Source organism: Schistocerca gregaria, chromosome 2 (assembly GCF_023897955.1).
Source record: "Schistocerca gregaria isolate iqSchGreg1 chromosome 2, iqSchGreg1.2, whole genome shotgun sequence".
NCBI classification, from domain to species: domain Eukaryota; kingdom Metazoa; phylum Arthropoda; class Insecta; order Orthoptera; family Acrididae; genus Schistocerca; species Schistocerca gregaria.
The window spans coordinates 184,344,932-184,417,020 of record NC_064921.1 but is presented as its reverse complement, the minus strand read 5'-3'; the positions used below and the strand labels follow the sequence as shown (position 1 = coordinate 184,417,020).

The 72,089-nt window shown below is 42.7% G+C and overlaps 1 protein-coding gene across 1 annotated transcript; it reads right to left on the bottom strand.

Moving 5' to 3' along the window:
* Nucleotides 1-19,138: 19,138 nt before the first annotated feature.
* LOC126335616 (hemolymph lipopolysaccharide-binding protein-like) lies at nucleotides 19,139-47,564 on the bottom strand. The gene is made up of 5 exons (XM_049999069.1): nucleotides 47,468-47,564; nucleotides 44,891-45,024; nucleotides 44,686-44,812; nucleotides 29,625-29,924; nucleotides 19,139-19,459 (listed from the first exon to the last, which is right to left on the bottom strand). The coding sequence occupies exons 1-5, from the start codon at nucleotides 47,478-47,480 to the stop codon at nucleotides 19,305-19,307; spliced, it is 729 nt and encodes a 242-aa protein (XP_049855026.1). The 5' UTR covers nucleotides 47,481-47,564; the 3' UTR covers nucleotides 19,139-19,304.
* Between the last annotated feature and the right edge of the window lie 24,525 nt (nucleotides 47,565-72,089).

The following is a 72,089-nucleotide window of genomic DNA, read 5'->3' as shown; positions in this document are numbered from 1 at the left end:
CTTTTTTGATAAGACTGTGTCACCATTCTTGAGACTTCAATCTGTTCATTTCGCTGCTATTCAGTTTCTGTGTTTCTCGAGGTGCACATTGTCGTTCACTGGGAATTTAAACGTGCTTCAGGCACTTAGTTTGTTTCCTTTTTTCGCTGTCCTCTTTCTTTCCTCCGTTTTACTTCAAAACTGGCAAGATCTCCGCCCTATTTCACGTTTGCGCGTTGGCTAAAATGTAAATCAAATAAACTTTTTACCAACAAATTCACTAAGTACACTTAATACGTTTTATTTTCGATTATATTCAGTCAATGTATCACTTTGGCTGCAACACTTCATTGTCTCTTGTTATTCACTCACTGCACTACTGTTTCGGTCCCTCCCTTCGTAACTGATAAGAAACTGACGTTCTAATGCATGAAGGGTTTTGCCATATATACTCCTGTAAATGGGTACCTCCACCAGTGGCGAATTTCAGAACATACCAAAACTGATTTGAATGATCCACAATGTTCTAGAACATTCTACAACATTCGAGAGTATTTTAGAATGTTCCACAATGATATGGTATGTTCCGAGATGTTCTCAAACATTGAGTCAAACAGAGCTTGGAGGGCGTGTACAGGTACAGCTGCCCATGCAGCTTCAACACGATACCACAGTTCTAGATTAGCGACTGGCGTATTGTGACGAGCCAGGTGCTCGGCCACCATTGACCAGGCGTTTTCAGTTGGTGAGAGATCTCGAGAATGTGGTGGCCAGGGCAGCAGTCGAACATTTTCTGTTTTCAGAAAGGCCCGTACAGGGCCTGCAACATGCGGTCGTGCATTATCCTGCTGAAGTGTAGGGTTTCGCAGGGATGGAAGGGTAGAGCCACGGATCGTAACATACCTGAAATGTTACGTCCTCTGTTCAAAGTGCCATCAGGGCGAACAAGAGTTGACCGAGACGTGTAACCAATGGCACCCCGTACCATCACGCAGGGTGATACGCCAGTATGGCGATGACGAATACACGCTTCCAATGTGCGTTCACCGCGATGTCGCCGAACACGGACGCGGCCATCATGATGCTGTGAACAGAACCTGGATTCACCCGAAAAAATGACGGTTTGCCATTCATGCACCAAGGTACGTCGTTGAGTACACCATCACAGGCGCTCTTGTCTGTGATGCGTCGTCAAGGATAACCGCAGCCATTGTCCCAAGTTGATAGTCAATGCTGCTGCAAACGTCGTCGAACTTTTCGTACTGACGGTTGTTGTCTTGCAAACGTCCGTATCTGTTGACTCAGCGATCGAGACGCGGCTGCACGATCCGTTACAGCCATGCGGATAAGATGCCTGTAATCTCGATTGCTAGTGATACGAGGCCGTTGGGATCCAGCACGGCGCTCCGTATTACCCTCCTGAACCCACCGATTCCATATTCCGATAACAGTCATTGGATCTCGACCAACGCGAGCAGCAATGTCGCGATACGATAAACCGCAATCGCGGCTATAATCCGACCTTTATCAAAGTCGGAAACGTGATCGTACGCATTTCTCCTCCTTACACGAGGCAACAGAACAACGTTTCACCAGGCAACGCAGGTCAGCTGCTGCTTGTGTATGAGAAATCGGTTGGAACGTTTCCTCACGTTAGCACGTTGTAGGTGTCCCCACCGGCGCCAAACTTGGGTGAATGCTCTGAAAATCTAATCATTTTCATATCACAGCATCTTCTTCTTGTTGGTTAAATTTAGCGTCTGTAGCATGTCATCTTCGTGGTTTAGCAATTTTAATGGCCAGTAGTGTAGTATGATATCTAGAGAAACTGAGCCTGCCCAGCTCACGCACACAATATTCATTATTTACTAGCTTTTTCATAGATTGCACTAGCCACAAAGTCGTATTACAACACAGTCACTTTGTGTTCCTTGAAATCACCACTTCAGCTACCGACAGGGAATTACTAGCCGCTGTTATCGTACAGCACGGCGGAACAGAGACTCCATTCCCTGAGCATCGTGTTCAAAGCAATATCGGAAGTATTAACAAACTTGTTGAGAACATAAGTGTGTGACTAGTGCTGTTTACACTGGTTGCTGACGGCACACGATGCATGACCTTAGGCCGCATCTGTAGCAGGTAGACTTCCCGCTGAGCAACTGAGTATGTACATAGTTTCAAAGACATTTTAGGCACTTGTGAGCCTTTAGCGCTTCCTTTCGCAACTCACAGGTGGGCCTATCCTAATATATTCAACTTTTCGCTAAACGTGCATCCATAAAACGAATCTCCTTGCATATTGTTACGACACAGAATAGTTTTTGTTGTTGTTGTGTTCTTCAATCCTGGGACTGGTTTGATACAGCTCTCTATGCTACTCTATCCTGGTCAAGCTGCCTCATCTCCCAGTACGTACTGCAGCCTTCATCCTTCTGAATCTGCTTAGTGTATTCATAATCTCTTTGTCTCCCTCTATGATTTTTACCCTCCACGCTGCCCTTCAATACTAAATTGGTGATTCCTTGATGTCTCAGAACATGTCGTACCAACCGATCCCTTCTTCTAGTCAATTTGTGAGACAAACTCCTCTTCTCCCCAATTCTATTCAGTACCTCTTCATTAGTTATGTGATCTACTCATCAAATCTACAGCATTCTTCTGTAGCACCACATTTCGAAAGCTTCTGTTCTCTTCTTTTCCAAACTATTTATCGTCCATGTTTCACTTCCATACGTGGCTACACTCCATACAAATACTTTCAGAAACGACTTCCTGACACATAAACCCATGCTTGATGTTAACAAATTTCTCTTCTTCAGAAACGCTTTCCTTGCCATTGCCAGTCTACATTTTATATCCTCTCTACTTCAACCATCATCAGTTATTTTGTTCCCCAAATAGCGCCGGCCGCGGTGGTCTCGCGGTTCTAGGCGCGCAGTCCGGAACCGTGCGACTGCTACGGTCGCAGGTTCGAATCCTGCCTCGGGCATGGATGTGTGTGATGTCCTTAAGTTAGTTAGGTTTAAGTAGTTCTAAGTTCTAGGGGACTAATGACCACAGCAGTTGAGTCCCATAGTGCTCAGAGCCATTTGAACCATTTGAACCCCAAATAGCAAAACTCCTATACTACTTTAAGTGTCTCATTTCTTAATCTAATTCCCTCAGCATCACCCGAGTTAACTCGACTACATTCCATTATCCTCGTTTTGCTGTTGTTGATATTCATATTGTATCCTCCTTTCAAGACACTGTCCATTGCGTTTTTATTTCTTGTCCATGATTTTAATACCTACTCCGAATTTTTCTTTTGTTTCCTTTACTGCTTGCTCAATATACAAATTGAATAACATCGGGGTCAGGCTACAACCCTGTCTCACTCCCTTCCCAACCACTGCTTCCCTTTCATGTTCCTCGATTCTTCTAACTGCCATCTGGTTTCTGTACAAATTGTAAATAGCCTTTCGCTCCCTGTATTTTACCCCTCCCACCTTCAGAATTTGAAAGAGAGTATTCCAGTCAACATTGTCAAAAGCTTTCTCTGAGTCTGCAAATTCTAGAAACCTAGGTTTGCCTTTGCTTAATCTATTTTCTAAGATAAGTCGTAGGGTCAGTATTGCCTCACGTGTTCCAATATTTCTACGGAATCCAAACTGATCTTCCCCGAGGTCGGCTTCTACCAGTTTTTCCATTGGTCTGTAAAGAATTCGCGTTAGTATTTTGCAGCCGTGACTTACTAGACTGACAGTTCGGTAATTTTCACTTCTGTCAACACCTGCTTTCTTTGGGATAGGAATTATTATATTCTGCTTGAACTCTGAGGATATTTCGCCTGTCTCACACATTTTGCTCACCAGATGGTAGAGTTTTGTCAGGGTTGGTTCTCCCAAGGCAGTCAGTAGTTCTAATGGATTATTGTCTACTCGTGGGACTTTGTTTCGACTTAGGTAAAGGTAGAAATTAGAAAAAAATTATTAAACCTGGCTCACATCGCTTTAGGAAAATTCTGGTCATGCCAGAGTCAGAAGCGGAAGGAGGAAGCGAGCCATTATGTCGCAAGTGAATCAGGTCGACGACACTGCCTGCCGAGTTTAGGATTAAGCATTCAGCAGCGTAGAGGACGGAACACAAAAGGAAGAGAGACAGGCATGTTCCAATGAACTTTACGTACTGTATAAGAGCACGTAGCAGTTAACAGCCGTTTAAGTGAACGTAACAGAATAAGCAAGACACATTCGGTCATTACGAACTGAGCTTTGCGTCATAGCCTCACACTAACTCCCTTTAAATACTCCTGATTTCCAGCCCATGAGTTGACCATTTGTATCGATGGCGTTCACAATAACAGCATTCAATTCCATGACTATGATACTGTAGTGAATCTACGTCCTAGATGTCCCAGCACAGTTTACGGCCTAGCCGAAGATGTACTCAAGATGCTGGTATTCAGCGGGTGAACTTAATGCTACTCGTCGCCTACCATCTTAGGGTCCGCGTTCAAGTCTTAGGGGCCTTGCGATGCGGAAACCTACTAGGGGTAGGGAGGAGAGCAACCGACCACGCGTTTACCGATACTAGGTACATCGAGGATGGGTAATCAGGCGTCATCGTAGAATGCAGAGTGGGTCCAAGTACACACCGCCGCCGGCGTGAGGATCACTTCACTCTGGGTAGCCGCCGACCCGCTCGCAGGTAGGTGCTGAGCCGGCGGGACCGCTGACGTCACCTCCTGGGCGTGCAACACTGACCTGGCTCGACAGATGTCAGCTTCAATCCAATACGCAGCTGAATTAGCGGCAGCCGACGCTGAACTCTGGAAATGTTTTACTGGCGTCGTTGACCCTCCAGAGATTCCCAACAGGAAAGGCACACAACAGTCAATCGCAGCACCATTAGTTCTCATTATTCTTGCAAATCTAGATTTCGACTGTAAATAGCCATCTTCAATGCATGGCTGTTTAAAGCCGAAATCTAGATTTGCAACAATATTAGAACCTAATGGGACTGCGACTGACTGCTTTGTGCCTCTCCTTCCTTATAAAGTACGGTCGCTGTGCACAACTTTACCTGATGGAATCAAAGTTGATTATGTCTTTACACAGAGGTGTCCCCGCCCGGCTCTTTGTGGTGTACATGGTTCGCCAACTGTGAATCGGGTGAATAATGCTGCACCGACTCAAAAATCGTCACTGCTGCGATGCGTTCGAACTCAGATGCGAGCGTCCTTCGTGCACTGTAGAGGGCGGCTCTGTGGCCATTGCGACTGTGGCGCCTTTAAACGAGTGGCAACAGCAGACGTATTGTTTCTCCAGCTTTCAACCTACAACGACCAGCAGCGGCCCCTACCTGCCGGAGGACATCATTTCCCGGTCCTGGACATGCTTGTTTATCCGGCTCGACATCTTCAACGACCGCGGCTACCAGCGAGAATTCCAATGTGTTGAGGCTGCCTGTTCGGAGTTGTGAACGCGTGTGTACCTCGCTGGATGCGCCGAAGTGCTGGGTGGGCTTTGCTTGCTATCCAGAAAGATTCCGGTCGCAATGTAGAAAACAGCTCACGGTTGGCCTAATGTATGTTGTACGATGTATGTTAACCGGGGACCTAGAAACGACGGAGAGGCTCCGTCTCCACCTCAGCCACAGTGATCCACAACCCCACGAAGACTACCGGAGTCCACTTCACCCCTCCGCCGCCCCATACCGAACCCTGCGTTAGTGAGCAGTTCGGCCCCCGGTGGACAACCCCCTCCCCCGCCCCCCCAGGGAACCGTCTCACACCAGACGAGTATAACCCATCTGTTTGCGTGGTAGAGTAATTGTGGTGTACATAGTGTAGCTGCGGCGGAATAAGGGGAACCAGAGTGCATTCGCCAAGGCAGATCGGAAACCACCTAAATACCATCCACAGATTGTCCGACTCAGCGGACCTCCGCACAAGTCCGCTGGGCGGATTCGTGCCGAGGACCAGGTGTTCCTTCCCAGTTCGGAATGCCGTGCGTAAGACCGTTCGTCTAACCGCGCGGGCTGGCCTAATGTATGTTGATAGCGTCGAGAGTTTAGGAATATTGTGTCCCCGGTCTTGCAAGTTTGTGTATGTTATTAGAGCTCAGTTATATGGATTGGACTGTTTGGGTGAAGAGACCAGCGAGGTCATCGGTCTCATCGGACTAGGGAAGGAAGTCGGCCGTGCCTTTTCAAAGGAACCATCTCGGCATTTGCCTGGAGCGATTTAGAGAAATCACGGAATACCTAAATCAGGATGGCCGGACGCGGGATTGAACAGTCGTCCTTCCGAATGCGAGTCCAGTGTGCTAACCACTGTGCCACCTCGCTCGGTCAGTTATATGATAATACATTAGCCATGCTGCGGAACTTTCATTAGAGTTTATAAATATTGATGCTAGTTTTGTCTACGTAAAAAATTATTTATTTCACCTCCTGGGGGTTAATAGTGTGCTTTATCTCAAATTATTGCAACTTGATTTTTTGTAATTGCTGGTAAGCTGTGGAGGTGTATCCATTTAATTAGCTAACATTTTATGTGGTCTTAAATCGTGACATCTATGTGAGTGGATGACAATATCTGTTATTGAGTTTTCATGGAATTCTCTGATGTAATAAAATTGAAATGCAGTTCGAAAGAAATGTATTACAATCATTGCGACCTAACCCTCCCACCTACTTAATCTGACACAGAAGAGGATAATGAGAGCGCTCCTAATTGTTCGGATTTTTTCTTCCTATGCAGGTAGTATTTACGAAACATACAACATCTAAGTTCCGGCAAAAATGCTCGCACAGTACAAAAAAGGTAGGAATTTACATGATGCCGTTTAGTTATGGACCAAAAGACCCTAAAAACGGCTGGAATAACATAAGGGCAACAGCAAAGCGGGAGAAAAAGGTAGGTCAACTATTAAGGAACCCTCTTTGCAGCCAGGAGAATACCACATCCAGTTTAGTAAGAATCTAGTCTAGCTACCACCCCTGGGTACTGTAGTCTACACAGGGAGCCGATAGATGTTACCAAAAACCACAATGATTTTAATCTTGAAGCAGGAGGGCGTCAGACTGCAAGCTGTCTGGATTCTGATGCTGAAGAAGGTTTTTACCAATCTTCCACCGTGAGCCTTGTATAGCTGACGACAGTAATGGACAACGGCCAATTGCGCCTGTGTTTTGAAAACATGTGGTATCACGCTTCTGTACAGTAGTATATGGAAATGTGGAAATGCACTGTTACTTCAGTCAGAAGAGAGCCAGGTTGTCAATCATACCTTCATAGAATTTATAAACTCTTGAAGATATGGACGAATATTCAGCAGACCTATGCAGAAAAATGCGGAATATTTCCATCCATGGAAGCTTACCTTTTACAACCACAAGATCTTCAGGAAATGATCTTTTATACTTGTTTAAATTTGAGTCTATTTTATCGTAAATCTGTATCTGCCTACTAATACTGACTGGCACTGAGAGAGAAGTGCGCTTACTGTTTCGATTGCAGAGAAGTGTGAACAGGATTTTAACCCCACTTTTTCTAAACCTACGGTGTGGCTGCTTTAAAAATCTCTTATCAATGCATCAACAGATTTACCTTATCACGTCGTGGGATTCTACCGCTTGGCATGTGATCGAGTCACAAGTTTTGACTTTGGAATGCGAGACAACAAGAGTCCGATACTCACATGACAGCTGATAAAATGGTAAATGATATCACGGAAGATACATGAAAGAGAAACCTATCAATCTAAAAGTTGCTTTAGGACACATTGACAACAATGTTGTACTGATAAATATCGGAGAGTTGTACGTCAGTCTACCATAAGAACGAGATGTAAAATGTGTTTAAGAACTCTCCAATGTTTGGAAACAAGCGTGACTACTACTGTCTCTTCTTAATATAATATGCAGGAAAGATAAATCAAAAGTTTCTGATTTCCTGAATCCCATAATTCCCAGTAGCACATGTGTTTTGTTTATCAATACGCTTCTCTTCATAATTTACGACATTTCACTAGCTTTTGTACTTTCTCTACTATCACTTGTTTATATGATTCGTGAATAAAAAATTCAGAGCCCACATCTCGTGGTCGTGCGGTAGCGTTCTCGCTTCCCACGCCCGGGTTCCCGGGTTCGATTCCCGGTGGGGTTAGGGATATTCTCTGCCTCGTGATGGCTGGGTGTTGTGTGATGTCCTTAGGTTAGTTAGGTTTAAGTAGTTCTAAGTTCTAGGGGACTGATGACCATAGGTGTTAAGTCCCATAGTGCTCAGAGCCATTTTTTATAAGAAATTCAGATACAATGCACTACAATTTCGGTATGTTTATTGCGAAATTGGAAAGCCATCTACTTACTCAGCAACTAAAAAACTGATACTGCCTTAACTCGAATCTGCAGTGCAAAATTAGAGGTATCTCTTAAACCGATTATATAACAGTGTTTGTAATCTCATTAACGGCAGTGCTAATTTTGTGTCTAAACAAATGAAGTAACTGTTTCAACTGTTTTGATCCCTGCTGCCTTTAGATATAAAAATGCAGTTATAAACAGCTAAAACAACACAAAGATGCAAAATCTCTAAAAGTGACCTGCGTAATTACTCACACACATATCACAGATGGAATAGCAAAGCGGGGGAAGGATGGTGGTACGGGAAGTACACTCCGCCAACACAGTGGGAGTAGGAATGCGGCAGTACTTCTGGACCAAAAAGACGTTAAACAGGATTACTGATCCAGCATGCGATCACATTATCATCAGATGAACATCTACGACGACATCAAGTCCCACACTCGTTGTCAGTGACATCAGGACAGTTATCAGTGATGCCATATTTCTTATCAACGACCTCAAAATTATCAGTGATGGCGTTAATCAATAAAATCAATCAGTCAAATACCCAATAAAATGAATTAAGGATCCGTCTATCTCAGTTGTACTTTGCAACACTCCTTCTTCCCCCTTCCTTATTTCCTCGTATCCTGCCACCCTACATCTGTCTCCAGCCAGTCACAGTTTAAAGTATGGGAAATGGAACAGTCATTAAAAAATTCAAGATAGTGGAACCAACCCATCTCTGTTAATTAATATTCAGTATTTTATGTTATAAAAGTGAGCGTACAATGTGCGAGCCATTGAAACTCAGAAATGACTCCCTCTGGGATGAAGGGAGTTATATGGTGTGGTTGCCTTCTGTCCCCACACATGAAGAAGGTTAGCGTTTTTACATGAAGGGCGTGCTTTTGAAGATACAGGGGCTGGGAATTTTCAACCTCTAGAAATTTCTAGAACATTCGAAAAGATTCGAAAACATTCGAAAACATTCCAGAACATTGAGAGTATGCCAGAGCATTCTATAGCGGGTAGCACGCGACCTGGAAGACATTGGTGGGACTGAATTTAATTTTAAAAAGTGTTTTGCTAATAAGTGACAATGTATTCGCTTGTGTATCTGGTGTCCGACCGTTAACCTTAAAATTTTGTGATATATCAAATCTTTATGTGCTCGTGATTGATTTGTGCGTAATATGTTCTGAGTAGACATATTCAGACAGTTCGGTTTGGAGAACTGGTTAATAAGGCATTCTTTAATTTGGAGAATTTGTAATTGCAGTAAGATTATTCAGATAACTTTAAATGACTGTTCTTATAGTTCAGTGTGTTATCAGAAGCTTAAATTATCAGTTAAATGACAGAAAGTGTTTATATGACAGAAAGTGTTCTTCGGCACGTGTGGTCTGACAGTTAATACTGCAAATATTTAGTATGATTATTTTGCACTTCAGTATTTCAACGTGTACTGAATTCTATGAAGCTTTACGAACTGCTAATGTTTCTTTAACAAGCTTATTGATTTGATGATTAGAGGAAACTCAATTAACGATATTACTATGATTGTGAATTCAGAGCATGAGACTTACTTCACGTGAAACGACTAGGATTGTCGACAACACTTAGGCGTTGTTGAAGAACTTACACGCGTACGATACAACTGTGATTTCTGAAGATTACTGTTGCCTTGGAAGTCAGTTAGAATTCATATCGGAGTGGTATTTGAACAAACATTATTTCGATCATCAGCTAAAGTGTTATCTCCGACTGCAGTAATCTGCCGTGGACACTGATATTTACACTATATAGACGAGGTGCAGTTAATGATATCATTTGAAGTGAGTTATTTAAACGCACACTCACTCAAGAAAAGGCGTACCGTTGACTACTCTCATTCCACAAGTCTCTGAAAGAGGACATGGACACCAGAGACTATTTCGTTGTTGGAAGTTTGATGAATGGAGTCTTAGTTGGTTTCACAATATCACCAACTTTTCCCACGAACGTTATTCAGCATTATGCGTCCAAATTACCCTAGCGTCTGTTCTTTGTCAGCGAAAAAGGTGTGCTGTGGGAGAAACGTACTTAAATATGAAAAAAATTTTACTTACATGCTTAGCGCATAGCGCCGGCTGCTTCGCTCGCGTAGACTGCCTGGCATGCAGAAAGCTTTTTAGTTTTATTTAATCGAATTTTTTATGTTGTGCACAAACTGCGATACCTTCTGCACTTTTCAAACTACAACTAATTATGACTATACAAGCATGGTCTTTTCCGAATGTTCTTCTGACCAAAAAGCGATTCTGGTAGCTGGAGTCCAAAGATTTGGTTAATAGTGCTTTGTGCGTTCTTGTGGAGATATTTCCATAGCAACTTCCATCCCAAACAAATATTTATTTATTTGTAAACGGGAAGTGAAATACCAATTTTCATAAATTTAGCTTTAAAATTTTTTTAACGTATGAAATTGTTTTCTTAAAAATTTTCGTCCCATTTTTCGCTTCCTTAGGGATTGAATTTCCAGAAACACTAAAATACGTATTTTTTAAAATTTGTAACCGAGAAGTCAAATACCATCTGCCAGAGGTGTAGCCTTAAAAATTGTTTTATGTTTCTTCAGTAATTCTTTATTTTCAAAACAGCATCCACTAACAATTTTACCCTCTTAGTGGTTTAATTTCCAAAAATATTGAAACACGTATTTTTTATTTTCGGACTGAGAAACGAAATACCAGTTTTCGTAGTTCTAGCTTCAAAATTCCCTTAACACCTACAAATTTCAAGAAAGCCCTCCATCATTTAGTTCGCCGCCTTAGGAGAATAATTTCGGACAACGCCTTGGCGGTTTGGGCTGGGCGATGATGAATCGATAAATCAGTCTGACCCTATTTCACCCCTTTAGGGGTTGAATTTCCAGAAAAAGTGACACACTTATGTTTTATTTCTAACAGAGAATCGAAATAGAAATTTTCATAGATTTGGCTTAAAAATGCTTGCGCAAAGAAGTGTTTTCATAAAGACTTTCATCCCCATAGAGGCTGCAGTTCCAAAAACAGTGTAACACACATTTTTTCTTTTCTATCTCAGAAGCCAAATTAAATTTTCACTAATGTAGCTTTAAAAATGATTTCATAATAAAATCTTTTCACAAAATGTCTGATCGTCCATTTCACCCCCTTAGGGGTTCAATTTCCAAAAACACTAAAACACGTATTATTTTATTTGGAACTGAGAAGTGAGATACCAGTGTCCATGTATGTAGATTTAAAAATGCTTTAGTAGTTCTTTAATAATAGTATATATTTTTAAAAAACGCTTTCACACACTATTTTACCCCCATAGGTTAAACTTACAAAAAATGCTGAAACATGAATTTCTTTATCCTGACCGAGAAACCAAATACCACTTTTCGTAGGTCTAGTTTCAAAATTGCCTTAATAGCGACATTTTTCAGAAAAACACGTCATCCTCCATATCAAGTATAAGATCCACATCTTCTCCAAATTTTAAGTTTCTCTCCTTCGCAGTTTGCCCTGGGAGGTGATTATTCAGTCCATCAGTCAGGTGATTGCCTTTTATATGTAGAGGTTGCGGATTCGTGTGAGTCCTGGTTGTACTACGATTTGCACATGCGGGTCGCGACACACGGTCACAACAGCTTCTATACAGGAAATAAAAGTCCTTGTCCATTAATTAATTCGTCGCACACACTCTGTAGTCGACGTTAGGAGAGGGACGACAGCGCTAGTGGTACCTGTTTCACAATTCGTAATTACTTTAGCGTGAATGATGGTGCGCGAATTCTGCACGTATACTCAAAAAAAAAATGTTCTTTCGCATCTCCCAGTCTGCGTCTCCAAAGCGTTAATTCCTACACCTGCATGGCTTGTAGGATGTCAGGCCACCTGCGGGCTCAGAGTCCAATAACCACCATGCTCACATGTCCTCGGGTAAAGTTTAGGCATTCGAGTTCGAGGCAACATGCTAGTGTCATTCAAAAAGGGAAGAAAAGGAGCCGTTAAATGAAAATCGCTGAAGGGACCGAAATGTTATTGCCTATGCAAGAAGATGGGGTCCCTATAAGAGCGCTGATGTTCCAAACTCGCCGCTAGAGGGCCACGGGTGCACACCTACATGACGACAGAGAGAGGTAGTGCACGCATCGACCGTCGTCTGCTCTCTGTAGCGCCAGAAACAGAGAAATGGAGGCTGCAGAGGAAGATCAAAGGGGTGTAGTGTCTTTCATTGCAGCGGAAAGAGTGCGGGGAACGGAAATTCATAGCAGAATGGCACACGTTTACGGAGAGCACAGAGTATCCATTGAAACTCTGACGATCGATCCGACATCTGGGGCAATGGCTGTCATCGCAACTAGCAGGTCTACAACAATAAGGGCATCCACCTCCGGGTCAATGGCATGCGTAATCCGGTGTTGCGCTCCGGATCGTGCGTCATCGACCAAATAAACCCATCCTTCCATGAATCGGTTATACCAGGCCTGGACCCTTGCAACTGCCATGCACTGCTCTTCGTACACTACTTACCTTTCTTGCTGGAAGATCACCGTAGAAGCTTGAAATATATTATTCATAATGATATAATCTAGGTTTGATATTACGAACGCTATTAAAGTAAGGTCCGGTAGCTCGTGAAATGAAAACGACAGTGAAGACCCGATGAAGCTTTGCAGAGTTGTGTTGGGTAGTGTCTCTAGTACGAATGCTGTCTCTCGCCTAGTATGTGTGCCCGCTGCGATGTTGTGCCTGATTTGATGCAGTCACCCGTAACCTCAGAAATCAAAAGCGGCTGCCATTTAGGACGGAGGTACTGGAAAGTTGGTGAAACGCAACGGCAAATGTCTAAGTCTGAGTGGCGGCTACGTAGAGAAGTAGATGGAAGGTGTAGCACACTGTTGCAAATAAAACATTTTGGATTTTCACAATGATTTCCTTTTCGCGAGCGATCGAACCTTGCTTTCCGATCAGCCCCCGAAGTTGCAGCGAGGAACCCACAGAGCGCAAATAGTACGTTTACGTTGAGTGATCGTGTGCCGACTACCGAGTGCCAGTTGGCAAAAACTGGGTTATACAGGAAATTGATTAGTAAGGAAAAATTGCCAGAATGAGATTTTCACTCTGCAGGGGAGTGTGCGCTGATATGAAACTTCCTGGTAGATTAAAACTGTGTGCCCGAACGAGACTCGAACTCGGGACCTTTGCCTTTCGCGGGCAAGTGCTCTACCAATTGAGCTACCGAAGCACGACTCACGGCCGGTACTCACAGCTTTACTTCTGCCAGTATCCGTCTCCTACCTTCCAAACTTTACAGAAGCTCTTCTACGAACCTTGCAGAACTAGCACTCCTGAAAGAAAGGATATTGCGGTGACATGGCTTAGCCACAGCCTGGGGGATGTTTCCAGAATGAGATTTTCACTCTGCAGCGGATTGTGCGCTGATATGAAACTTCCTGGCAGATATCAGCGCACACTCCGCTGCAGAGTGAAAATCTCATTCTGGAAACATCCCCCAGGCTGTGGCTAAGCCATGTCTCCGCAATATCCTTTCTTTCAGGAGTGCTAGTTCTGCAAGGTTCGCAGAAGAGCTTCTGTAAAGTTTGGAAGCTAGGAGACGGATACTGGCAGAAGTAAAGCTGTGAGTACCGGACGTGAGTCGTGCTTCGGTAGCTCAGTTGGTAGAGCACTTGCCCGCCAAAGGCAAAGGTCCCGAGTTCGAGTCTCGTTCGGGCACACAGTTTTAATCTGCCAGGAAGTTTCATATCAGCGCACACTCCGCTGCAGAGTGAAAATCTCATTCTGGAAACATCCCCCAGGCTGTGGCTAAGCCATGTCTCCGCAATATCCTTTCTTTCAGGAGTGCTAGTTCTGCAAGGTTCGCAGAAGAGCTTCTGTAAAGTTTGGAAGGTAGGAGACGGATACTGGCAGAAGTAAAGCTGTGAGTACCGGACGTGAGTCGTGCTTCGGTAGCTCAGTTGGTAGAGCACTTGCCCGCGAAAGGCAAAGGTCCCGAGTTCGAGTCTCGTTCGGGCACACAGTTTTAATCTGCCAGGAAGTTTCATATCAGCGCACACTCCGCTGCAGAGTGAAAATCTCATTCTGGAAACATCCCCCAGGCCGTGGCTAAGCCATGTCTCCGCAATATCCTTTCTTTCAGGAGTGCTAGTTCTGCAAGGTTCGCAGAAGAGCTTCTGTAAAGTTTGGAAGGTAGGAGACGGATACTGGCAGAAGTAAAGCTGTGAGTACCGCACGTGAGTCGTGCTTCGGTAGCTCAGTTGGTAGAGCACTTGCCCGCGAAAGGCAAAGGTCCCGAGTTCGAGTCTCGGTCGGGCACACAGTTTTAATCTGCCAGGAAGTTTCAAGGAAAAATTGATTTGAAAAAACGTCTGAATGTAAAACCATATAATTGTCTCCAAAGGTAGTTAAATCACGATAGCACGTGTAACGTTAATCCCTTTAAAACAATGGCACATAGAGTTGCAACACGTGAAAAATTCAGACAAAGCAAAAGCATTGACAAAGGTTCGTTGGTAGGGAATGCGATTAAATTAAACATTCCACCATTTTATGAATGAGAAACAGATTCTGTGCCAAGTATCGAAGCCTATTCTCCTCACCAAAGCACAAAGAACAGATCCCCCCCAAGGAAGATACTACTGCTTTCGACGCAAGTTTCAGTGAAGTTCTTTACTTCCAACTTGATGATAAGAACCAGGAAAATATTTACTCGTAAACAACGTTTCTGTGAATGAATTGCAAATTCATGCTATGAATGTGCTCAGACTGCACACCGTCAAAGTACAGAGTGCTTCATATGAACTTTACGTCTATGATCACGTATATTTCAGAAACGCTCATAGGTAGAAAAGCGTGGTTTGCGGCAGTGTTCTCACAGACTTGGATTTTTGCTTGATTTTACTGTTTAACTACTGACGAAAATAGCCGCTCCCCAGCAAATGCCACAGTGTGTAGAATGGTTGTTAGAGACCACATCTGATGGCATGCCAAATCCCAAAGCATTTTCATTTGAGATTCTGAGTCGCACCGACGATGACCCAGGCTATCTTAGAAAGGCGATGTTCACGAACGAAGCTGGCATTTATGTGTCGATGAAGGTAAACAATGTGAGGATCTGGGACTCTGAGAACCCTCACTTTAGTATACAAATTGTGCGCATCATATAAATAAGGAAATGAAATAAATAACAAATCAAGAAATTATATATCATGTACTGTCACACAAAATTAACAAATGATCTGATAAGAAAAATATTCCTGCATAAGCCTACCACGATAACATTAATATAAGGCAATACACAATTCACTAAGCAGCAAATAATACTCATCACCGAAACTTTCTATAGCAAACACGTCTTACCTCTCTACAGGATGGCACCACAATTTATTAAGCTTTACCTTGTATACATATCCCTTGAGACCATGTTCATACTGAAATATCTTACCCTTAGTGGAGGAGACTAACTAGAATAATGAACACATGAATGGCTATTCCCTCTGGATATCAACGCTAGTTATGTTTCACAAGGACGTTGTTTTCTAAATCCGTGTCAATACACCGTTCTCTTCGAGGTAATTCACAATGTTCGAACAAAATATATGTTCTAAATCCCTGCTGCATATTTATGTTAATATGGGCCGGTAATTTAGTGGATTACTCTTTGCACCTCTCTTGAATACTGGTGTGGTGTGACCTCCACAACTGTCCAGTCTATGGGTATGGGTCTTTCGTTCAGTGGGCGGTTGTATATGACTGTTAAGTGGAAATCTACAATCACGTGAAAAGAAGGGCCGATAAATTTCTCAATCATCAAACCGAACATAGCTTAGGGAAACCAATTTATAAAGCTATACAAACTAGATATAAAGTTTGCTTATCTTACCGATTACTAGATGCTATTTTACTCCATAATTTACTGATCTTGTTAAGCATTACATGTATTTGCAATTGCTAATAATGACAACCATCAGCTGTAGAATGAAATGATGACCATGCAAATTTGTGCTGGACCGGGACCAAGTTTCATTGTCGTCATTCAATTCTGCAGCTGATGGTTGTAATTACTCGCAATTGCGAATACATTTAACGTATTCATAACGGCTGCAGTAACCGCAGTGCCTGTTCCTTTGGACATGCATGCATGTCCATAGGGACTTTGCATCGTAATCAGAATAACACAGGCACTGTAATGCCGGATCCTGTTAAGGTTTCTCATCCCTCGTTCTACTTTTTATCTTTAACTGTACTTGGCAAGGCTTATCTTTTATGCTTTCGCTACGACGTTTGCGCTGTACCTACCTTTTCTCCTCCACCTTCTCCTCCTGCCACGACATAAGCTACTCAGTATTATGACATGTAAATGTGCGGTTATAGTGTAATGTTCTCCATTATTTACAATGTTTTAAATTATTGAGGTGAAGATTAAGATATCAGGGGAACCGAAATATTATGGCCACCAGCTTAATACATTACCTTTCCGCCTTCGAAACGAAATAAGTCTGGTGGCTTGCGGAGTATGGATGTAGATGTAGAAGTCACTGATTATGCGTATCCGACAGATTGTTGGTAGGTTTCTGGAGGTATAGATCTATGGAATTAAATATTTACGCACAGGTCACGTAATTGGCGTAAATAACGAGTCTCTGATTTGCGTACTCGGAGATGGCACATGATAGTGATCCAGATAGGTTCCATAGCAATTACATCAAGCGTATTTGGTCGCTGAGACAAACGACTGTAGCGCGGTTCTGGCTCCGAGACGCGGAAAGATAACATCGTCGTCGGGAAAGACATCCAGGTGGCCCGCAGCAGTCAGCGTGTCTTCAATAGGTCGTTTGCAAGAGCAGAAGAGTGCCCCCCGTAGTATAATACTGCTCTCACCGACCTGCGACCGTGGCGGTCTGCACGTTTCGAGCCGCCGTTCACCTCGATAACGGCTTTTGTGGAGATGGCCATCGACATGGTGTACAAAATTGCGATTCGCCCGAAAAACCGACACGTTTCTGTTGACCGACGGTCGAATCCTAATGGTCCCGTGCCCACTGCAATCTTAGCTGACTATGTCGTTGGGTCAACATGATAACATGTAGGGTTAGCCTGCTGCGGAGCTCCATGTTCAAGAAGGTGCGAAGAACGGTTTGCTCTGAGAGACAAGCGCGAGCACCGGCATTGTGATCTTTCGGCAAAGATGTCACAGATTGTCATCTAACCTACAGAGCAGAGAAGCCTTCGAACCGCACGTTCTGTGAAGAGTCGTGGACGTCCTACCATTTAGCTCCTAGTGGTAATTTCACTGTCCCTCTGTATCTTTCCGTAAACGCTCATAACAGTAGCAAGTGAACATTTGACCAGCTTCGGCGGTTTATAAATATTCGTGCTCAGGCTCTGCGTAGGAGTAATCTGCTGTTTGTCAAAGTCGCTTATCTCAATGGATTTACCCATTTACAGCCCGTATCTTCACTAGGGTGTTTCCCCGTCCGTGTCTGCTCCGCGTGCCCGTGACGTCACCAGGCGGCATCCAACGTCGCAGTGGGCAGTGTTTTGGTTTATCAGTGTATTGTTAAACACAATCAAATCTTTACTCTAAAATAATTACTCACCTGGCGCTTGCAGCAAAATAAACTCCATTGAAATTACCTTCTCTTCCAAATGAGCAGTCTCTTGTACCGTCATATCAAATCATCCTCTGTCCTCAGTTACGCATCATGGAATATTTCAAAAGCAGAAAAAAAATCTCTGTGCGGTACATCCACCATTCCACCTCCTCACTCTGCCATGACAGTACACCTTTCCCGTTCTCTGGACGATTCCTTCGCTCACCCGCGCCTTACTCAAAAATAGAACAGCCTCTTTTAACCTAAGAATCTGTATCACTCATGTGTTCGGCTTGCAGTGGTACTCAGAAAAGTGAGCATTCCAAATAAACTGAAATCTACGAAACCAACTGACATTTCTTTGATATACGCATCATTCATAAAAATTTCTCTTAATAGTTTATTCTTTTACTGTTCAAAATGCCTAAATGTATTTGTTTGTTTGTAGAAGCTTTTTGTGGATTAAGTATATCTGATTATGGCTACTAATTGCCGACACCGGTAATGTGGATATTTTTTATACATATAGCCGATCATTGTCGTAATAAATTATTATACAAAGGTCCTATTAGGTTTTTGGGAAACCTTTCCTTTTAGAAAGCGATTTGAGAAATATTAAATTTTTATACGAGGGTTAAAGCAGCTCTATACTTTGGCCTTTTAAAGCCTTCTTCTCTCTGGAGCGAGCCGCGCGGTCTCGGGGGTCTTGTCACGGTCCGCATGGCTGCCCCCGTCGGAGGTTCGAGTCCTCCCTCGGGCAAGGGTGAGTCGTCGTTAGCGTAAGTTGGTTTAAGTTAGATTAAGTAATGTGTAAGCTTAGGAGCCGATGACCTCGGCAGTTTGGTCCCGTAAAACCTTACCATAAATTTCCTATTTTTCTTTGGAGAGAGCTAGAACGTCTACTATTGTTTTTAAATGTACTTTTGTAATATTTAACACAAACACACGATTATTCCAGTGAACACTGATGCGTCTAAGCAGTGTGAATCAGTCGTAGTCACTGACCAAATCTTCAAGATTTGCCAGCCAGACAGTTTACAATATGCAATGCAGAACTGTTTAAGATCCTGAAGGCAGTTGCGTTTATGAAGCATGATAGTGAGCTAGACAATGTACTCACCGTTAGAATGCACTGGGTAATATCCAAGAGCCCTCTTTGTGTCCTGCAGGATCAACAGAAGGCACAATAAAAACATCAAGTAGTTGTAAGTACTGCTAAGTACTGCCTTACGCTTCGTTCACAGTTACTTGTTACATATTGTTCGGACATTACAGTTCATTTATTTTACAAACATGTTTACAAAAATTGGTACTTCAAAAATCTGTCAGCGGCAGGCATGTTAAGTTTCTTACAATTGCAGAATGGCTACGCGGACAGCTCACAGATAAACGCATAATCGTCGCTACAGCCGACGTTCACGATCTCCCCTGTGAACCACACAGCGCCGCACAACTCATCGCTACCGCTGGTGTCTGCTTCTTCGTCCCAGTTGACATACCCGGTGGAATTGAGAGGTTGACCTGCCAGAACACAAAAAATCAGCACTCAGCCATAGATCAAGTTTGACAGTAGTCCTTCAAAAACAAGAAGCTGTGATTCATTTTTATCCGTTGTGTTTCTTTTGCATATTACTAAAAGACTTCAGTGTTCCACCAATGAAAGCAAACATAAAGACTGTGTTTCTTTTGATATCTACAACAAAGTATGCAATGTGGTAGCAGGCAGAATGAAATCTATCCGGTCAGAGGGAACAGGAACACTACTGGGTGAAACATTTACACAACAGCAAGCTGAACAGATACAGGAAGCAAATGTGCTACCCAAACATTCAGTTGTGGATGAATTGCAGATCATCCTACATTCTAGTAATGAGGAGGGGGGCAGGTTGGGTTCTTATTATGCAGAGGTCGCATGCATATAGATATGATGAATCTGTACGAATTTGGTAGGACTGCCGACCGGAGTGACCGAGAGGTTCTAGGCGCTTCAGTCCGGAACCGCGCGACCGCTACGGTCGCAGGTTCGAATCATGCCTCGGCCTAGGATGTGTGTGATGTCCTTAGGTTAGTAAGGTTTAAGTTCTATGGGACTGATGACCTCAGTCCCATAGTGCTCAGAGCCATTTGAACCATTTTTTTGGTAATATTATGGCGTGACTGGGATTTGCGATTAAAAGTGAGACCATATGATCCGAACTGACCACAGACGCGTAGTAACAATAAGCAGCGGACGGGCAGTTTGTTTAAAATCTGGAAAAGCTGCACATATAGTTAGGAATAGTTTTTTATCTCCCTTATTCTGTGTTAAATGCAAAGGCAGGCCTGGGTGAAATGAACATTCACGAGATTAAAGCCACAAGCATCCTACCTACACTATGTGATCAAAAGTATCCGGACACCTGGCTCAAAAAGACTTACAAGTTAGTGGCACCCTCTATCGTTAATGCTGGAATTCAATATGGTGTTGGCCCACACTTAGCCTTAATGACAGCTTCCACTCTCGCAGGCATACGTTCAATCAGGTGCTGGAAGGTTTCTTGGGGAATTGCAGTCCATTCTTCACGGAATGCTGCACTGAGGGGAGGTATCGATGTCGGTCGATGAGGCCTGGCATGAAGTCGGTGTTCCAAAACATCGCAAAGGTGTTCTATAGGATTCAGGTCAGGACTCTGTGCAGGCCAGATCATTACAGGGGTGTTATTGTCGTGTAACCACTCCGCCATAGGCCGTGCAAGACCGCTCCATTAAAAACACGACCACAGCAAAACACCACCACCTCCGAATTTTACTGTTGGCACTAAACCTGCTGGTAGATGAAGCTCACCTGGCACTAACCATACCCACAACCTGCCATCGGATCGCCACATGTGTACCGTGATTCGTCACTCCACACAGCGTTTTTCCTGTTCAATCGACCAATGTCTACTCTCCTTACACCAAGAGAGTCGTCGTTTGGCATTTAGAGGCGTGATGTGTGGCTTTTGAGCAGCCGCTCGACCATATAATCCAAATTTTCTCACCTCCCGCTTAACTGTCATAGTACTTGCAGCGGATCCTGATGCAGTTTGGAATTCCTGTGTGATGGTCTGGATAGATGTCTGCCTATTACACGTTACGACCCTCTTCAACTGTCGGCGGTCTCTGTCAGTCAACAGACGAGGTCGGCCTGTACGCTTTTGTGCTGTATGTGTCCCTCAACGTTTCCACTTCAATATCACTTCGGAAACAGTGGACCTAGGGTAGTTAAGAAGTGTGGAAATCTCGCGTACAGACGTATGACACAAGTGACACCCTGCCCACGTTCGAAGTCCCTGAATTCCGCGGAGCCCCCCTCTCTGCTCTCTCACGATGTCTAATGACTAATGACGTCGCTGATATGGAGCACCTGGCAGTAGATGGCAGAACAATGCACCTAATATGAAAAAAGTATGTTTTGAGGGTGTCCGGATGCTTTTTATCGCGTAGTGTGTATTCTAAAAAAATGTTCAAGTAGGTCTGGAACCACAATCCAGTCGAAGGCCATTTACTTCAGTGGCCAAAAGAACGTCTCAGGAATGGAGTTCACCAACGCAATCCCAGCAGAAGCTGCCGCAAACGACTGCACACACAAGTTCTCTTACACTGATGGTGTTGCTCTAAAGGTATTTACCTCCTCCATGCAACAAGCAAAGCCCACAGACAAACGTAGTCTTCACATTATTGCCAGTCCATCCAGGCACACAAAGTTAAACGGTTTGTCAGCGACAAAGTGAAGCCATCATATTATTCTGCACTCATATGTGTGGCAAATCTGATATAACTGCGGATGTTATAAACACTGAAATACGTGAGGGAACGAAGATCCCACTCAAACAAAGCACCTTATTTCGCAAAATCCTCCTCTCAACAGAAAAACAGGCTCGATGAAAGTACAAGTTTCTCACTGACATTTTACGGTGGTCGAAGACAGTTGTGGAGGAAATCAGGCTTCTAGCACAGATGAGACCTTGTGTTTGCAAGAAACCTAGTTTAATTACCTAACACCCCTGTGATAAGCTGTTGTAGCCTCCACAGGGAAACGACCAAAGTGAAGAGAGGGCTAAAAGAGGAGAGAAATCTTCTTCGTATGATGTCACGTACCACTCCTCACCCCTCCCTATCAGTATCAGACTACAAGATGTTTTAATTACTATGTTTCTGTAGCACAGAGTTTCATTATGCTCCCTCTATCATTCTCTACATTACAATTGTTGAGAGCAGTTAGCAGAATATCTGTGTCTTGAAAACTGGAACAGAGAATGCACATTTTCGCTACTACAGAATCGTTCCCCGGCATCTATCAGTAGTTACGACATCCAATTCTTGCACACTGTACTCTGTGCGAAATGTCATTGACGTCCAGATCATTAACTATTTATCGATCTGGACATATCTACCAGAAGGAGTCGTCTAAAGGCAGTCGCCACGGTGGTAACCAGTAATGCAAACTGGATACTGTCCAGCTAGGTGGCGGTACTTCAACTTAGTGAGGCCGTCCAGTGTTGAGTGGATCACGTGATTAGCTCAATCCACCACGCCTGTTAGTTCAGGAGAGCTAAGGCCTGTTTATTCCTTATGTATCACTACCAGAATGAGGTGTGCACCGCTTCAGAGGTTCAAGTGCCGACCACTTATTGAGAACCTCTCAGCTTTAGGTTCATGACATAAAATATCGCTGCACTTCAAAAGAGAACGGAAAGAGATTGTGCCAAGCAATACTGAACTCCAATCATCGTTCCACTAAATTGTAGAAAGTATGGGAGATAATCACGAAGATTTCGGAGAAAAAGTGAAAGATGCGCTATTGCTGTTTTAATGAGGAATGATGTTCTCCAGAACAACAAAGGAGACATGGGTCAGACTATGGACGGACATTCTGCTCCTACAGGACGATTTAGGTGCCCCTGCATATGGGTCTTCTGCAACCTATAGTGCCTTCAGAAACCATGTGGGAGATTTTCACATTCTCTCACTCGCTATACGTAAACCACTAGTCCTACAGAAAAAATGTGAACATTCTTGAGCCAAATTTAGTGCAGTTAAATTTTTTACTGGGATACGTTGTAGCCGGAGGCCATGGTCTTCGAGATATTCCTGAAAAACGCGTTTGAAGTTGACTTTTGTAAGTTCCTCTTGAATAATTCGAAAACTATGGCCACTAGCGAAAACGTCTCGTCAGTCAAAATTTAACTATATGAAATTTCCTACAAAAAAGTCCATAAATTTTTTTTGTAGGGCGAACAGTTTATGCATAGAGAACAAGAGAATATGAAAATCTGCGCGTGGTATTTGAAGACGTTGCGGACTCCGTAAAATCTATAGGTGACTGAATCACCATTTATATTGACTGCCCGACAGGACCCAACTTTCCGTCGACATCGAGCGATCGCCGAGACGGGCGGTGTTGACTTCTGTGTTACCAGCGGTAGAGATTACAAAAACTCTTTCTCAGTGTGTGAGCTAGAGACACCATTGCGGGTGGCACGTGACAGGACACCAGGTGCGACGTCATTGACTGAATTATGTTGCGGCACATCAGTGGAAACGCTAAGAGAATCTTCAACGAGTTCTTTATTTTAATTTTTTGATCGCAACATTTCACAGACTTTTGTAGGTAAGAAGTTTCAGTTCTGCGTGCTGAAGCCTATGAATATCACACATGAGCAAGCGGAAACATCGCCCCCTGCATGGTATAGACGGAGTGCCTGATCAGACGATGGCTTGTCCGTATCTTGAAATACACACATCTCCTTAGTCGCTATCAATGTTGATTTACGAGGTAGGTAACACTCTACCATTAATAATTTCACTCCTCTGACAACGCCTATTGGCCTACAACAAGCTTCCCTGTGCGTACACTACATAATGGTTAACTTTATCGATCAAAAGAAGAACTGACACTGCTTGTAGGTTTATATCTTCGACCAGTGTCACACATGAGGCATTTGTGGACCTGTTCCAACTTCGTTTCGGTTCTTCCTGTCTCCATGCCATTTTAAATATTTAGTGCTTAATGTCATATTAGATTGCTTTATAGTATTGAATGGTGTCTCTCAAGGCTGAGTTTTAAGACTGATTATTTTTTTCATAGCTTTAATGATACTGCGTCCACTGTCGGCAACTCTTGTGCAGTGCACCTTATTCATCACGATGGCTGGTCACAGAAGCACTTACGAGAAACCCCAATCCCAGCGTCTGAGGTGGATGTAGCGCGCCATCATTTTCACCTGTAGACCACTCCTTTACTAGCTCCCCCACGGTGCAACTTTTTAATAACCATTTCCAAGGTAGGAGCGTCTTTGAGGTATTTAGATATTTGTGTGACAAATGTTAATGTTTTACATCAAGGTTAGAGCAGCACCACATTGGATAGTTAGTTATATTTACACTACTGGCCATTAAAACTGCTACACCAAGAAGAAATGCAGATGATAAACGGATATTCATTTGACAAATATATTATACTAGAACTGACATGTGATTACATTTTCACGCAATTTGGGTGCATAGATCCTGAGAAATCAGTACCCAGAACAGCCACCTCTGGCCGTAATAACGGCCGTGATACGCCTGGGCATTGAGTCAAACAGAGCTTGGATGGCATGTACAGGTACAGCTGCCCATGCAGCTTCAGCACGATACCACAATTCATCAAGAGTAGTCACTGGCGTATTATGACGAGCCAGTTGCTCGGCCACTATTGACCAGACGTATTCTATTGGTGAGAGATCTGGAGAATGTGCTGGCCAGGGCAGCAGTCGAACATTTTCTGTATCCAGAAAGGCCCGCACAGGACCTGCAACGATAAACCGCAATCACGATAGGCTACAATCCGACCTTTATCAAAGTCGGGGACGTGATGGTAAGCATTCCTCTTCCTTACACGAGGCATCACAACAACGTTTCACCAGGCAAAGGCGGTCAACTGCTGTTTGTGTATGAGAAATCGATTGGAAACTTTCCTCGTGTCAGCACGTTGTAGGTGTCGCCACCGGCGCCAACCTTGTGCGAATGGTCTGAAAAGCCAGTCATTTGCATAGCACAGCATCTTCTTCCTGTCGGTTAAATTTCGCGTCTGTAGCACGTCATCTTCATGGTGTAGCTTTTTTTAATGGCCAGTAGTGTATGTTTGACGACTTTTGAGAAAATGATTCACATGGCTCTGAGCATCTACATCTACATCTACATGACTACTCTGCAATTCACATTTAAGTGCTTGGCAGAGGGTTCATCGAACCACAATCATACTATCTCTCTACTATTCCACTCCCGAACAGCGAGCGGGAAAAACGAACACCTAAACCTTTCTGTTCGAGCTCTGATTTCTCTTATTTTATTTTGATGATCATTCCTTCCTATGTAGGTTGGGCTCAACAAAATATTTTCGCATTCGGAAGAGAAAGTTGGTGACTGAAATTTCGTAAAAAGCTCTCGCCGCGACGAAAAACGTCTATGCTGTAATGACTTCCATCCCAACTCGTGTATCATATCTGCCACACTCTCTCCCCTATAACGCGATAATACAAAACGAGCTGCCCTTCTTTGCACCCTCTCGATGTCCTCCGTCAATCCCACCTGGTAAGGATCCCACACCGCGCAGCAATATTCTAACAGAGGACGAACGAGTGTAGTGTAAGCTGTCTCTTTAGTGGACTTGTTGCATCTTCTAAGTGTCCTGCCAATGAAACGCAACCTTTGGCTCGCCTTCCCGACAATATTATCTATGTGGTCCTTCCAACTGAAGTTGTTCGTAATTTTAACACCCAGGTACTTAGTTGAATTGACAGCCTTGAGAATTGTACTATTTATCGAGTAATCGAATTCCAACGGATTTCTTTTGGAACTCGTGTGGATCATCTCACACTTTTCGTTATTTAGCGTCAACTGCCACCTGACACACCATACAGCAATCTTTTCTAAATCGCTTTGCAGCTGATATTGGTCTTCGGATGACCTTACTAGACGGTAAATTACAGCATCATCTGCGAACAACCTAAGAGAACTGCTCAGATTGTCACCCAGGTCATTTATATAGATCAGGAACAGTAGAGGTCCCAGGACGCTTCCCTGGGGAACACCTGATATCACTTCAGTTTTACTCGATGATTTGCCGTCTATTACTACGAACTGCGACCTTCCTGACAGGAAATCACGAATCCAGTCGCACAACTGAGACGATACCCCATAGCTCCGCAGCTTGATTAGAAGTCGCTTGTGAGGAACGGTGTCAAAAGCTTTCCGGAAATCTAGAAATACGGAATCAACTTGAGATCCCCTGTCGATAGCGGCCATTACTTAGTGCGAATAAAGAGCAAGCTGCGTTGCACAAGAGCGATGTTTTCTGAAGCCATGCTGATTACGTGTCAATAGATCGTTCTCTTCGAGGTGATTCATAATGTTTGAATACAGTATATGCTCCAAAACCCTACTGCAAACCGACGTCAATGATATAGGTCTGTAGTTAAATGGATTACTCCTACTACCCTTCTTGAACACTGGTGCGACCTGCGCAATTTTCCAATCTGTAGGTACAGATATATCGGTGAGCGAGCGGTTGTATATGAGTGCTAAGTAGGGAGCTATAGTATCAGCGTAATCTGAAAGGAAGCTAATCGGTATACAATCTGGACCTGAAGACTTGCCCGTATCAAGCGATTTGAGTTGCTTCGCAACCCCTAAGGTATCTACTTCTAAGAAACTCATGCTAGCAGATGTTTGTGTTTCAAATTCTGGAATATTCCATTCGTCTTCCCTGGTGAAGGAATTTCGGAAAACTGCGTTCAATAACTCCGCTTTAGCGGCACAGTCGTCGATAACAGTACCATCGGCACTGCGCAGCGAAGGTATTGACTGCGTCTTGCCGCTTGTGTACTTTACATACGACCAGAATTTCTTCGGATTTTCTACCAAATTTCGAGACAATGTTTCGTTGTGGAACCTATTAAAGGCATCTCGCATCGAAGTACGTGCCAAATTTCGAGCGTCTGTAAATTTTAGCCCATCTTCAGGATTTCGCGTTCTTCTGAACTTCGCATGCTTTTTCCGTTGCCTCTGCAACAGCGTTCGGACCTTTTTTTGTGTACCACGGGGGATCCGTTCCATCTCTTACCAATTTATGAGGTATGAATATCTCAATTGCTGTTGCTACTATATCTTTGAATTTGAGCCACATCTCGTCTACATTCGCATAGTCAGTTCGGAAGGAATGGAAATTGTCTTTTAGGAAGGCTTCTAGTGGCACTTTATCCGCTTTTTTAAATAAAATTATTTTGCGTTTGTTTCTGATGGATTTGGAAGAAATGGTATTGAGCCTAGCTACAATGACCTTGTGATCACTAATCCCTGTATCAGTCATGATGCTATCTATCAGCTCTGGATTGTTTGTGGCCAAGAGGTCAAGTGTGTTTTTGCAACCATTTACAATTCGCGTGGGTTCGTGGACTAACTGCTCTAAATAATTTTCGGAGAATGCATTTAGGACAATCTCGGAAGACGTTTTCTGCCTACCACCGGTTTTGAACAAGTATTTTTGCCAACATACCGAGGGTAGGTTGAAGTCCCCACCAACTATAACCGTATGAGTGGGGTATTTATTTGTTACGAGACTCAAACTTTCTCTGAACTGTTCCGCAACTGTATCATCGGAGTCTGGGGGTCGGTAGAAGGAGCCAATTATTAACTTAATTCGGCTGTTAAGTATAACCTCCACCCACACCAATTCGCACGGAGTATCTACTTCGACTTCACTACAAGATAAACCACTACTGACAGACACCAACACTCCACCACCAATTCTGCCTAATCTATCTTTCCTGAACACCGTCTGAGACTTCGTAAAAATTTCTGCAGAACTTATTTCAGGCTTTAGCCAGCTTTCTGTTCCTATAACGATATCAGCTTCTGTGCTTTCTATTAGCGCTTGAAGCTCAGGGACTTTTCCAGCGCAACTACAACAGTTTACAACTATGATTCCGACTGTTCCTTGATCCAAGCACGTCCTGTAATTGCCAAGCACCCTTTGACATTGCAGCCCATCCCGCACTTTCCCGAGGCCTTCTAACCTAAAAAACCGCCCAGTCCATGCCGCACAGCCTCCGCTACCCGTGTAGCCGCCAGCTGAGTGTAGTGAACTCCTGACCTATTCAGCGGAACCCGAAACCCCACCACCCTATGGCGCAAGTCAAGGAATCTGCAGCCAATACGGTCGCAAAACCGTCTGAGCCTCTGATTCAGACCCTCCACCCGGCTCTGCACCAAAGGTCCGCAGTCGGTTCTGTCAACGATGCTGCAGATGGTGAGCTCTGCCTTCATCTCGTAAGCAAGACCGGCAGCCTTCACCAAATTAGATAGCCGCTGGAATCCAGAGAGAATTTCCTCACATCCAAAGCGACACACGTCATTAGTGCCGACATGTGCCACCACCTGCAGCTGGCTGCACCCTGTGCTCTTCATGGCATCCGGAAGGACCCTTTCCACATCAGGAATGACTCATCCCGGAATGCACACGGAGTGCACACTGGATTTCTTCCCCTCCTTAGCCGCCATATCCCTAAGGGGCCCCATTACGCGCCTAACATTGGAGCTCCCAACTACCAATAAGCCCACCCTCTGCGATTGCCTGGACCTTGAAGGCTGAGAATGATCCTCTGAAACAGGGCAGGCAGCTGCATCTGGCTCAGCCAGAGACAGTGCCTGAAACCGGTTTGTCAGACGCACCGGGGAGGCTTTCTGATCAGCCTCCGGGGACGCCTTTCGCTGCCTGCCACGCCTTGGAACGACCTCCCAATCAACCACAGGCGAGGGCTCAGCCCCACTGCGGGCAGCAACCGGGGCAACCACAGCGGCAGACCGATCTGGGGACAGACGGTGCGAGGTTGACATCCCCGTGATACCCGAGTCCGGCTCCCCACAGTGGTGCCCATTGGCAACAGCCTCAAGCTGCGCGACCGAAGTCAGCGCCGATTTCAGCTGTGAGCGAAGGGATGCCAAGTCAGCCCTCATCCGAACACAGCAATCGCAGTCCTTGTCCATTCTAATTGATGTTTAACAACAGTTACTGAAACACGAGTCCGTGCCTAGATAACGCAAGCGGAACACACAAAGAATGTATCAACTAACCTGTACAAATGCCTAACGACTGCGCTACAATCTGCTGAATTTACGATTACAGTAACTAAAACTCGAAATTGCACCTCCTATACGAAACTCACACGCAATTTAAATAAGAATCTACGAAATAATCACTAAAGCGCGATGCTACAACTGTCAAATACTATAATACGCCCGAAATATATGAATTAAACAATGCAAGTACCCAAAAACACGCAAAGAAATTAATTAAACTATCTAACAAATAAGTAAGCTAGGGTTATACGACTTGCTGCAGCAGCTGCTTATCCAACGGCGGCAGGGAGCACACTATGGGACTTTACGTCTGAGGACATCACACACATCCATGCCCGAGGCAGGATTCGAACCTGCGATCGTAGCAGTTGCGCGGTTCCAGACTGTAGCGCCTAGAACCTCTCGGCCGCTCCGGCCGGCTTTTGAGAAAGATACACACTACTATCGACATGTTATCTATGGTAGAAGGTTACCTGTCTAGCGAATCAACAGTGAATTCGCATTCTCTTGCAGCGTGCTATATTCTGGGTTCTGCGACACTTACCAAGAACCGTTTCGTAGTAGTTCTCTTCTCTCAGGTAGCGGAATCCAATGAACAATCGACGGTGACGGTTCATGACTTTCTTTATGACCTCTTCTTCTTTCTTTGAGTTGATTATCAGCAGATGGGCGCCTTCTTCTTCGCAGATCTTCTTTGCCTCCGACCACGTCCTCGGTGACTCATGCAATTTATAAGAACCAACTCCATCATATTTTTCGTAATCAGATCGCGTACTCCAATGTGTTGTGATCGTCGTCAATGAGTCATTGTTGTTGTTGACACTAGGATTTAGATTTGGAGTACCTGTAAACAGAGTAACTGCTATAGCGTAAAAACATATTGACACATTTACTCGTTCTATAAACAGTCGAAAGTTCAATTGGTATGATAATTCTGTTTTTATTTTTGAACAATTTCTTCACTTTACTTTCTACAGTAGGTAAGAACGTGTTAAAGGTCTTAGGTCATGGTAACAACAGAAGTGTTTGCCTCCGATCGTTTTGTGTTGGTCCTATATCCTACACTACTTTATCAAAGGTAAATGGACACCTGTTAGTAGACATCGGTACAGAGAGTGTTATTTTGCTTGAACTCTGCTGGAGACAATTTCAATGAGGTGTCTGAATGTCTATGGAGGAATGGTATCCTATTCTTCCTCAGTACCCAAAACCAGGTAAGGTAGTTGATGTTGGACGCTGGAGTCTGGAGCGAAGTCTATGTTGTAACTCACCCCAAAACTACTGAATTGAGTTCAACTCGGGACACTGGGCAGGGCAGTCCACTTCAGGAATGTTGCTGTCCACAAACCACTGCTTTAAGACAGGTGCGTCGTAATGCCAACACAAAAAGTCATCGTCCGAACACTGCCTCTACTGTGCACGGTACACAATACTGTAAAATCTGTTCATGGACTTCCGCAGTAGGCGTTTCTCAAACCCAATAATGGGACCACAATGTAACCACGGAAAACAGCCTAAAATTGTAAGACGACCTCTTTCGTGCTTCACTGCAGGCACTACGCTTTACGGCAGGTAACATTCTCCAGGAATTCACCAACCCGAAAGAGGGCAAAGTGTGATTTCAGCATTGAAAGTCACTCGTTTACAGTCACCCTTGCCCTGTGGTGTAGCTCTCTACACCACCTCAAGCGTCACTTAGCATTGAACCACCTTAAGCGCCACTGTAAAATTCTAAACAATGAAAACTCATATATTATTTGAATTAATCCCCTCACATAACTATTTTTTATTCAATGGCAAGTTACACACGCAAAACAGAGGTATGGCAGTGGTCGCATTCTTGCACGCGTGCTTGTTCACTTATTTAGACGTAACATAGAACAAGAATTCTTTTTAACTCACCCACAGTTTACAGATATATTTTAAAAGACGAATGAATGACACTATAATTATGTGGCCCAAAATAAGAACTAGATAATGTCGCAGATGAAGCGAATATATAGGTAGGCACAATATCTTTGACTTTGGTCTATAAACTGCTTCTAGTCCAAGTGGCACATCGATGCAACTGCTCAGTAGTAAGTTGTGCTGTAATAAGGTAACACGTGTTTGTGTCTCTCGTCACGGAAATGGAACCGCATTATATTGCGCAACGGTATGCCATTTGTTTATACGTTGAATTCGGTGAAAACGCAACGACAAATTACGACAAGCTTCAGATGGCTTTTGGAGAGGAGGTCAAGTTTTTTCTTGGCATAAAAGTTTAGTGAAGGCAGAACGAATGTCAAAGTCAAAAGTGAGATGCATGCTTGTGTGCTTCTTTGATTCCATGGGAAATGTTCATAAAGAGTGGCTGCCTACTGGCCAAACAGTTAACCTATATTACTACACAGAAATTTTAGAAAGACTTCGTAAAAGAGTTCTTGGTGTCCGTGCCAACATTGCTGATAACTGGATTTTGCATCACGATAATGCACTATCCCATACTGCTCTGTCAGTACAGAAATTTTTAACGTCAAAACAAATTTCAGCACTACCACAGCCACGTTATTCACCAGATATAGCTCCGTATGACTTTTTCCTTTTTCCAAGAGTCAAAACGGTGGTCAAGGGATACCATTTTCAAACAACACAAGATGTCCAAAAAGCTGTGACGAGGGTCTTGGAGGATATTACAGAAGATGAGTTCGAGAAATGTTACCATCAGTGACAGAAGCGCTGGAAATCAGAAGGGAACTACTTTGAAGGAGACAACACTAAACTTGACTAAAACGGTAAGCAACTTTAGTTTCACATCAGTCTCATTACTTTATTGTGTGGATGGAAGGAGAGGGTTTTAACGGCGCACGACGGCAAGGTCTTCAGCATCTGCTCAGTAACAGATTGAGATGGGTGTCAAGAAAAGACTCAGAACAATAAGATAAAACAGAACGCAGGACACAGGAAACTAGCTTGCAAAAATATGTGCCTACCCACACCGAAGCGTGGGACGAAGCATGCCGCCATCAGTAAAACGTGGACAACCCAGGAAGAAAGTAGTAGGGAGAGCTAAAACAATGTAGCAGATGGTGGTGGCTGGCTGACCGCAAGGAAAAAGGGAGGAGCCAGTCACTTTGCAATACACTAAAACCTCCAGCCTAAAAGTTTAAGCCAGAGTCCAGACACATTACAAAACTTTAAAACCCTAGACACACACGTCTCATCATTAGCTAAAACACAGGACAGATCCCCATGAACTTGTGCTTCTGCCCTTGCACCACGGGATAAAATGAAGTCTGTTAAAATGTGGCGGACAGAGATGTGCACACCACAAGCATCACAAATCGGGGGATCCTCCCGCCAAAATAGAAGACTATGTGTGAGGGGACAGTGCTCAATCCGAAGACGTGTGAGGGTCACTTCTTCCCCCCTGAGCACCGGCAGGAGATACGCCACGGCCGAGTTGTTGACTTCACCAACCGCAGTTTATTGGCCGTCACTGCCAGCCAATCTTCCTCCCACAACTCCATGCACTTCTTGTGGAGTGCAGAAATGACAGACTCCGAGGGAATAGGACACTGGACCATATCCTGCTCTCTGCAGGCCTCCTTGGCAGCCCGATCGGCCTGATAATTGCCCCATAGGCCTACATGACCAGGCACCCAGCCGTTGGAGCAAGTACAGCTGGTCATATATCAGCTGGACCATCTCTTCAGTTGGGTACAGATTCTGCAATGATTGTATGGAACTAAGAAAATCGGAGCAGAGGAGAAATCTATTGCCCCGAACACGATTCATCCGCTCCAGTGCCTTCAGGATCGCGTGGAGCTCCGCTGCGAAAACGGTAATTCATCAGGGAGGCGAATCCGGGTAACATGATCAGGGAACACTACAGAACTGCCAATGAAATTCTCCTGTTGGGGGCCATCAGTGTAAACGACGGTAAAACCGTGATGCGCATCTAAAATGTTAAAAAACTGAGATTGGAATGTAAAATCTATCTTTCTTAAAATTAGTCAAATCTAAAATAAATCTGGTTTTCCGGAGGAGGCAAGGTGGAAATCTGCTCCAACCGCGACCGAAAACATGAAGACCAGCCATATCCATCGCCGAGCGCCAATCATGGGCGCGAACCCCATTGGGCCGTGTCACTCGTTGCCGGTTATGGAATAGCCGTGCCAGAGGAAGCTGAGCAACTGTGTGGTATGCAGGTGTGTATGGTGTGGACAAAGTTTTATACGCCTAGCGGACCGTAAGTAGCCGCCGCCGCATATGAAGTGGCGGTTCATCAGCCTCTGCACAGAGGCTTCGTATGGGGCTAGTTCTGAATGTCCCAGTGGCCAACCGAAGCCCTCCATGGTGCACGACGTCCAACATCTTTAAGTAAGAAGGCCTCGCAGACCCATACACCGTACACCGTTGCACCTTATATGTATAGCAGCTGTGTGACATACACTCCTGAAAATTGAAATAAGAACACCGTGAATTCATTGTCCCAGGAAGTGGAAACTTTATTGACACATTCCTGGGGTCAGATACATCACATGATCACACTGACAGAACCACAGGCACGTAGACACAGGCAACAGAGCATGCACAATGTCGGCACTAATACAGTGTATATCCACCTTTCGCAGCAATGCAGGCTGCTATTCTCCCATGGAGACGATCGTAGAGATGCTGGATGTAGTCCTGTGGAACGGCTTGCCATGCCATTTCCACCTGGCGCCTCAGTTGGACCAGCCTTCGTGCTGGACGAGCAGACCGCGTGAGACGACGCTTCATCCAGTCCCAAACATGCTCAATGGGGGACAGATCCGGAGATCTTGCTGGCCAGGGTAGTTGACTTACACCTTCTAGAGCACGTTGGATGGCACGGGATACATGCGGACGTGCATTGTCCTGTTGGAACAGCAATTTCCCTTGCCGGTCTAGGAATGGTAGAACGATGGGTTCGATGACGGTTTGGATGTACCGTGCACTATTCAGTGTCCCCTCGACGATCACCAGAGGTGTACGGCCAGTGTAGGAGATCGCTCCCCACACCATGATGCCGGGTGTTGGCCCTGTGTGCCTCGGTCGTATGCAGTCCTGATTGTGGCGCTCACCTGCACGGCCCCAAACACGCATACGACCATCATTGGCACCAAGGCAGAAGCGACTCTCATCGCTGAAGACGACACGTCTCCATTCGTCCCTCCATTCACGCCTGTCGCGACACTACTGGAGGCGGGATGCACGATGTTGGGGCGTGAGCGGAAGACGGCCTAACGGTGTGCGGGACCGTAGCCCAGCTTCATGGAGACGGTTGCGAATGGTCCTCGCCGATACCCCAGGAGCAACAGTCTCCCTAATTTGCTGGGAAGTGGCGGTGCGGTCCCCTACGGCACTGCGTAGGATCCTACGGTCTTGGCGTGCATCCTTGCGTCGTTGCGGTCCGGTCCCAGGTCGACGGGCACGTGCACCTTCCGCCGACCACTGGCGACAACATCGATGTACTGTGGAGACCTCACGCCCCACGTGTTAAGCAATTCGGCGGTACGTCCACCCGGCCTCCCGCGTGCCCACTATACGCCCTCGCTCAAAGTCCGTCAACTGCACATACGTTTCACGTCCACGCTGTCGCGGCATGCTACCAGTGTTAAAGACTGCGATGGATCTCCGTATGCCACGGCAAACTGGCTGACACTGACGGCGGCGGTGCACAAATGCTGCGCAGCTAGCGCCATTCGACGGCCAACACCGGGGTTGCTGGTGTGTCCGCTGTGCCGTGCGTGTGATCATTGCTTGTACAGCCCTCTCGCAGTGTCCGGAGCAAGTATGGTGGGTCTGACACACCGGTGTCAATGTGTTCTTTTTTCCATTTCCTGGAGTGTACATCAAAGATGGTTGGCGTTTCTGTATATGAAAGATGTCTCTTCAGATTTCAAGCCAGTAGCGCTAGTAGCGCCACTGTGAGTATGCAGGTCAGGATTTGCTTTAAATACACGGCGTAATGTTGGTGAGCCTGAGTTACCTTTGAGATTGGACGTGGTGAATTGATGTTAGTCAAGAATACCGTTAAGGTGACAAAGACGTCATTATCAGAATCTCACTGAGTCTGAACGAGGTAGCATAATAGAGCAACGAGAAGCTGGACGTTCCTTCTGTGAAACTGCAAAAAGAGTTGGCAGGAATGTAGCCACTGTACATGACTGCTTGCAGCTGTGGTCACACTAATATATGACCGTAAGAAGACCAGGCTCCGAACGCTCAGGTGGCACTACAGAGATATATCATTGTTTTCGGCTTTGGTGCATCGTACTGCATAGGAAGCACTAATTTGAGCAGCAGATGGCACCACAGTGACAGAGAAAAATGTTAAAAATCTGTTACTTCAAGGACAGGTCCGAGCCCGACGCCCTGCAACGTGCATTCCATTGACCCCATTTGTGGGTTCATTGGTATCAAGCGGGAGCTCACCGGCGGGCAGCATCCAGGTGTGCTGTGTTTTATGATGAAACTTGGTTCTGCCTCGATGCCAGTGGTGGCCGTGTGCTTTAGTAGACCAGTTGAGGGGCTGCAACCAAACTGTCTTCTTTCTAGACTCGTTGGACCTACTCCTGTATGGCAGCAGGGCCATTCTCGTGGTTATCCCATACACCCTGGCTGCAAATCTATACGATAATCTGGAGATTCGCTCTATTGTGCTGCCATTCATTAACAGCATTCAAGGAGGTGTTTTGCAACGTGATAACGCGCGCCCATATACAGCTGTTGTAGTCTAGCAAGCTCTACAGAGTGTCAATATATTACCTTGGCCTCCCCGACCATCAGATCTGTCTCCAGTCAACAACATACGGGACATCTATGTACTACATCTACGCGGACCACTATGGCCGATCGGTTCTAGGCGCTTCAGTCTGGAACCGCGTGACCGCTGCGGTCGCAGGTTCGAATCCTGCCACGGACATGGATGTGTGTGATGTTCTTAGGTTAGTTAGGTTTAAGTAGTCCTTAGTTCTAGGGGACTGATGAGCTCCTCAGATGTTAAGTCCCACAGTGCTCAGAGCCATTTGAACCTACATCTTCGTACTATATATACATAATATATCTGCGTACTGTATCTTTATTTATGTTTCATAAACATCGTAGCTGAACAGATCAAAAGTAAACTAAAAGAACCACGAACGAGATCTAAAGGTAAAAAATAAATGGCAAAATTTGCCTATCTTCCTTCTCGGTAACGTATCAAACTAACTTTGGACGACATAATATGAAAACGTCCTCCCATACAGACAATAAACTACTACATAAGACTATTCACAATAACAAATTCACTGGAAAGCAGCGTCAGAAGTCTGGCTTATAAAAACTCACCATACTTTTGTTCTTGGTTCTATGTAGGACAAACAGGAAGAAACTTTGCAACACGCTTTGAAGGACGTATAGATGCCCTCAAAATAAAAACCGGCCTTGCATCACACATTGTCCATATCATGGACACTTCTTTGGGAACATAAAAGACAACTTTTGTGTGTTACACAAAAAGTAAAAAATGGATCTACTCGAACACTTACCGTTAGCAATTTTAAAAAAGCTCAAAAACTGCACAACGAACAGAATGAATCAACACAGAATCTTTTCTTCAACAATTCCCAAGACTTTCTCGTATCAGAACATGAAAAAAGACAAAAATAAGATATATTCAATCTTCTGCATAAATTACCGTACTTTTAGTCGTGTAACAAGTAGGGCGTCTATTTTCTCACAACTTTTTAGCTCTTTAGTATTGATAATGACATGGTTCAACGAACAAAAATTCTGTCAGGTATGGTCGTAACGTAACCACTCTCTTATTACGTGCTAAATATTTCACTGCATTTATTTACCTTTCGTGTAACTTTTCTATCCGCGTACACTGTTAATGTATGAAGACATCTGCAAGTTTGATCGTTCGCAATTATCGATGCTTATAAATATTTATTTTGTTACGCGATACATTCATGTCAAAGTGCGCAAAGTGTAAGGTGTGATATCTAATTCATATGACTTATACTTACGTTCAATGTTTACTTACTACGAATGAGGTCGAAAACAACTGCATCTAAAGGCTGCGTAATGTGTATATAACTCGAATAATGCACTTTATCACAATGTATTTTCCGTGGGTACCATGAAACAGTCCCATATCAGAATCGAGAACTCGGCCTTTTCCTTTCATAAATTGTTCGTTACCAGTAACTAAATTTCCGTTTTTCGCCAGCACCACGACCACAGTGTCTAATTGCACATAGTTCAGATAACGCTCCTGTAACACCTTCATAAATAACAAGCTTGGAGTCGCTGCCCCTCTAACACCTTCACAAATAAGTTTGCGGTGGCTCTAAAACATTACTGGTTAGATATTATACCCAAAAAAAATAGAAAAAATTCACATATCTGAAACTAGTCTTTCACATCTGCCTCTTTCATCAGGTCTTTTCCCAGGATGGGTGGCTGTATTCGGATCGCACAAAAATTTGCTGGGAGACGAGAAGATCGTTCTGATGAAGAAGCTCAGCATATGAGCTTAGGCAATTTTCTATCTTCAGTGAACCTCATCTGAACGCTGTGGACATAAAATGCTGGAACGTGAAGCCACTATCAAACGCTTTCCCTGATCCTCACGATAACGCACTTGTAAAATGACAAGTAGTAAAGTACGGAAAGATAATCTAGTGTACATAATCCACATTTTCTATGTCGGAAAATAAGCTGTACAACATATACTAAGGTGGTAAAAGTATCGATACAGAGATGTTCTCACATACAGATGGCGGTGGTATGGCGAACACAAGGTATAAAAGGGTAGTGCGCTAGTAGAGTTGTAATTTATACTCAGGTGATTCATGTGAAAAGACGTCCGACGTGAAAATGGCCGCACGACGGGAATTAACAGAGTTTTAACTCGAAATGATAGTTGAAGTGGTGTGCCGGCCGGAGTGGCCGAGCGGTTCTAGGCTCTTCAGACTACGGTCGCAGGTTCGAATCCTGCCTCGGGCATGGATGTGTGTGATGTCCTTAAGTTTAAGTAGTTCTAAGTTGTAGGGGACTGATAACCTCAGAAGTTAAGTCCCATAGTGCTCAGAGCCATTTGTGCCATTTGATAGTTGAAGATAGACGAACGGGACATTCCATTTCGGAAATCGTTAGGAAATACAATATTCTGACATTCACAGTCACAAGATGTCAAGAGTGTGCCTTGAATACCAGATTTCAGGCGCTACGGACAACGCAGAGGACGACGACCTTCTGTAACGATCGAGAGCAGTTTGCGCAGAGATGTCAGTGCTAACAGATAAGCAACATTGCGTAAAATAACCGCAAAAATCAATATAGGACGTACGAGGAACAAATCCGTTAGGATAACGGGGGCGAAATTTGCTGATAATGGGCTACGGCAACAGACGACTGACCCGATTACCTTTGCTAACAGCACATCGTCTGCAGCGTCTCTCCTGGGCTCGTGACCAGATCGGTTGGACCTTAGAGGATTTAAAACCGTTGCCTTGTCAGATGACTCCCGATTTCAGTTGATAAGAGCTGATGGTAGGGTCAGTTGCTATGTAGTCCCCACGAAGTCATGGACCGGTGTTGTCAATAACGCACTGTAAAAACTTGTGGTGGCTCAACAATGGCGTGGGCTGCGTTACATTGGAATGGACTGTGTCCTCTGGTCCAAGTGGACAGATCATTGACTGCAAATGTTTATGTTGATCTATATGGAGACCATTTGCTGACATTCATGGACTTCATGATGCCAAACTACGATGTAATGTCACCGGGCCAGAAGTTTTCGCGTTTGGTTTGAAGAACATCCTGGACAGTTATGGCGAATGAATTTGACACACAGATCGTCCGACATGAATCCCAGCCAACATTAAGGGAACATAATGACAGGTCGGTTAGTACACAAAACTCTGCGCCGGTAACACATTCGCAATTATGGACTCCTATAGAGGCGGCATGGCTCATTATTTGTATAGGGGATTTCCAGCGACCTGTTGAGTCGACGGCACGTCGAGTTGCTGAGTTACGTCGGGAAAAAGGAGGACCGACACGATATTAAGAGATATCCCATGACTTTTGTCACCTTAGTGTAAATATTAAATGCCCGTCTACATCTACATCTTACATCTACATGACTACTCTGCAATTCACATTTAAGTGCTTGGCAGAGGGTTCATCGAACCACAATCATACTATCTCTCTACTATTCCACTCCCGAACAGCGAGCGTGAAAAACGAACACCTAAAACTTTCTGTTAGAGCCCTGATTTCTCTTATTTTATTTTGATGATCATTCCTACCCATGTAGGTTGGGCTCAACAAAATATTTTCGCATTCGGAAGAGAAAGTTGGTGACTGAAATTTCGTAAAAAGGTCTCGCCGCGACGAAAAAAGTCTGTGCTGTAATGACTTCCATCCCAACTCGTGTATCATATCTGCCACACTCTCTCCCCTATAACGTGATAATACAAAACGAGCTGCCCTTTTATGCACCCTTTCGATGTCCTCCGTCAATCCCACCTGGTAAGGATCCCACACCGCGCAGCAATATTCTAACAGAGGACGAACGAGTGTAGTGTAAACTATCTCTTTAGTGGACTTGTTGCATCTTCTAAGTGTCCTGCCAATGAAACGCAACCTTTGGCTCGCCTTCCCGACAATATTATCTATGTGGTCCTTCCAACTGAAGTTGTTCATAATTTTAACACCCAGATACTTAGTTGAATTGACACCCTTGAGAATTGTACTATTTATCGAGTAATCGAACTCCAACGGATTTCTTTTGGAACTCATGTGGATCATCTCACACTTTTCGTTATTTGGCGTCAACTGCCACCTGACACACCATACAGCAATCTTTTCTAAATCGCTTTGCAACTGATACTGGTCTTCGGATGACGTTACTAGACGATAAATTACAGCATCATCTGCGAACAACCTAAGAGAACTGCTCAGATTGTCACCCAGGTCATTTATATAGATCAGGAACAGTAGAGGTCCCAGGACGCTTCCCTGGGGAACACCTGATATCACTTCAGTTTTACTCGATGATTTGCCGTCTATTACTACGAACTGCGACCTTCCTGACAGGAAATCACGAATCCAGTCGCACAACTGAGACGATACCCCATAGCTCCGCAGCTTGATTAGAAGTCGCTTGTGAGGAACGGTGTCAAAAGCTTTCCGGAAATCTAGAAATACGGAATCAACTTGAGATCCCCTGTCGATAGCGGCCATTACTTAGTGCGAATAAAGAGCAAGCTGCGTTGCACAAGAGCGATGTTTTCTGAAGCCATGCTGATTACGTGTCAATAGATCGTTCTCTTCGAGGTGATTCATAATGTTTGAATACAGTATATGCTCCAAAACCCTACTGCAGACCGACGTCAATGATATAGGTCTGTAGTTAAATGGATTACTCCTACTACCCTTCTTGAACACTGGTGCGATCTGCACAATTTTCCAATCTGTAGGTACAGAGCTATCGGTGAGCGAGCGGTTGTAAATGAGTGCTAAGTAGGGAGCTATAGTATCAGCGTAATCTGAAAGGAAGCTAATCGGTATACAATCTGGACCTGAAGATTTGCCCGTATCAAGCGATTTGAGTTGCTTCGCAACCCCTAAGGTATCTACTTCTAAGAGACTCATGCTAGCAGATGTTCGTGTTTCAAATTCTGGAATATTCCATTCGTCTTCCCTGGTGAAGGAATTTCTGAAAACTGCGTCCAATAACTCCGCTTTAGCGGCACAGTAGTCGATAACAGTACCATCGGCACTGCGCAGCGAAGGTATTGACTGCGTCTTGCCGCTTGTGTACTTTACATACGACCAGAATTTCTTCGGATTTTCTACCAAATTTCGAGACAATGTTTCGTTGTGGAACCTATTAAAGGCATCTCGCATCGAAGTACGTTCTAATTCTCTGAAAAGTGTAGCTTCTCATTATATTTCAGTAGATGTTTATGAAATATTTACAGTGTGGTTGATCTCATTTTTTCAGTGAGATTCTGTGTTGTAGGCAACGGAAGTAATTTTGTCATTGAATTAATCGAATATCTCATTAGTTTCCCCTGTGAAGTGTTAGTTGTACATCTGCATGTGTTTTGCTGTTATGAGTTAGAATCACTGAATGTTGATCGCAGACAGATTTTCCCGCCAGTGTTTGCTCCAAAGGATAGTTTGTCCCATGGATATTAAAATATATGGTAGGCAGGCGGGTTGTGAGCTATGATGTCAAGGTGAACCCTTCCGAGATGCCGCTCTGTATTGAAAACTTCTAGCACACACGGCACACATATATTCAGCTCTACGCACGTATGAATGTAATCGAGGTTTACCGTGCTTTAGTGTACTATTACTGTTATCATTATGAAGCTTTATTATTAGTTATGACAATATTTGTCTATGGTAGGTGAAATGCTAGGACGTCAACCTCTTTCACCAACTCGGTGGACACTGCTTTCTTTCCTGGGGGAGGAACTCACACATTCTCATAGGCCTGTAGTACGGAGAAAACTCCTACAGTGTCATTTTGATGTCTTTAACTTTATTAAAAGGTTTCTCAGCTCTGGAAAGTTATGGTAAAAGTTTTTTTTTATTTTTTGCAATTTCTGTTTTTGATCACTCTCTGCTCGCTTACTACTTTAGTATTATTTTTCTTGTTGATAGTTTTCATTCTGATGAAAGTGTGTGACCTTAGGAAAAGCAATACAGCCAAGCGTTCCATTCCTGGGTACTTCTCATTTATAGTGTCATTTAATCTTATTATAACTGTTGGGTTACGATCAACGCAACTGATGTGGAATTATTGAAATTCTCTTTCCACGATCAAAGCAAATTCCATAAAACTTTCAGTTAGCTGCTTTAAAGACCATCTTGAAACTGTCTCAAGCCACTGCTTTCCAGAAACAATTAGTTTACTATACAAATGGAGTAGTGTTTTATTCGGGAATAATAGCGTGGAAAGAGAGAAGTTAATTTTTGTGGTTTCCACTTTCGATTATTTCTACAATCGTCAGCTTTTGGGATGTTCCCTAGGCGTTTGTAACGTGTATTCTATTTTGTTTTGTGGAATATACATGAACACATCCAAGAGGGAGCAGGCCTACGGACCATTTGCGTTACAATTTTTGGTGGTAAACATGTTGTGAATACCTACAGCCGTCGTTATGTAATAGTGTCCTTTTATCTGCACTTCTTTGCTCCATGGTGTCAGACTTCATCTGCAGAAATTATAATACGTCCATGTCGTGAAATAAGCTAAAATAAATATCAATTGATATTTCGTTTTCAGAAATTGTTACACGTACATGTGATGAAGTAAGCTAAAATACCTACTGATTGATCAAAACCGCTATATTTCTATACTTTCTCGTACTCCTTTAAACGCATATGAATAATGCCAATATAGAAGAAGGAAAGATGCTTTCGAGAAACAAATGCTATATTCCTCAGTTCTTTTCGCACAGAATATACATTCAAAAATGTACATTGCATGTGATATGTTAATCACTATATTTCTATACTTTCTCGTACTCCTTTAAACGCATATGAATAATGCCAATATAGAAGAAGGAAAGATGCTTTAGAGAAACAAATGCTATATTTCTCAGTTCTTTTCGCACATAATATACGTTCAAAAATGTACATTGCATGTGATATGTTAATCATGAAAATTACTCTGGTGAGTAATGAAAAAAGATTTGGCACGTAGGACATTCGCATCTGAGAAGCATGATAATTAATTTAGAGAAATCGGGCTCATTTGGACAAATATGTATTCAAACTACGACCAGTTTTGAGATTTAAATATCCTGAAACTGTAAGGAATTTTTTTTTATTTTTTAAAATTTTATCTTTAGAATCATCACTTATATGACGTTTAGTTTGTTCGAATTTGATTCTATGAGCAACATACTCTGTAATCACCTCTAACAGCTCTACATTTTCCTTCAAATCTGGAACATTTTCCTCTTTGTATTTGGTGCAATTCTCAAAAATGTGTCCTATCACTGAAACAATATCTTCAACTTCCTTATTTCACGTTCACTTCACTGTAGAAGATAAGTGCTTCACAGAAGATGACAGTTCTAGAATAGCATCTCGAGTTTCTGCCAGTCCATTAACACTTAAATTATCAGAATCTCTCTCTTTAGTACATGTACTACCTGAAAGTATTTCACCCGCCTTACAGCTCAGAATGAAACAATTCTTTGGGAGACATTGGTAGGCAAAGGGCGGTCATAGACACTCCTCTGTCCTCTTACTTTGAAAAAGTTACTATCAAGAATGTGTTGAATGCATTTAGAACTCATGACGCACTTATCTGTTATGGTTAGTAGAATTAGCGATTGCACAGCAAACCATTATTTTTCACTTAAAATCTTACTCTAAGGAATCCCTCCATACAGGGGTGTCAGTCGCCATTCACTAATTAAAATTTACGCTGCCGTACCGAACCTTGTTTTTGGTCGTAAGCTCAATTACAACTCAATACGTTCTGGCAGTTCGGACTATTGAGAGCTGGTTGGTTTCATTCTGTTATCAGCGGCACCGCTTGCTACTGTGCAAACACCTCGTGGTCCCTACCATGTCTTCTAGTATCCGTAGTTTGTACTGCTTAATTCGTGCATATCAGGGGTATAGACAAACTGCATATGTTCTGAATTATAATCTGCCCTGGGAGAACATTACTGATATTGAAAGTGCGTCAACACAACCTCGAAGACAAAGAGTAGAAAACAATAAGCAATTTGTTACTACTAAGCAAAAAATTTTGTTAAACGAAAAGGACTGAGTTGTAGGAAGGAGACATATTCTTGGTCAAAAAATTGCCAATAGTTTTTGTGTGTCCAACTGACGAACCTGTATAACTGTTAAACATTTCTGTAGACGTCAATCACTTGTATGTCGTGCTTCAGACGTATCCAAATGTTTATATGAGCTGATCCGTAGAAAGATTACCCTTATTTAAATTTGTTTACAGATGTAATAGGACATATTTTATCACTGTGTAACTAAAGCACCGTTAAAAACTTACCACTGAGCTAGGACTCTTGCAGCCGTCACTTTTTAACAATAGAAATTTTAAATTGTCGTTTAATTATCAGGTAAATGTGTGTTATAAGTTAGAGCTAAGTTTTGGTAATTGAATTATTACTAAAATAACTTTTCAGTTGCAATAATATCTAAAATTAATACGTAAATTCCTTCAGAAGTTTTCGACAGCTATCTAGGTATTTGAAGACTCTCTAGATCAACCGTTTGGATCTGAGTGACAGGAGATGATTTCGCAATTAGGTACTTAGTCATATTAGTACCTATATTTCTGCATAGTTCTGTTCGTTTGCCAGAGTCTGTAATTCATTCACGTTCATATGTAATGGAAATCCGCAGCAGAATTATATGTACAAAGACTTCTGGAAATAGCACTCGAATTTTTTATGGGTCACATACTTTCAGAGCTTTCGATTATGTCGAGAGACAACTGTATCAGTAAATAACTAAATAAAAGACAAGTTTTATAAAAGATACTGTTAGTAACTATTCATACATCAGACGCCGCTGACGATCAGAAACAGTGGAAATTCTCTCACCTGTTGTCACTGCCTCAGATCCGTGGCTTATCGTGACGTGATTCGTGACCTGCACTTCGTATATCGAGCAACCTGCCGCTTTGTCACCGTCGTGTCCTGGGTTTGGTCCTCTGCGAGTTACGGTTGTCTATAAATGGAGCGGTAACACCATGTCAGAACAAGGCTCTTAGTTTTATTACCTCACACAACACAATCCATCACTTACTTTAGCAATCGAATGCACCGTCGGGTGCTGACAAGTTGCTCCCAAAGTATGTGCTGACTCTCCTGCAGACACTGACAATCTCACGATTAAAATTATCAGAGTAAACACGGTTATTGTTCCAGTCAAGGTAGACACTGAAAAAGAAATCAGGAGATAATTGTATGCCTCTTTACTCCACTACAGCTTTGGAATTCTAAGTGTTCGTAGCCTATATGTTTACGTACTTGTGACTCATACTGAAAGTGACAAATCTGTGAGAAGAAAAATATGAACATAGCAGAACCCCACTCTAGACACAGTGTTTTGATCCAAATATAATGATAGGAGCATCTTTCATTATAGAGAGAGACAATTTTTCGCATCTAAATCAACGGCGAGTTTATGTGTTCGGATTTCCGATACCAGGATACGGTTGATCACTTTCAATGACGATATTCTATTTTGAATGTGTGGAAATCAGCTACCACCTTGTGCACATATTGAACTTTTCTTATCTTTAACACTTGCATATATTTGTCCTCATCCATTTCAGCTCTTGGTTGATATACTCTAATACATGTGGTACAATTTATCACGTTTCGCTGGCAAACTTGTATAGCTTCGATATGAATGTTTTAATGAGAATAATAAAATATGACAATAAAAGCGGATTCTGTTTCCTTCGGCGTCGAAAAAAGAGGTGACAATTTCGAACTGAACTGTTTCTAGTTGCTCAAAAAGTAGCAGTTTGTCCCTTCAACTGACCATAGGAATTTAGTGAAGGTATTTCATTCCGCGTACATGTTCCCAAGAGGAGGATAATACCAGTAGCACTGTATCAACGACTTTAATTGCAGCACACATCCCTTGTTAAAAGCTAAAATACAAAAATAACAAAGTTATGGTTTATGCAGATATTACCTTCCCGTAATGTGCAAGTGAGACAATCTTAAGTCCTTTATGTCCGACTCTCTAGTTATTAATAATGTCATAAGTTTGAGAGAGTGAGTGGCCGTCTTAAGTCGTTCTTTAGAATGGCTGTATTCTTAGGGACAGAAACGCACCACTTCAAGGACCACTCGCAGCAAAGTATCTCTAAAATGCTAGAACGTTACTACAGTAACGTAGAAGACTGTAATAATTTTGAGTTAGATTATTATCTGTTCGGGATTTGTCGACTGAGACGTCTGAAAATGTTCGTGCAAGCTTCGAAATTCGGCAGACATTACTTGCAGTGCCATTAATAACGTTTCATCAATTCTGCTTATTACGCATTCGTATTTTTCATATACTGCATGTGTGTCACTATTGGTCGCTCGAAAAAATTGATTTTATACGAGAACGAATAGCTTATACATATAAAACCTTCAAATAACATCAAAAATATATATTAAATTAAAGTTTGGGCAACACAGATCGTTTTTCCAAACGGTTTTTACTTCCACCGTTTTACATCGCCAGGTATTAACCGGCCTATTACATCAAAATTCTGTTTTAAAATAAACCGCAGTCACTTAAACCGATATTTGTTGCTTTTCATTTTAAACTGTGAAACTTCTGTAACACTAAGTCCCTAAAAATAAGTTCACGTCGATATGACCATCACTAACAAAAGGCTTTCATAACTGAGTTTCTATACATATTATAGAGAGAGACATAAAGTCGTTAGTGCTACACTGTACTCGTGACAAATTTCACTATATTAGTTAGTAAACATCTGTTAATAAACTATTTTAGTTGTTAAATACATTAACTAACGCCACTTAGATGCATTCGTAGAAAAGTTTTACTTTTAGATTGGTATTTGTTACTTCCAAGCACAATATTGGCTCTTATTGATGTTATTGTGGTCTTCATATCGATGACTGGTTTGATGCAGCTGTTCACCCTACTCTATCGTATGCAAGCGTCTTTACCTCTGAACAGCTACTGCATCTTACATCTATTTGAACCTGGTTACTGTGTTCATCCACTGACCTCCCTCTTAAATTCTTATCCCACACATTTAAGAAATTGACGATTGTTTGATGCCTCAGCATATCACAAATTCGGTTTTTCTCAAATTGATTCAGTACCTTTTCAGTAGCTACTCGATCAATTCATATAATCTTTAGCATTGTTCTGTCGCACCACATTTCTTAAGTTTCTATTCTCCGTTTTTCTGAACTGTTTATTGGCCACGTTTCATTCCCGTACAAGGGCACACTCCAGACAGATACGTTCAGAAAAGACTAACTAACATTTAAATTTGTATTGATTGTTTACAAATTCCTCCTTTTCAGAAATGACGTATCGTCTCAACTTGTCCATCATCAGTTAATCTGATGCCCAAATTTCAAAATACACTTACTAGTTTGGCTTCTTATTTCCTCATCTAATTCCCTCAGCATCGCCTAATACAATTGTACTACATTCCATTACCCTTGTTTTAGTTTTTTATGTTCATTTCATAATCTCTTATCAAGACACTATCAATTTCCTTGTTGATACTAAACTGAAAATGTCCCTCATAGTATTTCCTTTGTTCTGTTCACAGAGTCAAGAACGTATCCCGAAAACATTAAGAATGTGGAAGGACTACTATAGTCAGCACTGTACCTGTGGAGGCCATGTCGTGGAGCTGGGATCAGCGACAGACTGGAATCTGAGGCGCAGGGACGGCTGGCCGGCCAGGTTCGGACACTTGTGCCTCTGATGGCTGCTGTAAGACTCTTTATAATAACCAGGGCAGCGTAATCTTCTCGACCTCTGCCATTCAACGGAGAGATCAATTGCGTAACTTATCTCTAACATATGTCGCAGGTGATGAATCGTAATGAGGAAAGTAATTCCACTAGACATATTCCGTACGACTTATACTACTAAACTATTCGAGCATCTGGTACCATCTGTTGCTCTACCGAACAGTTGGAAACGTAGGACTAACTGATTGCTAGAAATTGTACATTTATTTAAATGACAAACTTAAAATAGGGAATACCGTGATTATCTGGCATTCGGGGCTAGTTGGCACACAGCTTCTCTTTCCTGCCACCGTGGGCATAAAACAGTGTCATCAAGCTAATGCGGAGGGCTTATAAAGGTGCACCACCCTCCGTAACTTCATTCTACTTGGAAGCGTCATGTAGGAGGGACCCATATTTCATTGTTTTTCTTACCACAGAGTACATTTTTTGATCGTAATTTTTTTTGTTCTGCTGCATCGAATTAAGATGCTACAGATGGCGGTTTTCCAAAGAGTGGTTAACTGTGATTAAAAATATGTAACATAATTTTTTGTTTCTGATGTTTGGGATTGTGTGTTATCCATTTAGTTTTTGATATTGCCCTGGGGATAACACAACTTGTCATGGGGTCAATTGTAATAACTATGACAACCCTTCCACTGCCGTTCATTAATATTTATGTACAAAATTACTAAACACGAATCAGCTCAGAAGAAACCTCGTCTTTTCCCGCAGCCATCCCACGACAGCAATCCAACCCTGTGCAAAAGAGATTTACTGCTGTTCCATCAAAGACAGAATCGTGGCTGAAACGGCCAGTCAGAAGAAAAAAACCTGTACAGTCCAGATGGCCATATTGGTAAGGCTGATAAGGCGAAGAACCAAATATCACAGAACCGTCAATGTGAATTTTCTTCTACTGATTCTGGTGCGGCGTATTAGACATTATCTATTCGGACAATGATGACTGAATGGACTTCCTTAATGATAATTCAGAAGCTGACTGACCTTGAATAGCGAAGAGTTTTCACTCTCAGCCCCTGCTTAGACAATGGTGAGGAATCTAGCTCGACAGTTCGCACTAATACTGGAGAACGTCTAGAAGATACCAACCGTTAAAACACCTGGCTTTAAGTCCGCATCTCATGGTCTAGCGCCTAGTGTTTCTGCCTCTGGATCACGGCGTCCCGGTTTCGATTCCCGGCCGGGTTGGGGATTTTCTCTGCCCGAGGACTGGGTGTTTGTGTTGTCCTCATCATTTCATCATCATGCGTAACAGAGGATGGATTTGGCTGTGAAAAATATTGGACTGTGTTAAAATGGGGACTGTGTACGGGTGCTGGTGACTGCGCAGTTGAGCGCCCCACAAACCAATCATCATAATCACCTGGCTTACAAACCATACTGTAATGAATTTAAAGCAGAACTTCAAAATGATTACGGACAGTAACAATAACATAAAATAATACCAGAATCAAGCATTTAAGAAAGCTTTTCTTGAATAATGAAGTTCCATGTTTCCGTGTTTGGCTTCCAATCAGCCTTGTCAAACCAGACTGCTATTAAACACCCGCTAGGTTCCGTTAAACAGGCGGACTAGCTGTAACATAATCTTGGCTCAACAATCATGCATCATCTGTGCATATTTTTATATCGCTTTTAATCGTTACTTTAAAGTTTACAAGAAACAGGTCAGCATTAGGCACAAGACATCGCAACATGCTAAAAACACCCATTTGACGTACGCCTGTCTTGTGTCACTAAAAGCTAAAATATTTCAGAAGTATTATTATAAGGTTTATACCGGCACATAATAAATTACATGAGTACCCACTGGACATGGAACATGAAGACCAACTTAATCAAAGGCTTACTATTAATAGTTGCAGCCATTATCATGCAATGAAAACCATTCACTGTGGCGTGTGACCTGCTTACTAAGGGCCAGCTCATATAACAAACAAGCTACAAAAGTTTGCAGTCATCTAAAGCATTTTAGTCAGTTTGTTTGAGCGAGTACATGCGACGTTGCACACCAGTCTCGGCAGTGAGATGATCATAAAATACGTTACTCAAAGGTGCAACTTCAGCTTAACCATCTCTAAATGATGCAGTTCTATATATCGTAACAGTCGCGACATGGAGGCAACTCCCACTGAGAACGGTTATCGTGTGTTCAAACTGCATGCTGCCGAGCAGCATACTGAAGTGTCCAGAAATAAGATGATTAATTTACCTTTCTGGAGCCCACACTCTTTATTTCATAGGATCACTTTCGGTATATCAGGCCAGTGAGTAGGTTGACGGGTGTCATTATCTGGAAACAAAAACCGATCACACTCGCATAAATTTTGCTATACATTTTTTCGTACACCAGAAAAATGATCGGCTTAAGTATATCAGGGGGTTGTGTGTCTTAACAGATAAGCGAATAACGAAGGAACACCAGCAGTCTCCTATCATTCGTGTCCGAACAATCCGCCGTCATCCGCACCTGGTTTTTCCTCGAAACATACAGATTGAAGAAAAGGTGCTGCACTTGGAGGTCGGCATGCGATTCCTCATCTAGATTCAATACAAATGTTTAACTAACATAATCATATCGGCTTGATTTTTGAAAATACATGTATGATAACGAGGAGCTGACAACGCTATCATATCATGCGGCGCATCAGAGTGTATAGACGAACATATATCAGGCAGTGCCGCCAGACCTACTGTTGTAGCTCACTATATAGACTGATGATCCATCAAAGCCACAACCAACACGGAGCTATTGCTAAAATCCTTCTCAGTTTCCATTTTCATTTTTCAGATGACCGTTTGCTAGTTCTCGTCGTTTACGAAGAAGATATCATTTTGTCACGTGACAATAGCTTATTACTTGACAATGGGTTTCATTAAACTACATGCTTGTGTTTGCTAACTGTGCTGTGCACCACCATGACTGGTCCCGATGGAGTATATAAGCGATGAATACATTGATTTGCATTTGGTTTTGGTAACAGGTGCATCCAATAACCAAACTGCTGCTGGTGGTCGTATGTTGCACGGTACCCTTACTTGTGCTGTCTCGGTAAGAACGTTTTTCATCGTCTGGAGCAACGCCTTCTTAAATCCGGTAACCTTTGTCTACAAGTAATGGAGATGCGTAGTCCCAGGACTACACATACTCCACAAACAGAAGGCATGATTCTTGAAACACTTCACTAATCACCTCGACCAAGTACTCGTGATATTGCAATCCTGGTTGTTGAACTGTTGCATGATGAAGAACTGCATCCATATCATAACACTTTAACTCAACACTCGAGGAGTACAGTATCGTGTATGGCTTTTGCACCAAGTGGAAGATAATGAACATTTTATAAAGAAGGTGATGTGAACTGACAATCTAGTTTCACTGGTGAAAGTATTTTCAACTTCCGAAACGGCCATTATTGGTCGGGGAAAAAAAAACAAAAACAAAACCTGGCTTTCAGGCATGCCTGGGGATAAATCAGTGGGCTGTAATCGTTTGAGGAGTGGTTTCCTTACCTCCAGCCGGAGAAGTTTAATGCGCCCGTGTATCGCACGGTTCTGTCCAATAATTTGCCTGACGTATTAGAAAATGTTCCACCAGGTGTTCGTAAATAGCGATGGTTTCAGGATGAATGCGTGTAAATATTTAAATGAAGCGTTTCCAGGGAAATGGGTATGCCATGGAGGTGATCACATTTTCCTGTAGGTTATACAATAACGCACTGTGTCTAAAAAGTCAGAAATCACAGCTACAACTGTAGACTCAACAACGGCCAGCTTGATAGGACGTGGGGCCAAATCTGCAGGTGCCTTCCGTCACTTGGTGCAAATGGCATTTTCGACTTTGTTATGTTGATCTGAAAATGGGTCTCAGTCCAAAACTAGTCATCGAATCAAAAACAAAACATTTGCAGCTTGGGATGGTTTTTCGTTCTGGTTATTAACAGTAACAACCCTGAACGCTGGTCCTAGAGAACTTCCAAGACACCGCTTGGAGCCGCGATCTATCTAGAACGCGTTCATATATCAAGGTCCCCGGGCATACACCATCTCTGCCCAGCGACTTGTATACGCAGACTTGTGACAATCTAGTAACATAAACGAGAATAGTGCTCCCTTGGCACGCAGCTGTTTAAGGGATTTTCTGAAGCATAATTATAGAAGAATTGCAAACAAGTAAACAGTAACAGAAGAGGATGTCGTAACGTTCAAACGTCCTTCCGCTTTAGTACGAGTTCCATTGCGTTATGCGAAATCACTCGCGGCAGCGGCCAGAGCCCACGCGCCTTTACAAGGTGACTGCGACAATTATTTATCACCGATTTCGCTGAAATTTATGATTAATGGAAGGACTGAAGTGGGAGCTTCGGGTGACGCTAATGTGGGGGAGGCATGAGCCATATGTGTTACCGCTGTTACCAGGCAGCTGTTGATGCAGCACAAAGAGAGCAGAACCATAATCTGGAGGTCCTCGGGTCCAATCTGTGGGCGAGAAACTTCATTTTTTAAATTCAATTTTTACGTTACTTCCATAATAAATATACAATGCTCAATGTACTGTATTTATTAAGATGTTCATAAAATGCATGAATAGGAAATGCAAAGGAAACTTTCTGATTACAAATAAATTTACGAGGAAGGGCTCTCTTTAAAGCGTCCACGACGACTTCGCAAATAACTTTCCAAGAACAGAATGTAATTAAACCGTATCGTATTCCGTTACTTTCATACTGATCTGTCAGAAGCCCCTGTCAGCTGCACGCGGGCTGCATGATAGCGGTACAGGTAAAACCGACCTTTCGAAAGAGATCAAGAAATCACATCCTGAGAAGTCTGCATCAAAATACGTTCCACTGTACATCGGCTGCTATCTTCGCCAACAATTGGCGAAAGGGAGCGTTACACTTTGCATTGAGACAGAAACTTTTGGAAATGCAAACCAAGATTGTTTTCTATAGAATCTTAAAACAACCTCTAAACATTCATGGTGGTGTCTGTTTGTACTATATCGTGTCTCCCTACCACTTTCGCGCAACGACGTTCTGAGCGTGTTTTTTAGGGAATTAATTAGTTTGAACCAGGGACCTGCTGCTGGTAAGGAGACGCCAGACCACACATGACATGTAGAATTCAGAAGAGTTCAGTGAGACTAGCGATGATATAACTAAATACTAAATGATCTCAGCGTCAGCTCCACTGCACTCCCTGTAAAAGAATCTTAATACTAACTAAATTTAGTGGAAAGGGTTCAAGGCTTTCCTATTTTTAGTTAGCTGGTAAAATAACGTGGAAATTTTATTCTACTCACAAAACATCGTTTATAAATTGCACTATTGATAAAAGGAAATGTTTTAATACAGGGTGGTAAAAACCAACTGCGTTCAACAAAAATGTGAACGAATATTCCCTAAATGGGTTTCCAAGTTCCACAATCGATCGAAGGATGACCTATGCCATATCACATCTATAATCTAGGTTTAAATTAAGTTTCACAAAAGAGAAAACTGTCAAAATGGTCTACAGTGACCCTCAATTATCTTTAATTACTTATCTAACCTGTCGTAAATTATAGTGGCTGATGTGGCTTCTCAATAACTATAAATTAGAAAAATCATCGCGTTTCAGATCTTTACTTCAAGTGGCAAATGTGAACACCATGAGTTTTAATTAACGATCACCATTAGTATTACGCAAAAAAGGGGTGTAACAGATGAGACTTCTGCAGTTCTGAGTGAAGCATTATGCGCTCAAAAAAGCGGCATCGCGTGCGTTCATTACCTTGTCGGTGTTTACGCAGCGTCAGGGCAGCGGCCGGCATCACAGATCCGCTCACCTCGCCATCTCGGAAGCAACTCTTTCTTCTCCTTACTACAATTTACCGAAGTTAGTTTAAAAAAACTATTTGGCTGTGTTTTCATCTGACCAATCAGGGTCTCAATGTTAACCTTAAGCTCCGCCTACAAAAATCCTGTCTATCCAATGAGAAACGTTATACTTTCCGTGGTGGGGCAATGTTTTTTAAAGTTTGCAACGTAACAGAGACGCTAAAAAGTCTCACGCTAAAACCTGCAGCTGGTGTGGTCCTTTTAGCGTCATCGTGAGATCTATACTGTTCTTCTGGAGGGCTCTATCTTTTAACAGGGGCTGGGGGGTGGTCCTAACGTAACAAAGACGCGAAAAAGTCTCACACTAAAATTTGCAGCTGGCGTTGTCCTAGTGGTTAACTGGCGACGTGGGTGTCCGGTCCTTCCCTTATCGTAGGGCCTCCTAGCTTAACACGGTTCTGCTCTCGGCCTCTGTCCTCGTTTCTCCCCTCGGAACTGCGTCTGCCTCACGGGGGAAGGTACGACATGCATTTATGCATTCTTGTGTTAGTCTGTGGTATTCCATTTGCTCACTCGTTACTCGTATTACTTTGGTTAATTTAATGTCATGATTTATTCGGAGCTATGTGACATACTAATGGATTTGCTGATCATGTCAGGGTTTTCATGTAAGGTGTTGGATTTGCCTGACACCTTACATATCACCACCCTTCGAACTTAATTTTTGCACTGAATTTAGGCAATGGTTGAATCGTTGTCTAAGTCAGTCAAAAATTTTCTAATTTATCTAAATTTTGTTGCACACTGTTCAGCCACATTATTCTGTTCTATGCTAGTTTGTATTACTAATTTATATTTTTATATTCTTCCACATTACAATAAAAAATGACAAGAGAAGAATATTTTTATACTATTATTAGTTTTTAATTATTTTCTTTCTTTATTTAAGTGTGAAGTTTGTTTTTTAAGAAGTTTGTTATCGAAAGTGAGGAGTCTTTCACATCGATTTTCTTAGATATATTGTTTTTATAAATGTAGTAATTAAGTAAAATCTGTTCCTAACACATTTTCTAAATATCATGTACCAGTAAAATGTTTTTGTTTCTAGACACGACTTTCAACATTGTTACGCTAACAAATAAGAATTATTTCCAAGAATTACTTTGACAAAGTAATATACATAAACAAGTATTGAGATATTATCCTAATAAATTTTACAAATGCTAAAAGAAATTGCTTTGACAAAGAAATATACATACACACGTATTGAGGTATTATCCTAATAAATGGTACAAATGTTTAAAAAAAAGGGAAAACATCCAACAAGATAATTTTTATTCTTTGTTTTTATAAGGAGAAAATAAGTAAAATATAGTTATTCTCTTATTTTTATGAGGAGAAAATAAGTGGTATATAATTTTTAGCGTTTATATTGCCTTACTTGGTGTTCTTTATATATTGTCCATTTCAGAGCTAATGATTTATTTTTATCGATAGTCCACATTTTATTTAAGTCCATAGTCAATGAATGTAATTTTTTTAGTTTATTAGCTGTCTGGTGTGCTTTACTTATTTAGTTTTTCACACGTTTCTTTTGCACAATTCCTACATCGCATAATTTCATTTCACACGTTCACACAATCCTGTGAATGTTTAAGCAAGAGGTTGGCGAATGTTTTTGCATGAACGTGATGGACTTGAGCGAGATGGATGTGGGCAAGTATTTGATGTACAGCTTCGTTCGTCGTTCCTTTTTGGCTTTGTAAGTGTGTGTTGCTGTTGTGGAGGTCCCATAATGGAATGGAGCTATGAGTGCAAAATCTCGTGGTTTACTGGCTTTGTATGCGTGAAAGTCATCGTTATGTGTCGCCGAATTCGGTCGTTTTTCGTTGTAATACTTCGCAGACGACAAGTTTACAATAGGATAGGGATTTGGGAAGGTATGTCGTCTATTCTTCACCCATCTTCTTTATTGGTCTCAATCTTGCGAATCTTCAACTTCTGTTCTTCCTGCTTTTTCTCTGCTTCTTACTTGCTTCTTGGTTCTTCTCTGGGCAGGATATGGAAATATTAATTGATAACTAGTCGCTATGAAGTTCTCCTCCTAGTAACAGTTTGATAAATTGTTTGGGCGCGTCATTTTTAATTTGTGGAAGTTCTTCTTCAGTTTCGTGCATCAGCTTGCTCTTTAATAGCAGTAGTGTGACTTTCACGCATATTTTTTGCCAGCCGTGGCTTGCCCAAGCGGTCTTCTCGTCCGGCCGTTTCTTGCTCGCTCCGTTCATTCGGCGTTCGCCGTCCCAGCGCCGTCCCGCCGCGTCTCAGCAGGGATCTGTCACTGTGCGGCTCGGTGTTCCATCCCAGCAGGATTCCTCCTAGCGGGCAATTTTATTGCCCACCTTCTCTACAAGGGCATTCTGTTAGTTTCGCTGTCTCTTCCCTTCTCAGGACCCTCCTGCTATGTAGGAATCGTGTCTTGCTAATTACATCCTTTTCTTTCTTGATACATCTCGCGTTGCAACTTGTGGGTTGTTGCATCTCTTCCTTGCTGGAGTTTCTACAATGGTTCTTACAAAAAGTTTTACTTAACCTACTTGTTTTACGCCTTCTTAAAAAGCTTTACAAATTTCGGCGCCCTTTCCATGTTACAATTCTAAGATATTTGGAGTCTTAACGTCTACTCAAGAATCCTCAAATTCGTTTTTTATTTTTGTGTAGTGTCGTCGTGTATAGCATATTAGTATTTCATGCTGTTAGACTATCTACGCTTTATCCCTTCACCTTAATCTATGGTACTATTGGTATTATTATTGAAACTATTTTTTTCCCACCTTCCTCTCTCTTCATTCTTCTTTCTCCTGACGATCTTATCTGCAACATAACCTTGAAATATTGTGCTGATTATTTACCAGTAACAAAATTAATCTTCAAACTTGTACTGAAAGGGTTTAATACTGCCAGTCTTAGGTAAAAATACCTCTGCTTTATCTCGTAAAATACCCTCTAATTCTCTTTTACTGTGTTCCGAAATACCTTGAACTTCTTGCAATTTTTCGTCTATTTCTTTATGGACTTCTAACATGAGTTGAGGCGATTCCCCCTTTTGTGCATACCATTCTAATTCTTCATCCTCTTTATCTCGTGTCATTCTCAATTGTTTGTTTATAACTGGTATTTCTTCTAATTTTAGCTTTTGCTCAAAGAGAAGTGTGACATTCCCGAATGTTACGCTACCTTTCCCCATATCTATTATCGCTCGTCTCTCATTTAAAAAATCTGCACCTATAATCAAATCTACATTTAGTTTAGGTATAATCACGAAGTTGGCTTCGATATTTTGACCTTGGCACGAAAGAGTTAACCTTGTTTGTCTCGTAACTTCCACAGCATTGTTTCTAATAGGACCTCTTACTTTAATCTTACGTGTTTTCAGAACTGGCAATTCCCCATTAGCGTTACACTGCATGAATAAATTTTCTGAGATCGCAGTAAGTTCACTTCCGCTATCAATTACAATATTTATTGGGATATTCCTTACCATGGCCTGCACAACTGGTTGAATTTGAAAGGGTTGGTTCTGTTCTTCTTCTTCTTGCATCAACGAATCCTCCACTGAATCATACATGAGTCTTTTTAGGAATTTCCCTTGTGAATTCGAACTTTCTGTAGGATAAGCTTCGACTGCTACATCTCTCTCTTTCATTTCCTCTTCTCTGTTTCTTCCTTCATTTACGCTTTCTTCTACATCGTCTACTTTTTCCTCATCCTCGTCTATCTTCTCCTTCTTCGTCACTACTTCCACATAATCGCATCTAATTGCACTAATTATCGCTTCATAACTTCCTTCATTATATACGTTGGGTTGTGTGCCAACTTGTAACTTATTTTCAACTTCTGTCGACTGCGCATTATCCTCATTGAATTCGCTTTCCCTGGTTTCCATCTCAAATAGCTCTGCAATATTCATTACTTCGTTCTTTCCTCCTACATTCGTTGTGCATGCCTCTGGTAATTCATCTTCCTCGTTAGTATTCTCCCAATTAATTTCGCCGCAACACGATATTCTTATATTCCTGTCTTCGTTCTCATCTGGTCCCTGCGGATTTGTTTCTTCCTTCTTCTCTTTTCGTGATAAGATTCTTACTTCTCTGTTCAAGGTACTGCAATTGTCCTGGGTCGGTGCGTCATTCTCTTTGGCATGGGCACTTAGCTGTCAATTCGAACGTTTATCGGGGTTTGGTGGTCTTACCTCCACCTCTTCTATCTGTATTCGCTTTTCTTGTTCAGCTTGTTGATAGTGGTTTCTTGGTTGATAATTTGTCGGTCTATTGGTTCTCCAATACCCGTTCCAGTTGTCGTTATTCCCTCTATAATAGTTGTTGCCGTTCCTGGATGAATTATAGTTATTGCCATATTCTCTTCTAAATCCATGACCGGTTCTTCGTTGAATTCTATCGTCTTTTCTTGGTGCGAAGTTATCACGTGGTTCGTAATTATTGTTTCTTCGTACTGTGTCTTGTGGATTCCACTGCCTTTTGCTTTCGTTTTCAGGTGCGCTTCTTCTTTTTCTTGCGTCATCTTTCGAAAATATGAACTCTAGTTCCCTTAGAATACCTTTAAATGCTTCGACGTCATTGCCTCCGCGACCTATTAATGATTGCTGGTATTTCAATGGCAGCTTCATCGCACATAATTTAATCAACTCTCCGCCACTGTATGGTACATCTAAGAATTGATTTTTGTTTGCCATTACTTCGAAAAATTTCACGGGACTCTTCTCTCCTGAATTTTCAAAATGGGGTTCTGTAATAATTCGTACTTCACTCTGTTCTGTGCTTCGATGAACCAATATCGTGAGAGAAACTTCTCTCTGAAATCTTCGTACGATCGGCATGTCGTTGCAACATTCTGCATGGTTTCTGCGACTGTTCCTGACATGTGTGCACATATAAAGTCTAATTTGTGAGCTAGCGTCCAGTGCTCTGGTAATCCTACTCGGAATTGATCAATAAAAGTTCGTGGATGTAATGAGTTTCCTTCTCGAAAGTGTTGAAATTTTCTGACTGTGAGGAAATGATCGTTGTCGTACTTCGTCATAGTTCCATATGAAATTCGCGATTCTTCGCCACTTTTGTTTCTGATCATTTCTCTCGTCGTTCTTTCCGGTTGTGGTAAATCCATTGGATATTCTCCACTGTAACTTTCGCTTACCCGCGGTGCTGTCTGTCTGATTTCACGTATGTTACTTTCCTCCTGCGATTGGAATCGCAAATGCGTAATATCTACGTTAATTTCTTGTTTCTCCGGTGCTGTTACAGATACAGATATAGCTGCAGATTCTGTGCTTGTTCGATCCTGTTCATTACGCTCTTCAAAGGTTTGCAACAACTCTGTTCGCAATTTCTGAAATTGTCGCTTCGTTTGCGCTTCTATTTTGACTATGCGGTTATCATATCTTTTCAGCGCTGCTTTTGTGATACGTTTGTGTAACACACTGTTTTCAACAATTTCACGCGCTGTACCTGCTGCTTGTCTAGTAATTACGTTTGTCTGTTTCTTTAGTTTCTTGACCACTCCGTAGGTGTTGTTACGTAATGTTTTGATCTCGTCCTGAGTGTCAGTACGCAATGTTTGTACGTCCGCTTGTACCTTGTCAATGTCTGTTCTCAATTGATTGTGACCTTTTATTAAGTTTCCTATCACTTCTCGAGATTCTTTTGCCTCGTCTTCAATATGACTTAGGTGTAACTGAATTTTTTTGTTTTGTTCTTTAATGTAACGCATTTGTCTCGTGGTTTCTGCATTCTGAATTTGAATTTGGTTCGCAATTTCTTTACTCTGCCTTGTCATGGTTTCCGTAATTTGTTGTAATAACTGTGCCAGATTGGTGGGTCCTATTGCGTTTTCTTCCGACGTCCTACGGTCTGTGTTTTCGCCCAAGTGTTGGTTCGCAACCGATTGCATTGAACTGTGCTGTGACACGTTTCTGCTCGCATTCCTTGTACTCTGTGGTGAGGGAGCTCTGATTACTTGTTCTGTGGGTTCTACGTATTCAAGACGCAAGTTAGAATCCTCATCGACTGTCTCACTGCTTTCTTGCTCCTCTGTCGTATGCTGACCTAGGTTTTCTGTGCCTTGGCGTACATTATCCTCGTTATGGTGCGTTATCTGTCCTACTTCTCGCGATAATGCATCGTCTGTTGTACTGTCCTCTATTCTCTGTCGATTTTCATACTGGGTCTCTACCTCAATTCGGTCAAGGTATCGATTTGCCATTGCTAATCTTTCGAATCCCTTATTTTCTGTTTTAGAAGCAATTCACGCGCCCTACTTAGTGTCAACATGCGCTCATACGATCTCACGCGTTTCATAAATTTTTTTGTTCACAAGACTTGACACTACCAAGACTGACAATCCATTCACTTACTTGTTGGGTCAGAACCAACTTGTCAACGATGTATCCGCCACCTGTGCGCTTGCATTGGAGAGAAAACTTAATTCTAACAATTTTCAAAATTCATAACTTAATTATGCTATTGTTACTGATAGAATTCTCACTTTTACTATCTATCGCTGGAGCTACTGTCTTCGACTATGTATAACTTCTGAATTTTTTTTTTTACTACGAAATTTTTTTTAACAGGATATTTTTCTGACCTACTTAGACATGTGGTCGACCTTCAATCATGGTATTTTACCATCCTGGCAGGGTCGTTTCTAAACATTCATGGTGGTGTCTGTTTGTACTATATCGTGTCTCCCTACCACTTTCGTGCAACGACGTTCTGAGCGTGTTTTTTAGGGAATTAACTAGTTTGAACCTGGGACCTGCTGCTGGTAAGGAGACGCCAGACCACACATGACATGTAGAATTCAGAAGAGTTCAGTGAGACTAGCGATGATATAACTAAATACTAAATGATCTCAGCGTCAGCTCCACTGCACTCCCTGTAAAAGAATCTTAATACTAACTAAATTTAGTGGAAAGGGTTCAAGGCTTTCCTATTTTTAGTTAGCTGGTAAAATAACGTGGAAATTTTATTCTACTCACAAAACATCGTTTATAAATTGCACTATTGATAAAAGGAAATGTTTTAATACAGGGTGGTAAAAACCAACTGCGTTCAACAAAAATGTGAACGAATATTCCCTAAATGGGTTTCCAAGTTCCACAATCGATCGAAGGATGACCTATGCCATATCACATCTATAATCTAGGTTTAAATTAAGTTTCACAAAAGAGAAAACTGTCAAAATGGTCTACAGTGACCCTCAATTATCTTTAATTACTTATCTAACCTGTCGTAAATTATAGTGGCTGATGTGGCTTCTCAATAACTATAAATTAGAAAAATCATCGCGTTTCAGATCTTTACTTCAAGTGGCAAATGTGAACACCATGAGTTTTAATTAACGATCACCATTAGTATTACGCAAAAAAGGGGTGTAACAGATGAGACTTCTGCAGTTCTGAGTGAAGCATTATGCGCTCAAAAAAGCGGCATCGCGTGCGTTCATTACCTTGTCGGTGTTTAGGCAGCGTCAGGGCAGCGGCCGGCATCACAGATCCGCTCACCTCGCCATCTCGGAAGCAACTCTGTCTTCTCCTTACTACAATTTACCGAAGTTAGTTTAAAAAAACTATTTGGCTGTGTTTTCATCTGACCAATCAGGGTCTCAATGTTAACCTTAAGCTCCGCCTACAAAAATCCTGTCTATCCAATGAGAAACGTTATACTTTCCGTGGTGGGGCAATGTTTTTTAAAGTTTGCAACGTAACAGAGACGCTAAAAAGTCTCACGCTAAAACCTGCAGCTGGCGTGGTCCTTTTAGCGTCATCGTGAGATCTATACTGTTCTTCTGGAGGGCTCTATCTTTTAACATGGGCTGGAGGATTGTCCTAATGTAACAGACACGCGAAAAAGTCTCACGCTAAAACTTGCGGGTGGTAGTGGCCCTTTTTGTCTTATCGTAAGATCTATACTGCTTTTCTGGAGGGCTCTAGCTTTTAACATGGGCTGGGGGTTGTCCTTGACGTACCTGAGTCGCGAAACAGTCTCACACTAAAACGTGCGGGTGGTAGTCGTACAGGTAGTCTGGCCCGTCCTCCCTTATCGTAGGGCCTTCCAGCTTAACACGGTTCTGCTCTCGGCTTCTGTCCTCGTTTCTCCCCTCGGAACTGCGTCTGCCTCACGCGGGAAGGTACGACATGCATTTATGCATTCTTGTGTTAGTCTGTGGTATTCCATTTGCTCACTCGTTACTCGTATTACTTTGGTTAATTTAATGTCATGATTTATTCGGAGCTATGTGACATACTACTGGATTTGCTTATCATGTCAGGGTTTTGATGTAAGGTGTGGGATTTGTCTGACACCTTACAAACCATATAATTATAAAACTGGGGCGTTTATAACATACCCAAGATGGTGAGATAATAGCTGCTTTCCATTTTTTTATTACGAATATCGTCCTGACAAGTGTAACACACCAACTGTAAAATAATGAAAGTGTCTAATTTTATATACAACGTTCTCGTGTACACCTAAGAATGTGTTCCTGGAAATTTATTTACAGTCCCATAGTTTACTTTTCCTTTCTTTCTCAAGTCATGTATGACAATATTAACATCGTATACTGAGCATTATTTCGGCTTATTTCGAGCGCAAGTAACGTGAAACCAGAAAATAAAAATTAAAAATTTGCATAGAGACTCGAACCCACTCTTTTCGTATTATCGTTCAATAATCTTTCCGCTGGGCCAACCTCCGCCCGTGAACTACTTTTACATAAATGGAAGATGCCTCGACTGAACCGCGGCAATAATTTTATTTTTAGGGTTCCGTACGTTAATCGGTAAAAACTTAACCCTTATAGGACCACTTTGCTGACCTTCTGGCTGTCCGACTGTTAAAAACCCTCCGGCACGTGTAGACGTATCAAATTCAATTTTACGTCGTATCCTAAGGTCTACAGTCCCTTGACGGTATAGTAAATTGAATTCTAAGTCACTGCAGTTGAAAAGTCGGCTATTTATGTCACATATTTCGATATTCGCAGACTCACGCATCAAAATCTGTAGGGTATTCCTGTTGACATAGAATCATGAAATTTGTCAAGAATCAAGGTTTCACAGTACAACCAAAGGACAAAAAAATCCGAAAATTATTAGTTGTATCACACAAACAAATATTTTGTTATACAAGGGTGAGTCAAATGAAAACCTTAAATATAAGTGGTACAAAGCTGTGTCACGTTTCAACATAATCACCCCCACGTTCAAAGCAAGTCCTCCAGCGCTTAGAAAGTGCATACATTCCTTTAGAAAAATATTCTGTTGGTAGTGCGCGCAACCACTCATTCACCACTTGGCGTACCTCTTCATCAGAACGGAACTTCTTTCCTCTTATTGCGTCTTTCAGTGGCCCAAACATATGGAAATCACTTGGGGCAAGGTCTGGTGAGCATGGTGGATGAGGAAGACACTCAAAATGCAGGTCTGTGATTGTTGCAACTGTTGTAGGGGCAGTGTGGGGGCTTGCGTTGTCATATTGCAAAAGGAGACCTGCTGACGGTAATCCACGTCGTTTGATTTGATTGCAGGCCGCAGATGATTTTTTAGTAGAGCTGTGTACGATGCACTGGTAACAGTGGTCCCTCTAGGCATGTAATGCTCCAAAATGTCGCCTTTTTCGTCCCAAAAGAGAGTCAGCATAACCTTCCCTGCTGATGGTTCTGTTGGAAACTTTTGTGGTTTTGGTGATAAGGAATGGCGCCATCCCCTCTTCACTCTCTTCGTTTCCGGTTGGTGGAAGTGAACCCAGGTTTCGTCCCCAGTAACGATTCTTGCAAGGAAGCCATCACCTTCCCGTTCAAAGAGCCGAAGAAGTTCTTCACATTCATCAACACGTAGTTCTCTTATTGCAGGAGTCAGCTGCCGTGGCAACCATCTTGCACACACCTTGTGAAACTGGAGCACATCATGCATAATGTGGTGTGCTATCCCATGGTTAATCTGTAAACATGCTGAAATGTCATTCAGTGCCACTCGGCGGTTTTCCTTTACTATGGCTTCAACTGCTGAAATGTTCAGTGGAGTCACAACTCGTTGTACCTGATCTGAACGAGGAGCATCTTCCACTGAAGTCACACCATTTGCGAACTTCCGACTCCATTCGTAGACTTGCTGCTGTGACAAACATTCATCGCCTTCATTCGTCGATGAAATTCAATAGGTTTCACACCTTCACTACGCAAAAACGAATAACAGAACGCTGTTTTTCCTTGGTGCAAGTCGCAAGTGGGCGGCCATCTTTATACTGATACTGCGACGGTATGTGTGCATCTGCACTATGCTGCCATTTACAGGCCATTCTGCATGCTGTTTGTAGCAAGCTTACCAACTTGCAGGATAACGGCGCGAAATTTTGATTTGTTATTACAAATTTGACGTTTTCATTTCACTCACCCCCGTATGTGGTCTGTCTGTCCGTTTGTTAAGACCCTGTTTTTCTCTGGAACGGGTAGACATAATAATCTGAAATGTACGTCACTTACTAAGATGTAAAAAATTAAGCTTGTAACATTGCAATCAATGAACACGGCGATTTATATCAAATGTTTAAATACTCGCAGACTCAGTCATCAAATTGTACAGGGTCCTTCCCGTTGGCTTAATACGATAAACTTAAGCAAGAAGACAGGTTTGGCAAGAAAAAATCGAAAATTGTTACTTTTTATTGATATAACACGCAAAATTATCCCTTTTGTCATTTATTATCCGACATCAAACTTGAAATTAAAACATTCTCAAAAGTCTTAGATCCCAGTATCTATTTCGGTAACAGGTAAAAATCACGGAGGCTCTCGAATTCCAGACTCGGTATACTTTCTGTATACATAGCCAAGTTTCTATGGAAGCCCCAGAGTGCGAGTCCTACTCTCATCTGCCAATTTTTTTCCAAACGCTTGGCTATCTGGAGCTACCACTTCATTCACTTTCATTCCTGGCATGTGTTATAAGTCTGGACGAAATCGTAAATGACGAGTAGGCCAGGTTCTCTAGTCACACAAATTACAGGACATATTATTCCGTGTTCTTCGTCGGAAAACTCTGCTGTCGTCCTGGAATAGTTCCTGCACCGTTACCATTAAAATTGCTACACCACGAAGATGACGTGCTGCAGACGCGAAATTTAACCGACAGGAAGAAGATGCTGTGATATGCGAATGATTACCTTTTCAGAGCATTCACACAAGGTTGGCACCGGATGGCGACACCTAAAACGTGCTGACATGACGAAAGTTTCCAACAATTTGGTCATACAAAATAAGCACTTGACCGGCGTTGCCTGGTGAAACGTTGTTGCGATGCATCGTGTAAGGAGGAGAAATGCGTACCATCATGTTTCCTACTTTGATAAAGGTCGGATTGTAGCCTATGGCCATTGCGGTTTATCGTATCGCGGCATTGCTGCTCGCGTTGGTCGAGATCCAATGACTGTTAGCAAAATATGGAATAGGTGGGTTCTGTAGGGTAATACGGAACGCTGTGCTGGATCCCAACGGCCTCTTATCACAAGCAGTAGAGATGACAGGCATCTCTTATCCGCATCGCTATAACGGATCATGCAGCTACGTCTCGATCCCTGAGTCGTTTGCAAGACAACAACCGTCTGCACCAACACTTCGATGACGTTTGCAGCAGCATGGACTGTCAGCTCGGAGACCATGACTGCGGTTACCCTTGACGCTGCATCACAGACAGGAGCGCCTGCGATGGTGTACTCAACGACGAACCTGGGTGCACGAATGGCAAAAGATAATTTCTTCGGATCAATCCAGGTTCTGTTTACAGCATCATGATGGTCGCATCCCTGTTTGGCGACATCTCGGTCAACGCACATTGGAAGCGTGTATTCGTCATCGCCATATTGGCGTATCACCTGGCGTGATCGTATGGAATGCCATCGGTTACACGTCTCGGTCACCTCTTGTTCTCATTGACGGCATTTTGAACAGTGGACGTTACATTTCAAATGTGTTACGACCCGTGGTTCTACCCTTCATTCGATCCCTGCGAAACCCTACATTTCAGCAGGATAATGCACGACCGCATGTTGCAGGTCCTGTACAGGCCTTTCTGGATACAGAAAATGTTCGACTGCAGCCCTGGCCAGCACGTTTTCCAGATCTCTCACCAATTGAAAACGTCTGGTCAATGGTGGCCGAGCAACTGGCAACTGGCTCGTACAATACGCCAGTCACTACTCTTGATGAACTGTGGTATCGTTTTGAAGCTGCATGGGCAGCTGTACCTTTACACGCCATCCAAGCCCTGTTTCACTCAATGCCGAGGCGTATCAAGGCCGTTATTACGGCCAGAGGTGGTTGTTGTGGGTACTGATTTCTCAGGATCTATGCACCCAAATTGCGTGAAAACGTAATCACATGTCAGTTGTAGTTAAATATATTTGTCCAATGAATACCCGTTTATCATCTACATTTCTCCTTGGTGTTGTAATTTTAATGGCCAGTAGTGTACAATCAGTGAAACTAAGCGTCGCCGGCCTTGCTTTGACCTGTGACACAGGGTTAAACATTTCATTGCTCCTTTTCAGTGCCTTGGAGAAATCCAAATGTTTTCAAGACTTTCAAATCCAACCACTTGAGAGCCGTTGACTAAACGTCGCCTTTAAAATCTTTCTTCTTTACGCCAGTGATGGGTCGCCGAACTGCTACAACGACGTGTACTTAGGCTCTCGTCCGGACACCTTATTCAGATATTTCTGAAATATTAGAGTGGAAAAGATCCTTACATCACATAGAATTTAGTGATTAGGTTGGGGGGCTGCAGTACCCAGGACTTAAATTGATATTAATCACACCAGACCGAGTCGTCAGACTCTGCTACACATACAGACTTTGTGGGCCCACAGTAAGTGCGCTTACTCGTTGATGGGAAGAAAAAGAGCTCCTGGTTTACAACCTTAGGAATCGCTAGGGTCCATAGCGCACCACAACGCCCGGACCGGCAGTCCGACGGCTTCCACACACCAGCTCTGTCAGGCGTTTGAATGGCGTGAACGTATTGGCGTGGCGGATTGCTTGTGGTTTCCGCAAGAGCGAAAATTTCATTCTAATAGTCGTCTCCACAGCTTTTAACATTTTCTATTATCACTGCAACTAAAATATTAATGCAGATTTAAAAAATTTAAACTAATTGTGTTACCACCGACGGAATTTTTCTGTATTGATAAGTTATTAATGTAATAAACTACCGGGCGTCGTGGATCGATCTCAGAACAATACTTCTAACGGTGCTTAAAGAAAAATAAAATATGAGCGGCAAGTACAATGGTTATTAGTTTTATTAGTAGCTCGTTGAACTACTTATTCTCATTTCGTTCGTTATTGTTCTGCTCATTTCGTCTAGGCGGGCGTCGTACGACATCCCTTCAGTTACATTTCAACCCGCTGAGCTACCTTGCCGGCGTCCACTACACTAGCTGCATCTACAAGTACAATTGGTACATCTGAACGATCGTCTTATATTGAAATCAGACATCTTTTCCAAATAACAGGAGCAGCGAAACCAAATATGCTCAATAACTTGCAAGAAGTAAAATTGCGTGCATGTGATTAGAAATTTCAACTTTCTACCATTTCATGGGGGTCGTACTGCGTGAAAATAAGGAAAACAAGAAAAAAATTACGGGATTAAATGTTTCGTATGCCTGTCTCCTAGATTTCATTCTCATCGGCGGGATCATTTAATCAGTCTGAATTTATGATTTTCGGTTTTATTTAGATTCTTATTTCATTTAGCGTCAGTTTCGCTTAGCTTCGATGATGAGGTGTACTCAGTATCGCTCGGCATAGAAACTGTAAATGAAGCCTGAAGATTGTTGCAGCTACAGCGATGGTCTCGAAGATTTCGTCGCTCAGCTTCAGAACAGTTAAATGTTGTTCGGTCGCCTGAGAACTAAAATGATTCTTTAATTTCACTTTTACAACTTCTACAATATGCAAGACGGCAACTCAGTACACACGTGGATATCCAAATTGTTGCGTACGAAACTCACGGAAATAATCAGGGGTAATGCTCTTTCATGACAGCGTCTGCAGATTCACCAGTGTGCATCCAAAAATAATGTTTTGAAACTCTGTACTGGTGTTCGCAGTCCACAGTATCAGATAAATCACTTTTGAATGAGCAGGAAATAATCTTTACCTTTTAACGTAAACTACTATATCGACGTAAATACACTCCTGGAAATGGAAAAAAGAACACATTGACACCGGTGTGTCAGACCCACCATACTTGCTCCGGACACTGCGAGAGAGCTGTACAAGCAATGATCACACGCACGGCACAGCGGACACACCAGGAACCGCGGTGTTGGCCGTCGAATGGCGCTAGCTACGCAGCATTTGTGCACCGCCGCCGTCAGTGTCAGCCAGTTTGCCGTGGCATACGGAGATCCATCGCAGTCTTTAACACTGGTAGCATGCCGCGACAGCGTGGACGTGAACCGTACGTGCAGTTGACGGACTTTGAGTGAGGGCGTATAGTGGGCATGCGGGAGGCCGGGTGGACATACCACCGAATTGCTCAAAACGTGGGGCGTGAGGTCTCCACAGTACATCGATGTTGTCGCCAGTGGTCGGTGGAAGGTGCACGTGCCCGTCGACCTGGGACCGGACCGCAGCGACGCACGGATGCACGCCAAGGCCGTAGGATCATACGCAGTGCCGTAGGGGACTGCACCGCCACTTCCCAGCAAATTAGGGACACTGTTGCTCCTGGGGTATCGGCGAGGACCATTCGCAACCGTCTCAGGCCGTCTTCCGCTCACGCCCCAACATCGTGCAGCCCGCCTCTAGTGGTGTCGCGACAGGCGTGAATGGAGGGACGAATGGAGACGTGTCGTCTTCAGCAATGAGAGTCGCTTCTGCCTTGGTGCCAATGATGGTCGTATGCGTGTTTGGCGCCGTGCAGGTGAGCGCCACAATCAGGACTGCATACGACCGAGGCACACAGGGTCAACACCCGGCATCATGGTGTGGGGAGCATCTCCTACACTGGCCGTAAACCTCTGGTGATCGTCTAGGGTACACTGAATAGTGCACGGTACATCCAAACCGTCATCGAACCCATCGTTCTACCATTCCTAGACCGGCAAGGGAACTTGCTGTTCCCAACAGAACAATGCACGTCCGCATGTATCCCGTGCCACCCAACGTGCTCTAGAAGGTGTAAGTCAACTACCCTGGCCAGCAAGATCTCCGGATCTGTCCCCCATTGAGCATGTTTGGGACTGGATGAAGCGTCGTCTCACGCGGTCTGCACGTCCAGCACGAACGCTGGTCCAGCTGAGGCGCCAGGTGGAAATGGCATGGCAAACCGTTCCACAGGACTACATCCAGCATCTCTACGATCGTCTCCATGGGAGAATAGCAGCCTGCATTGCTGCGGAAGGTGGATATACACTGTACTAGTGCCGACATTGTGCCTGCTCTGTTGCCTGTGTCTATGTGCCTGTGGTTCTATCAGTGTGATCATGTGATGTATCTGACCCCAGGAATGTGTCAATAAAGTTTCCCCTTCCTGGCACAATGAATTCACGGTGTTCTTATTTCAATTTCCAGGAGTGTATAACATTCATTTGTGAGTGGAATATCATTAATTTGATAAATTAACTTCGCAAACACTGCAAATTAACATCGACAGTACTGGCTGCCGCAACAATAACCTTACATTTCCAATCTAAGTAGACTGTGCGCTATCATCATATCTAGATAAGAGACAATGATGATACAACCGCTGCATTCTTCTAGTGTAGCTTAAGCTCTCCACAGAGAAACACAACAATCAAAGATTGTCCCCTGCGCACACGCAGTCGAATCACAGCCAATATATCATAAGTCAAAACACCTAAACTAGCTTAGGTAATCTACGTTTTTCCCGCTTTGAGTAATAGGGGACTATTGTTACCTGCCACATGATTACCGACACGGAGTTGCATGAAGCTCTCGACTACCCTCGACAAAATGGGCGCTATCAGGCAGCCATAATTGAGCCTTCGAGGTTATCTAATTAGAAAGTAGAGGAATAATAGCGCAACCACTCTCTCTCAATATGACCTGGCCAATTACAGGTAGTTGCCTCCGAGGCGTGTTTTAAAATCACAGTAGCATTTCAAATGAACCTCTTTCCATTTACATGAAGAAGAAATATGATTAAAGTATTTTTTCTAAAAGCTTTTGCGTACAGTTCATATTCACAACTTGACTTACTACGTCACAAGCATAAACAAAATACGTACTGATATTCTCTCGTGTGATATTACATTGCTGTTGTTGTTGTTGTTGTTGTTGAGAGTGGTTTGATGCAGCTCTTCATGCTACCCTATCCTGTGCAAGCTTTTTCTTCTCTGAGCAACTACTGCAACCTATATCCTTCTCAATGTGCTTAGTGTGTTCATCTTTAGGTATACTTATACTATTTTTACCCTACACGATACCCTACAATGCGAAATTGGTGATACCCTGATGCCTCAGAACGTGTCCTACCAACTGGTCCATTCTTTTAGTCAGGTTGGGCCACAATTTTCTCTTCTACACTATTCCATTAAGTGCCTCTTCAACACTTACCTGATCTACACATCTAATCTTCAGCATTCTTCTGAAACACCACATTTCGACAGCTTCTATTCTCTTTTTGTCTAAACTATGTAGCGTGCATGTTTCATTTCCATACATGGCTACAGTCCGTACAAATACCTGCAGAAAAGACTTCCGGTCACTTAAACCTACACTCGATGTTAACAAATTAATCTCCTTAGAAACGCTTTCCTTGCGGTACCCAGTCTACATTTTATGTCCTCTCTACTTCGACCATCATCTGTTATTTAGCTCACCAAATAGTACAACTCATCTACTATTTTATGTGTCTTATTTCATAATTTAATCCCCTCAGCATCACCTGACTTCAATCGTCTACACTGCGTTATCCTCGTTTTGCGTTTGTTCGTGTTCATCTTATATCCTCCTTTGAAGACACTGTCCATTCCGTTTAACTGCTCTTCCAGGTCCTTTGCTGTCTCTGACACATTTACAATGTCATCGGTAATCATAGAAGTTCTTATTTCTTCTCCATGGACAATTCCTGCTCGACATTTTTCTTGTGTTTCCTTTACTGCTTGCTCAATATACATATTGAATAGGCAACAACCTTGTCTCATTCCTTTCTCAACCACTGCTTCCCTCCCATGCACGTCTACGCCAGTAACTGCCATCTGGTTTCTGTATAAATTGTAAATAGCCTTTTGCTCCCTGCATTTTAATCGTGCAAGCTTCAGAATTTGAAAGAGAGTATTGTAGTCAACATTGTCAAAAGCTTTCTCCAAGTTTACAGTGCTATAAACGTAGGTTTGCCTTTCCATTATTGCCTCTTGAGTTCCATTATTTCTACGGAATCCAAACTGATCTTCCCCGAGTTCGGCTTCTACCAGTTTTCCCATTCATCTGTAAAGAATTTGTGTTAGTATTTTGCAGCCATGACTTATTAAATTGCTAGTTCGGTAATTTTCACACCTGCCGCACCTACGTTCTTTGGGATTGGAATTATTATATTCTTCTTGAAGCCTGAGGGTTTTTTTTTTACTTAGTTCTTTCAGTGCTCTGTCAAATCCTTCACGCATTATTGTCCTCTTCCATTTCTATAATACTGCTCTCAAGCACATCTCCCTTGTATAGACCCTCTATATACCCCTCACATCTTTCTGCTTTCCTGTCTTTGCTTATGACTGGTTTACCATCTGAGCTCTTGATATTCATCTTGATATTCGTACAGGTGGTTCTCTTTTCTCCAAAGGTCTCTTTAATATTCCTGTGGACGGTATGCCTCTACATCCTTCTCTAGCCATACCTGCTTAGCCATTTTGTCCTTCCTGTCGATCTCATTTTTGAGACCTTTGTATTCCTTTCCGCCTGCATCATTTACTACATTTTTTAAATTTTCTCTTTTCATCAATTAAATTCTTTATCTCTACACTACCCAAGAATTTCTACTAGCCCTCGTCCTTTTACCTACTTGATCCTCTGCGGCCTTCACTATTACATCTCTCAAAGGTACCCATTCTTCTTCTACTGTATTTCTACCCCAGTATTTAGCGATCGTTCCCTAATGCTTTCTCTGAAACTCTTTACAACCACTGTTTCTTTCAGTTTATCCAGGTCTCATCTCTTTAAATTCAAATTTTTTTGCAGTTTCTTCAGTTTTAATCTACAGTTCGTAACCAATAAATTGTGGCCGTTGTCCACATCTGCGGCTGGAAGTGTCTTACAATTTAAAACCGAGTTCCTAAATCTCTATCTCACCATTATATAATCTATCTGAAATCTTCCAGTGTCTCCAGGCCTCATCCATGTATACAACCTTCTTTCATCATTCTTAAACCAAGTGTTAGCTATGATTAAGTTATGCTCTGCGCAAAATTCTACCAGGCGGCTTTCTCTTTCATTCCTTACCCCCAGTCCATATTTAGCTACTACATTTCCTTCTCTTCGTTTCCCTACTATCGAATTCCAGTCCCCCATGACTATTAAATTTTCGTCTCCATTAACAATCTGAATAATGTCTTT

Bases quoted from the DNA above. Each gene is read 5' to 3' on its own strand.
- LOC126335616 (XM_049999069.1), bottom strand. The intron at 44,813-44,890 runs GTAAGTGATGGA...CTCCATTTATAG, and splicing joins CGGTGCATTCGATTGCTAAA to ACAACCGTAACTCGCAGAGG. The intron at 29,925-44,685 runs GTGAGAGAATTT...CTCTGTTTACAG, and splicing joins ATCTGAGGCAGTGACAACAG to GTACTCCAAATCTAAATCCT.